The sequence below is a fragment of the Camponotus vicinus genome, unplaced genomic scaffold, assembly GCF_025532165.1.
Source record: "Camponotus vicinus isolate PSW18456_S1 unplaced genomic scaffold, iyCamVici1.0 SCAF_1, whole genome shotgun sequence".
Taxonomy (NCBI): Eukaryota; Metazoa; Arthropoda; class Insecta; order Hymenoptera; family Formicidae; genus Camponotus; species Camponotus vicinus.
The window spans coordinates 24964920-25025867 of NW_028141945.1; the positions used below are offsets into that span (position 1 = coordinate 24964920).

The 60948-nt window shown below is 33.8% G+C and overlaps 2 protein-coding genes, 1 long non-coding RNA gene and 1 pseudogene across 3 annotated transcripts; 1 reads left to right on the forward strand and 3 right to left on the reverse strand.

The window, feature by feature from the left end:
* Window positions 1-14415: 14415 nt before the first annotated feature.
* LOC145959841 (insulin-like growth factor 1 receptor) lies at window positions 14416-16318 on the reverse strand (annotated as a pseudogene).
* A 227-nt stretch (window positions 16319-16545) lies between these two features.
* On the reverse strand, window positions 16546-21750 carry LOC145959840 (uncharacterized). The gene is made up of 5 exons (XM_083079033.1): window positions 21717-21750; window positions 19574-20206; window positions 18417-19349; window positions 17915-18120; window positions 16546-16683 (listed from the first exon to the last, which is right to left on the reverse strand). Exons 3-4 carry the CDS (start codon window positions 18958-18960, stop codon window positions 18050-18052), a joined length of 615 nt encoding a protein of 204 aa, XP_082935159.1. The 5' UTR covers window positions 18961-19349; window positions 19574-20206; window positions 21717-21750; the 3' UTR covers window positions 16546-16683; window positions 17915-18049.
* On the reverse strand, window positions 21304-47091 carry LOC145961621 (uncharacterized; the record flags this gene model as incomplete). The annotated part of the gene is made up of 4 exons (XM_083082079.1): window positions 21304-21448; window positions 25519-25660; window positions 26625-26725; window positions 46806-47091. Coding segments are annotated over 4 exons (597 nt in total), but the record flags the coding sequence as incomplete, so codon positions are not given.
* A 12698-nt stretch (window positions 47092-59789) lies between these two features.
* On the forward strand, window positions 59790-60648 carry LOC145959387 (uncharacterized). The gene is made up of 3 exons (XR_014435018.1): window positions 59790-59918; window positions 60212-60455; window positions 60547-60648. It is a non-coding gene; the product is annotated as an uncharacterized LOC145959387 (long non-coding RNA).
* The last annotated feature ends 300 nt before the right edge of the window (window positions 60649-60948 follow it).

Genomic DNA, 60948 nt, shown 5'->3' on the forward strand with positions numbered 1-60948 from the left:
GCATGTGAATGGACCAGAGAGATTATTTATTATACTATACTGTGGAAAAAAAGATTTGTATGAGTCAAGAAATTGACAAAAATAGAAGAGAAGAGTAAAGATAAGTATTAAATAGTTTAAAAATTTTTTCAAATATTAAATATAATAACATTATACATTTGAAAAACTATAGAGGTATATATATATAATTTCATTTTTGAAATTAATATTTTTAATATTATTTTTTAATAAATTTAATAAATTTAATAAATTTTTATATTTTTGAAATATTAATATTTTTTAATATTTTAATAATATATAATAAAAAAATGTCATTGCGCAAAAATTTTAAAAATTTATCCGTGAGTCAGAAAAATAGAAGGCTTCTTAAGAGAATGCCGGACCTTCCTTTTTTACCGATAAAATTTTGTGTACCGAATACTTTTTATTAGCTGCACAGAATAATAAATACTTTTCCACAATTAAATTACACATAGCAACAAATATGAGAGCGAACCATTTTATGTTCAAAATGAAAAAAAAATAGAAAATTACAGTTTTCTTATCGGCTTCTGACATCAACTCGTAACAATATTAGCTGAATATAAAAGTTTTGCAGTTTATACGTACAAAATAAGAACGCACTCAACTCGGAATTTCCTAAAGAAATATAAATGAACAGTCAGAAATGTGTTTAGAAGCGTAATAAAAATAATTTCCGTGCACAAAAATTTCGTGCATATGTGTGTGTGCGAAATCGAGGCATATGAGTAAAACAGGCCCGTAGATTAGTTGCTCGATATCGAGACAGACGGCGCTAGAATCGGTTTGTGTGACAAGGAGAGACAATCTCGCACCATCCTTCTCTTCCATTTCGCGTGTAATAGTATACGTCAGTATACATGTATGCGCACACTAAGGCATTATACTCTTCTGTTTTCTTTCTCGTATTGCGCGTCATAGATACTCGCTGTCGCGCGGCGCCGTAACAATCGTACGCGTAACAAGCTGCGTGAAAACAGCGTTACAACGTGTTACATGGAAAATATTTTATGTAAGTTATACACAATATATATACACTATATATATATATATATATATATATATATATATAGTGTATATATATTGTGTATAACTTACATAAAATATTTTCCATGTAATATATATATATATACACGTACAGATTATATATTTTACTAGATGCAGTTTGCATATGCGCTCTAGTTAATTAAAAAAATACTTATTAAAAAATATTTATCCCAGAGGCGATTTATTCGTGGGCTGGTTGTTTTTAGAAATATTTCATACCAGATGCGGTTTGCATGTGCGATCTGGTTATTAAAATATTTATTTCAGAGGCGATCTATTCGTGAGCTGATTATTCAAAAGAAAAAAACATCCAGAGGCGATTTAATTCGTGTGCTGATTTGAAAAAGAACCCAAAGGCGATTTAATTCGTGTGCTGGTTATTTGAAAAGTATTTCAAAGGCGATTTAATTCGTGTGCTGATTATTCGAAAAGTCTTCCAGAGGCGATTTAATTCGTGTGCTGGTTATTCGAAAAGTCTTCCAGAGGCGATTTAATTCGTGTTCTGGTTATTCAAAAAAAATCCAGAGGCGATCTAATTTAATTTGTATGCTGGTTATTTAAAAAAAAATTCGAGAAGCGATCTTAAAATTACTAAAAATGTTTTACATCAGATACGATTTGCATGTACATTCTGGTAGCGAAATTTAAACGAAATTTAATTCAGAGATCATAAAGACACTGCCTCAACTAAAAGGCATATTTGATAAGAATAAAAATCCAGATGAGATGAATCATTGGACCGATTTTTACGCGTCATAAGAGATGATTCTTATTTTGAAAGCGTGCTATATTTCGATAATTCTTATATAATTGTAGCATGTCACATAGCGACAAAAGCTAACAAATTATTGGAGCAAATTATAGTGATTGCTGGCGATTTTTTTTGATGACACCAAGCTTCGAATGTACGATAGCCTACCCGGCTGTACATATGATAAATTGGTGCCTAAAAAAAAAATTACTTTCATCGCCGTTGCCTACAAATAATATAATATTTAAAAAGCTTTAACAATAGCATATGCTGTGAAATTTATGCTGCAGCTTTCGCTATAAACTATAGCCTTAGAAGGAAATCCTTGTAAGGAAAAATATTTCAATAATGTATAAAATGTATGAAGCAACATTTTTTTTTAAATTATAGCAGAAAATTAATTACCTTTTCCAAAATGGTAAATTATTCATATATCATATTTTACATTTATCATATCTGATCACGATATTCTAATGAATATCGTTAGAAAAAGACGCCTCAATCTCGTTTGCATATATCGGAGAGACGAAAAAAATACACATATTATGGTTGCGTCTCACGGGAATGGGCGATGAAGGGGCCCATTATATTATCGATATAAATCTATTATTTCGATGCTTTTGAGGCAAAGAATGTAGTGTGAAAATATTTATAAATATTATTTATAAATTTTACGAATATACATTACATCAAACAATTTGCATAATACATTTTATATTGTTAGTTTTTGATTATATCGATTTAACAAACGTCGTACATAAATTGTAACTTGTAGAAAGTTATATGCAAATATCCTTTTTATTATACATATGTATACAGAATGTCGCAAAGTACTATATATAAGCGCTTGTGAGGAGCGCAGTAAATTGAACAAAAAGTCCCATAGCATTTTACGATTTTCGTAATAATAATAGAAATATTAAATAAAATCGGAAATATGTATCTGCGTGTGTATGTGAGAGAAAAAGAGAGAGAGAGAGAGAAGCATTCGGCCGTTCGAGCTATCGCACGGTCCAGCGTGTTGGACATTGGCTGCGTTCAGCAGAAAAAGCTACTTTGCAACTGTTGTAAAATTCGTGAGCCTGATTGGTGTATGCTCTTAATTTTGACTGGATCTAAGAGCATACATCAATCAGATTCACGAATTTTACAACAGTTGCAAAACAGCTTTTCCTGCTGAACGCAGCCATTTTGTCGGCGCGCGACAAGGGAAGGGACAGCGGGGCACGCCGTTGCCACTCGTTACACCGTCATCGCCGCGCCGCGCTGTCCCTCCCCTTGCCGCGCGCCGACAAAAAGCCCTGACACGCTGGATCATGCGATAACTCGACAGCCGAATGCTTCTCTCTTTCTCTTTTTCTCTCTCACACACACAGATACATATTTCCGATTTTATTTAAATTTCTATTATTATTACGAAAATTGTAAAATGCTATGAAACTTTTTTGTTCAATTTACTGCGCTCCTCACAAGCGCTTATATATAGTACTCTGCGACATTCTGTATACATACAATAAAAAGGATATTTGCATTTAACTTTCTACAAATTACAATTTATGTACGACGTTTGTTAAATCGACATAATCAAAAACTAACAATATAAAATGTATTATGCAAATTGTTTGATGTAATGTCGTACATAATATTCATAAAATTTATAAATAATATTTATAAATATTTTCACAATATATTTTTATTATATATATAAAGAGACATAGCTAATGAGAGCAATGATAGAATTGTATTTAAATATGTATGCAATAAAGACAGATCTATACTCTAAAATCGTTGCTTGTGCGAGACGATAGAGCAGTAGAAATGCAACATAGTTTTTGTTTCAATATAAATACAATTAAACACAATACAAAAAAAGCTTATATTTCACATTGCTCTTTTTAAAATATGTATGTCTTTCTACTCTAGATAATACTATCGGTAACATAACTATAAGTGTTGGTAATGTACCGACGCTTTTAGTTATGTTAAAATGAGAGCGCCTACCCGTCGGAGTTCGGCCGCGACTCCGGCATCCTCTAAAAGCTTATAAATGTTTGCATAATAGACAAATAAGTGATAATAATGTGGAAGAAGATGATAATAAAGTGATGTGTTTAAGTGAAATAGTGCATATAGTTCCTGATAATAAAAATGTTGATGAAAATATTGATTTCAGTAATAGTGACATTAGCAGTGATGAAGAGAACTATTGTATTGAAAATGATGATGAGTTAATAATAAATGATATAATAGATAACAATAGTATGAATGTAATAAATAAAAGTGATTTTAATTTTAAAGAACAATTAAAGCAATGGATGTGCGATTATAATATTACTCATCGAGCTACTGAAGCATTATTGAAGTTATTGAAAAATATTAAAGACGTAAATGAATTAGAAGATCTTCCACTTGATCCCAGGACATTGCTCAGTACGCCTAAGCACACTGTTACTCGTGAAGTTTCTTCTGGGAAATATTTTCATTACGGCTTAGAAAATGCTTTAATAGATATTTTAAAAACTGTACACTTAAATACAGTACCTAAGGATATAGAAATAAATATAAACATAGATAGTTTACCTTTAACAAAAAGTTCAAAAAGCCAATTTTATCCAATATTAGGAGAAATATATCCTAGAATTGCTCAACCATTTATTATTGGAACGTATCATGGCTACAGTAAACCTGATTGTCCTAATGAATTTCTAAAAGATTTTATTGAAGAGTACATTTCTTTACACGAAAAAGGACTTAAGTTTAATGAAAAACATTTTACAGTGACAATTCGATGTGTGATTTGTGATTCTCCAGCTCGATCATTTGTAAAGTGTACTAAAGGATTCAATGCATATTTTGGTTGTTCAAAGTGTATGCAAGAAGGTGATTATATTAATCATCGAATGCTTTTTCTGGAAATGGCATCTGCAAATCTGAGGACAGATGAGAATTTTGTTAATCAAGAAAACGAAGAACATCATATAGGAAGATCAATTTTTGAAAGAGCAAATGTAAGAATGGTAAGTCAATTTCCATTAGATTATATGCATTTAGTTTGCCTGGCAGTTGTTAAAAGAATGTTTCATTATTTTGTGCATGGAAATAATAAAGCAATTAAATTTAGTTCTACAGATATTATTGAAATTTTAGAAGTTTTATGTAATATATCTGCATGGGTACCAAGTGACTTTGCACGAAAGACACGTAGTTTAGAAGAATTGGAACGTTGGAAAGCAACGGAACTAAGATTATTTCTATTATATGTAGGACCAGTTATTCTTCAAAATTATATACCGGAAAATTATGTATTACATTTCAATTCTTTACATTGCGCTATTAGAATATTGTGTCATGAAAATGATTGTATTACCAACAATGAATATGCTAAGAATTTGTTAATTTATTTTGTTTCAACTTCAAAAATATTATATGGAAAAGATTTCTGTGTTTCAAATGTTTACAATTTAATTCATTTAGCTGATGATGTTGTTAAATTCGGACATTTAGATTCATTTAGTAGTTTCTCTTTTGAAAGCTTTTTATATCAAATTAAGAGACAATTAAAAAAAGGAGAAAAGCCTCTGGAACAGTTACATAACAGAATAGTGGAACGTGCTAAATATAAAAAATCGTTTGATGAACATAACTTTTCAAAACCTCAACTTGCTCAGTATAATTCTATAAAGTCAGATAAAAAGAAATTAGTATATGATTCTATTTTTTATAAAACATTCAAACTTTCATCAAAAAAAGAGGCCGATAGTCTTTGTTGCTTAAAAAATAATGATATTTTTCAGATTACAAATATTTATAAATGTAATGAAAAATCCTTTATGCAAGGAAGAATATTAATAAATCCAAGTAATCTTCCTCATTATCCAGTAGAGTCTAAATTATTTAATATTTTTGTTGGAAATGAATGGTCCGAATTAACTTTTTCACTTGATGAAATCAATATGAAAGTATTTTGTATTCCTTATCGAGAATCTTTTTATTTTTTTCTTATAATACACTCATGTACATAAAACTATACAGGGCGATCCTGAAAAACGTTATGTCTTTAAAATGACGTATTCCTGACACCATTCTAAGACAATTTTTCCTTTACCAAAATTTGATTTGAAGCGTAGTTTTTGAATTATGAGCAAAAATAGTTAGTAAATCACGCGTCGGGTACAGAAGGCAGGCAGGAGCGGCGCGGCGTGCCGCGAGCGCGGGCGCAGCTGACCGCCCGACGGGTGATTATCACCGCATGAGTCGCTAACTATTTTATCTTATAACATAAAATTATGCTTTAAATAAAATTTTGGTAAAGAAGAAAATGTCTTAGAATTACGTCAGAAATACGTGTTCCTTAAAATAACGTTATTTTAATAATGAAAAGTTGTTCCGGATCGCCGGCCGTCCGACGTTGCAATCAGCTGATTGCTACACGCGATGTGTGTATGGCGGAGTGTGTGCGTAAGAGAGAGAGAGAGAGAGAGAGAGAGAGAGAGAGAGAGAGAGAGAGAGAGAGAGAGAGAGAAAGACAGAGAGAGGGAGGGTAGGAGGGACAGACATTCATACACACGCACGCACTTTTTTTCTCGCTCTCTTTCTCTCTTTTACGCAACACTCATACACTCTCTTATTCAGTCCCTCACTCACACTCTCTCGGTCACTCACTCACTCACTCACCTGCTTACTCACTTGCTCACTCACCTTGTAGCAGCGTAGCGAATCTTCATGCTATGTATTGTTATCTGCTGCACGGTTATGATTGCTAGAGATGCGCGACACATCGAAATTTTTTCGATTATTAGTCTCACACTCGATTGACACAATACAGATTACACGATAACGAGTTTACTGTTTATTCACTCACTATTGATTTATCGATACCAAAAATTACTTTCAAAGAAACGCGAATGCAAACAGCACATGACTCAACGCGAAGCGACGGACCGCGGAGACTGCGCGTCCACAAGAATTATGTTGCCAGAAACGCGACATCTAACAAACGACTTGCGCGTGGCGCGTGATTGACGCGAGATAAGACGAATGTAATTAAAATTACATTATTCTTGCGATTGACTTAAATCTTCGCATCGTGAATGCAATAATTTCGAAAACGTAATAACGTACAACACATGCTTTTTAAAATAATAATTATTTATTATAATTAGAAATAGTTATTATTTATAATAAATAATTAATTTTTTAAGTATGTTATTATACGTTTCATGTTTTCTACCGCATTCGCAATGCGAAGGTTTTAGCCGATCGTTCGTCTTATCTCGCGTCAATCACGCGCCACGCGCAAGTCGTTTGTTAGATGTCGCGTGTCGCGTTTCTCATCAACGCAACATAACTCTTGTGGTCGCGCAGTCTCCGCGGTCCGTCGCTTCGCGTCGAGTCATGTGTTGTTTGCATTCGCGTTTCTTTGAAAGTAATTTTTGGTATCGATAAATCAATAGTGAGTGAATAAACAGTAAACTCGTTATCGTGTAATCTGTATTGTGTCAATCGAGTGTGAGACTAATAATCGAAAAAATTTCGATGTGTCGCGCATCTCTAGCAATCATAATCGTGCAGCAGATAACAACAATACATAGCATGAAGATTCGCTACGCTGCTACAAGGTGAGTGAGCAAGTGAGTAAGCAGGTGAGTGAGTGAGTGAGTGACCGAGAGAGTGTGAGTGAGAGCCTGAATGAGAGAGTGTATGAGTGTTGCGTAAAAGAGAGAAAGAGAGCGAGAAAAAAAGTGCGTGCGTGTGTATGAATGGCTGTCCCTCCTACCCTCCCTCTCTCTCTCTCTTTCTCTCTCTCTCTCTCTCTCTCTCTTACGCACACACTCCGCCATACACACATCGCGTGTAGCAATCAGCTGATTGCAACGTCGGACGGCCGGCGATCCGGAACAACTTTTCATTATTATAATAACGTTATTTTAAGGAACACGTATTTCTGACGTAATTCTAAGACATTTTCTTCTTTACCAAAATTTTATTTAAAGCATAATTTTATGTTATAAGATAAAATAGTTAGCGACTCATGCGGTGATAATCACCCGTCGGGCGGTCAGCTGCGCCCGCGCTCGCGGCACGCCGCGCCGCTCCTGCCTGCCTTCTGTACCCGACGCGTGATTTACTAACTATTTTTGCTCATAATTCAAAAACTACGCTTCAAATCAAATTTTGGTAAAGGAAAAATTGTCTTAGAATGGTGTCAGGAATACGTCATTTTAAAGACATAACGTTTTTCAGGATCGCCCTGTATATAAAATTGTATCTCTTTCTCTATCCCTCTGTTTAAAATGCATATATAATACATAATAAAAATTAGTTATATAAATTGTTTAATTTCATTTTTTTAATAAATGACAATTTTAATTATTCTTTTTTTTAATATTATACTAACTCTTATTACTATATTTTTTATTTCTTGTATTCGCAATTTAATATACTGTAATATATATAAATATACAGGGTGTCAGGGAAATTTTTGCCCACACGAAGTAAGGAGGTAGATTGGCTCAAATTAAGAAGGAAGGACTTGTACTGTTTTGTGATATTCACAATAATTAACGAAAAATTAAATAAAGAATATCGGCCAATCTGCGTGAGTAGAAGCGCGCGGCGACGAGAGTCGTCCCACTGTAATCTTATACTAGGCGCGCGGCGAAGCGATGGGCGGATCGCTCTCCGAGACATGATGATGGCGTGCGATATATCGCAATACCGCGCCGAAAAATGATCCGTCCTTTTAGAGACGAGAAAATGATGCGCTATCATTTCCACACCACCTTGCGGTAGATAGCATGGTGCGCTTTTTTATAGTGGTTTCCCCCATAGGCCTATTTCACTCTCAATTTAAATATTTGTGAAAATTGTTCAAAATGCCGTTACTGTACACTGAATGTATCGTAAATATAAAAAATTGATGATGACAGTACCTTCACAAAAATTGATCCGTAGTTGAAAATCCCTCGATAAATTGTGTTACACACGTTGGTAATGATACGGACGTAATCCATTACACACAAAGCGTGATGTACTGCGTATCGCGAAAAACCAAATTCGTGTGCCACATGACGCACGCTAGTTCCAGGATTTTCATAAAATGCTTCCAGAATCCTTTCTTCATCTCGTACACGAAGACGCACTGCTGGACCGGTTATCCCGATATTATGCACGACACCCAGTTTCACATAATTATTGCACAACACGTAATATTGTACGTCCACTTGGTTTTCGTGTACGCCCGGGAAATCATTCCACGTAAATTGCGGCCGCGCGATAAGTATTTTCTCCTGCTAGCCCGTATGTCACAATCATATCCGTATATTCCTGCAGAGTACACTTCATTTTCACTGTTAATTTACTACGCGAACACATGATTTTTACTAAAACTGTCTCAGCTCTCGCAGGCTGTTGCCAGAGTGCATACGCCAGCAGCATGCAACTACAGCTGAGCGGACATATGAGTGCAATCATAATGCGCAGGCGCCGAGCTGACACGTACGCTTCCACTCGCATGTCCGCTCAGCTGTAGTTGCGTGCTGCTGGCGTATGCACTCTGGCAACAGCCTGCGAGAGCTCAGACAGTTTTAGTAAAAATCTTGTTTTCGCGTAGTAAATTAATAGTGAAAATGAAGTGTATTCTGCAAGAATATACGGGCTAGCGGGAGAAAATACTTATCGCGCAGCCGTAATTTACGTGGAATGATTTTCCATGCGTGCACGAAAGCCAAGTGAACGTACAGTTTTGCGAGTTGTGCAATAATTATGTGAAACTGGGTATCGTGCATAATATCGGGATAACCGGTCCAGCAGTGCGTCTTCGTGTACGAGATGAAGAAAGGATTCTTGAAGCATTTTATGAAAATCCTGGAACTAGCGTGCGTCGTGTGGCACATTAATTTGGTTTTTCGCGATACGCGGTACATCACGCTTTACGTGTACGGATTACGCTCGTATCATTACCAACGTGTGCAACACATTTTATCGAGGGATTTTCAACCACGGATCAATTTTTGTGAAGGTACTGTCATCATCAATTTTTTACATTTACGATACATTCAGCGTACAGTAACGGCATTTTGAACATTTTCACAAATATTTAAATTGAGAGTGGAATAGGCCTATGGGGAAAACCACTATAAAAAAAGCGCACCATGCTATATACCGCAAGGTGGTGTGGAAATGATAGCGCATCATTTTCTCGCCACTAAAAGGACGGATCATTTTTCGGCGCGGTATTGCGATATATCGCACGCCACCATTATGTCTCGGAGAGCGATTCGCCCATCGCTTCGCCGCGCGCCTAGTATAGGATTACAGTAGGACGACTCTCGTCGCCGCGCGCTTCTACTCACGCAGATTGGCCGATATTCTTTATTTAATTTTTCGTTAATTATTGCAAATATCACAAAACAGTACAAGTTCTTCCTTCTTAATTTGAGCCAATCTACCTCCTTACTTCATATGGGCTAAAATTTCCATGACAACCTGTATACGTATGAGTGCTGCTGTTTATTTATTCACGTGTGTATTATAGTGATTATCCAATTATTGTGGTCATTTCTTTTTATATTGTTATATAATTGCTTTGTATTATTGAAGAAAAATAATTCAGGTGAATATTCATAATTACATATAATCTGTATTATTTGTAATATGTATCCTGATGAGTGTTAACCTTTTATTATCATATGTGCAATTTTCAAGGTTATAATAATGTACCAAGTATATTTTTCATAATATCATAATTTCATTATAATCCTAAATTTATAGATAAAATTTATAACAAATTGTCTAATGTGATATTTATATGTAAATGAGATATTTTAATAACGTTTTATTTTTATATGGTATTAAACATTAAGTTTTCAATAGTCTAGCGTTACATAATATTTTTGTATAAAAATTTTCTTTTCACAATTACAATATTATAAAATATATCTAAGAGAACTAACACATGTAAAATTATATATATATGTATATATATATATATATATTTATTTATTAGTAAATTCTATGTACGCAGCTTGATACAACATAAGGCTATTGACTAATATCTCATTTACATATAAATATCACATTAGACAATTTGTTATAAATTTTATCTATAAATTTAGGATTATAATGAAATTATGATATTATGAAAAATATACTTGGTACATTATTATAACCCTGAAAATTGCACATATGGTAATAAAAGGTTAACAATCATCAGGATATATATTTGTAAAATATTGAATATAATCTGAATGTAAATATTAGATGCATTTTGTAAAGAATCAATAGTGTGCTTAGATGTATTATTTAGAAAAATGTATTTCATCGTATTATTGAAGGAGTGGTTTGCAACTATTCCTGCTTCGTGGTTAATGTTGGAATCTGAGGAATTCAAATGGCCACCAAAAGAGATGAAGAATCCTAGCATTGAATCTAAAAAAAAAACATTGCCTAATGATGATTGGGAAGTCATTCCTTTTAAAAAATTTTTAGGACCATTTGGTAAATATTCTCACGCACACTAGTGTGTTACTGTAAAGCACCAATTATCTCTAATATACATATATTAGTAGTAGTATATTAGTAGTAGTAGTAGTAATAAGAACGGGTGGGGCTAGATCAGTCCCTGATGTCACCTAGATCTGAAAGATCTTCTGTAACACCGTGGTTGTCTGAGGTTATAAGTGGCGATCCAATTTGGCCCTTACAAGAAGGTTATGTAGATCGCCCACCCTCACGTTTTGTAATGCACTGGGTTCAACGAACATGTGACCCCAGAGTGTGTATCTCCTAAGAGCAAGTGCGGGGCAGTAGCACAGAATGTAAATGCTGTCCTCTTTTTCTTTGCCGCATAGCCGGCAGTCTTTCTGCTCGGCCAGGCCGAGATTGAATAAGTGGGCCCTGAGGGCCACATGGCCCGTGAGCAGGCCAATGGAAATATTGAGCTTCTTTCTGCTCATAGTTAGGAGTTCATCCGTCCTTTTAGAAAGGGGTCGGTTCAGCAATAACTTGGCTTGACAACAGCCCTGAACCTGGCCCCACGAAACCAGATGTTCCCGTTTCAGAGACTTTTTGATGAGTCTTTTACCTATGGTAAAGGGGACGCCGACGACTTGTCTAGCCGGGACCTCGAGGGCCTAGCTTTGCCAGGCCGTCCGCCACTTTATTGCCATGAATTCCCTGATGACCGGGAATCCAGGCTAAGGTGATCCTATTGGATTCGCCTAGTCTGTTGAGCGCTAGCATGCAGTCCCAAACCACCGAGGACTCAGTGGTGGTCTTGGCTAGAGCGTTAATGGCTGCCCTACTATCGGAGCAGATGAGTATGTTTCTATTGATGGCTTTAACTAAGGTTAAGGTGTTTGCGCACTCAAGGATTGCTAGAACCTCAGCTTGAAAAACCGTGGCCAGCTCCCCTATGGAGTAAGATTCCCTGTGGTTAGTCCTTGAGCCGTAGACTCCAGCTCCAAATCGTCCTTCCGCCCCCGAGCCATCCATGTACCAGATGTCCCAGTTTGGCCGGCAGATTCGTTCTGGTTTACTCCAATCTTCCCTAGAAGGTATCTGGGTTTTGAAGAGACCTGAGATTTCCTAGGTATTCTATCCTGCAGCAGAGAGAATGGGTGTTCATGGAGGAACGATAGCCTGGCATGACCAAGATGCCGTCCTCTCCACTCACCCTGACACTTTAGTCTGTAGGCAGAAAGTTTGGCTGTGCTGATAATAAAGCGGTCCAGGGGTGGAAGACAGAGTGCAATCTCAAGCGCCTCTGTAGGGGTGGTTTTCATGGCCCCCATCGCCGCCCTGAGGTAACAACCCTGTAGGCTTCTGAGTAGGTTCCTGGCCGCCACTTTCTCCACCCTGGGCCACCAGACCACCGCAGCATATGTGAGACGGGGCAGTAGAATGGCTTTGTAGATCCAGAGGGCAATATTGGGTTTAATGCCCCACGTTTTACCTACAGCCCTTCTACATGCCCACATGGAGGTGTAAAATTTCTTATGTTTGACTTCAAGATGAAATTTCCAGCTTAGTTTGGGATCAAGATGTATCCCCAGGTACTTCACCGAAGAAGTGTATGGTAGCTCTTTGCCCCAGAGCCTCAAAGGCCCTGTAGGTTCGGGCTTGTATTTTCTGGTAAAAATCATGGCCTCGGTCTTAGACGGATTAACCGTGAGACCTTTGGCTTGACACCAGCTTTGAATAATCTTAAGTGCTTTATCCATGAGTTCCTTAAGAGTTGAGAGAAAGCTGCCTCTCACGATTGCAGCCACGTCATCCGCATAGCCACAAACGAGAAGGCCCGCTTCTTGTAATTTGACCAGAAGTTCGTCTACCACCAGGCAAGAGCGGAGAGAGAACGCCGCTCTGCGGGCAACCTCTGGCCGGGAGACCACTCAAAGTTTTATCTCCATAGTCAACAGTCAGAACTCTGTCTGATAGCATGCTTTGCGTCCAGTCGATCAGAGTTTCGGGGATGTGATGCCTGTGCATGGCCTCTTTGATCGCTGTATATGAGGTGGTATCAAATGCCCCCTCAATATCCAGAAATAATCCTAGGGCATACCCTCCAGTCGCCAGCTATGTCTCAATCTTGCTCACAAGGTGATGAAGGGCAGTATCCGTGGATTTGCCCGCCCTATAGGCGTATTGAGAAAGTGCCAGCGGTAGTTGCACTAGTATAAATAAGTACAAATTTACAGTAGCACATACATAACTAAAATAAATAATATAATAAATTCTACGAGCTATTATTATCATTATTTGCATTAAATAACCTTATAATATAATAACTTATAGTATAACTTATATAATATAACTTTAGTTAATATTAATTTGATATAATATACTTAATATATAATATAATATAATATAAAAATTTATAATATTAATTACTTTATTATTTTAATTCTACTATTGTAATTTTATATACGACAGTTTTTATTATGTACCAGTGCATCCAATCAAATTCCCTCTTTCTCCCGCTATAAATCAATTACTCTATTTCCAAAAAAAAGTGATAAACACTTTAATTACGTGAAATATAATTGAAAATAATTCTGTGATGCTTCGGTCTCCTTTGTGACTTATTTAGTCCATTCATATATTAAATGATATACATTGTTATTTTCAAAAATGTTTTTATATTATTAAAGAGACATTCTGCATAAGAATATTTTTAATAATTTAAACTTTAATATAACGGTCTCTTTTTAAATTCGTGCATAATAATAGATGTATTTTCAATCATTTTATAAATTTATAAAAACATTTTACTCACCAACAAAGATATATGTACGTACAAGAATTTTTTCGAAATGATACATCGTACTTGTGTGTAAATATATATTTATACATTGTTAGCTTTATTAAATAGTTAATGGAGATAGAACGATAAATGTAGTTCATTTTTACAACTGCATACTTTAGTGAACATCAATATAATTTGAATATATAATAAGTCATTAAATATAAAGATAAAATTTATGTATATACTTATCTCGAATGATGTAAAAAATTCATGCATGATAACTGTTATAAATTCAAAAATACTTATATTATTATATTTACATATTCACAACTAATTATAGAGGATATTATTCGCGTTTCCTCTTTCACTCATAAATTTTACAATCAGTTTATAATTATCGGTCATACATAATGTCGAAAATTAATTATATTTCCATGTTGAAAAAAATATTGTTTATACATATATATATAATCGCAATCATTAGGTTTCGCTTCGATTACTCAAAAACACAAATTAGATATATCATTATATTGCATTGTTGCACAAACGTACAAAATAAAAACGGATGTGATATTTTTTTAATAATCAAAATTTTATGGAAGGTAAAATTAAAAAATTTCTTTTATCTTCATTAATACATCTAATATTAAGATTAAACCTGAAAATAACAGAATCAATTTAGAAATATTCTAGAAATATTTTTCCTACATTAAGATTTATTGAATCGTTCGGAAAAGAAGATAAACATTAATTTAATTATATCGGATAAATAGTATCGACTGGACTCAGTAAGGCATCTTCCATGTTCTCTCTTAATGCTATAATATTTTTCAGACAAAATTTGAAATTTGGTCTAGCATCCGCTGCACTCCAACAACGCAGCATCAACTGATACAATGGTGACGGACAGTTAAGAGTCATCGGCAACCTGCCTCCAGCACGTACATAATTTATCACTTCTTCATTAGTCTTGGCAGTGTAAGGTCGCTTACCCAACGATGTAATTTCCCACATTAATACCCCAAATGACCAAACATCGCTTTGAGAAGTAAATATTTTGATCATCAAAGATTCGGGTGCCATCCAGCGAGTAGGAAGGAAACATTCTTCATTCTAAAACATGATTTTAACAAAAATTTAATTTTCTGGTTCAAGTTATTCATTTTTAGAATATGTGTAAAATGAAAAACGTTCATTTATCTCTTGCTATACATAAATAAAAACTATTTATATTTTATATTACTTAAAGAAACAATGCACAATACTATTATGATAAAAAAATGGAAAGTATTTTCAAAAGAATTCATTTTTTAATCAATAATTTTTTTTAATAATTGTATTTACTACGCGATAATAATCATTCTTGTAGATATTTCTAGCTAGTCCAAAACCTCCAATTTTGATGACACGATTCTCGCGATTTCTCGCGGATACTAAGCAATTTCGACACGCTAGATCTCTATGTACGAAACGCAACTTTTCCAAGTAGCAACAACCTTGCGCAACATCTTCGCACATGGCGAGCAAATCCTGCAAACGCAGAGCATGCGTATCTGACGCTTGCAAATTTCGACAATCCTCAAATATTTTGACAGATCACCAGTTTCCATCAATTCCAATATTAGTATCGGAGAATCCCCATCTAAACAAACGGCCAACAATCTTAATATATATTTGTGTCGAAAATGATTCATAAGCTCGGCTTCCTTTAACAATTTCTTTTTCTCATGGGAAGAAGCATCATTTCGAACCGTTTTTATTGCAACGGATATCTCTGTGCCCGATCTTTCTAAGTTCTTCACATTTCCTTGATACACCTGCGAAATATTTCACACAAATTTACATGCGTCATTAGAAAATGTATATAGTTTAATGTCAAGTAATATTATATTTTACTTTATATTAAATAATTCAACGAAAAATATATAATAAAGTGCATGTTTGTTGTCTCATCTAAATTTTATATTACTTATAATCTGTTATAAAAATTCATGTAATTTATATCTTTATTAGAAAATACATATCTGGTTTGTTGATGTAGAAATTAATTTGAAATATTGCTTGAAAAAATTAATTTTTACCATTTCGAATGCGCCGCTACCAATAAGTTTTGTAAATGTAATTTGTTTACGTGCGATTTTAGTTATCGCACAATCATCCGGATTATAATGTAACATAGGATTGTAAATCATATTGAATTGAGTGTTTCGGCAAGGTACTTCATGTAGAATCTCCAATTCTACATCGGTCATTGTTGAAGAAAATTGTTCATTATTACTTCTGTGTTGACGATACACTGTTACAAAATTTCGACTTAATTATGTAATAATACGTATTATAAAATTTTTCGTTTTTTAGTAAATTTATTCATTTAGTTTTATATAAGTAAATTACTATTTTCAGTAAATTCTTAGATATTATATCAGATATATATGTATAAACTACAATTCAAGTCGATACCTACATCAAATATACTTACAACAACAAAAGTAGCAGACGCAGATTATAGTAATTATAACGATAAAATTTAACATCAATAATAATATAATATCAATAAATATAATCCCAGTAAATATGTAATATTCTTTCTCTATTATTCCAGGAGTGCTCGAAATATCTATATTAAGCAAAAATATAATTTTAATATCTTCGTGTGTGTAAGTTTTTACAAATTTATTTTTACTTATGACTTTATTACAAAAATTTAATTTTTTTAAATTTTAGGCCTATTCATATCTAAAAAAAATTAGCACATAATATTATAATATCTATGCCAGCACAGAATGTTCAACTACTTTGCAACAATATTGCAATATTACAAATTGCAATGCAACATTACGGAAACATTGTAGAAATATAAATTAACAAAGTATGAATTAGATATTAGCAAAATGATATTTATATTTTGAAAACAGTGTAAAACTATAAAACTCTTTAATTTATCTATAAAAATAATGTAACAATATATTTTTTATATTTGTATAAATGCGATGAATTTTACTTTTTTGCAGAAGTCAAATGAATTAGTGACCCAGAAATAATATCAGTCGAGTAAATGTAATTCTAAGCTAAAGATAAGCATTGCTATTTTTTTATTAAAATATAGATAACATTTTATATCAATGTTACAATATATTTTCTGATATATTTTCACTTTATGTACGAATACGATGTTAATCTTCAAAGATAATATATTTTTTTATTATATTAAGAATAGATACTATTATATCTATCATTATATTTTTCTATGCATTTTTATGTATTTTTCACATGCAAATATATATAAATATAACGGATTTTTTAAATTTTTAAATAAAAATATAATTAGTAATGTTTAATTAGTTCTATAACTAATGTTTATATATGTATAAAGTACCCATTATAAGAGTATATAAAACATTTAAAATAAAAAAAGTGATTCGTAAGCAAGAGTTTAAAGTAATTTTGTATAAAAATATAATATTTTATGTTATATGATTATGTTTAAATATAATTTTGCAATATATTATCTTAGATATGATTATCTTAGATATTGCAAACTTCTATTTATATCAAGCTTTTTAATTTAATTATATGTTTCCAAGATATTTATCCATCAAAAACAAAAATATTTTATACGTAATATTATTAAATGATTGCAATAACATTGCATTCTTTTCAATATATTACACTGTAATATTGCTACAATGTTTCATTGCAAAAAGCGGACAACTTAACTTTATCACATCTTATAACAATGACTCAGCAGAGTTTCGCAATCGATTTGCAATATTGCAATGTTTCAATGAAATTATTCTTCAATATATATGCAACCTTATTGTGCTGTATGGGTATTTTCATTTGCTTACCACGTTTGCTACCAAGTGTTGAAAAAATAAATCTTTCATCAGCCGGCCATGTAAAATTTTCCTCATATTCGAGGTATCTCAATATCAAGCAAAACTTGTATAAAGTTCCTGATTGTAAATTTCCGATATGATATATTATTTCTTTGTATAATTCATTTTAATATAATTCGTTGTTTGCCACTTTTCTGTTGCAACGTCTTTGTACTCTAGTGTAGAAAAAACCGTCAGATTAATGTTTGAAATCCATGAGATGTTCATGCTATTTATGTTGGCCCCGCTCAAAGTAATATTGTTTGGTTCTGAGTATATGTGATCGATCTTGCTTAAACTCTCGTTGTAGAAATCGCTGAAATTACTTGGATACACACGCACGTATATCAAGTAATCTTGTACTGGTAGCGATAAGTTAATCTTTGTGAAAAATCTGCCGTTTGCCATACGTTTCGGCACATTGATAAATTGTTTGCTCTTTTGTTGCGTGCCGTTCACTAATGTAACTTACTTCCAATGCACTTCGTCACGGCCTCGCAGTTCAGTTTCTCGAGTGGCATCCAATGAACTACTGCTATAATAGGCGTCAAAGCTAGAACACTTATGTTTTCTGGTGCATTAAGCTTACTCGAATTAGCTTTTATTGGTATCACATTCGAATCGAATGGATTTATTGATAATTGATCAAAATAAAAATTGCTTAAAGTAAACTTCAACTTGTACTCTGTAAATGGTATTAAGTTCTGAATCTCGTAATATCGCTCGTACGTCTGCACATTGAATTTCTCAGACTTGTTGAGATTGTTGTCTAAACAGCTTACGGAGATAGTATATATAGTAGTTGGTAAATTATATTTTTTGCATCCACTCTTTACAACCGGCTCCGGAAGATTTACAATGATGGTGTTTGTCGTTGCAGTCACATTCTCAAAATTATAAACTTTTTCGTAAGGTGTCAGACATCTCATTGGAAGATATGGTTGTAAATATTTATCAAAAGCATAAATTCTATTTAAAGAATATTTATCTGAGTCTATTATTAGTCTTTTCATCATATTCGTCTACATTTATGCTCTTGAGACTTGCGTATTTCTTTTTCAAAACGTAGATATAAGTATATTGAAGCCGATTTTATGCTAAAATGTAAATGTTTGTTTTGTCAATCGTCATAAATCGGAAATCATCACTTATGTTTTTCGTGTGTAAAATCGTATTGCACATAGAAAGGTTAATGTTTGTGACAGTTATGTGATAAAAACCTATCCAGTAAATTAACGACTCCTCATTATTCATGTTATCAATTATTATATGATTAAAAAATAACGCAGGAAATTGGCAAAGGGATGAATTCATCTGAATAATTTGCACGTTTTTTCCATCGAAATGATATTTCATCATATCATATTCTTCATTCTTCCAATTGTATGATATGCCATATAAAATTCTAAAAAATATATAATTATTTTACTCATTATAAAACATTATTTTAACAAAAACAGAAACTTATATGTACTAAAAATTCGAAATTCTTATAATTATATAATAACTTATTATTATTTTTTACTTATGATCTTAATTATAAAACCATGTAAAATTATAAAAAAATTACAAATTTGTATAAATCTTTAATGGAAAATTATTTTTTCAGGTGAACGGTAGTAAACGTACCCCATAGACGGTGATAGCATTAAATAGTCAACAATAGCTTCTGCTTTGAAAATCTCATCAAATTTAATTATGCCATTTTCCCACATTGTTAAGTCAAACTTTACAATGAAAGAGTAGCCTCTATGGTGATAGTTTATATATAGATTTCTTGCTACCCAGTCAAGACAGAGATTATATAGCTCATGATAAAAGCCAGCTATTTTTGTGATATTATTTTCAGTAATCTCCAATGTCATTAGATTATTTTCGTGTGTCCAGTAAATTCTATGTTCTTGTGCCCAGTAAGCGACATTTCCTATATCCGATTGTTCAACGAGATTATTAATAGTCTTTGAATCTAAGTCCAATATGTGGATGCCAGCATTCGTTTCTAATAATAATTTAGGTATTGGATTTTCATGCGTAGTCGATACATCGATTAAATCCGAGTAAGGCCCAGCAATAACTTCAGTATGTGCACGTACTCGGAAATAATATGTCGTATTAGGTTTAAGATTGTGCACCGTGTGCTCCAATTTTGTAGTTGTGATATTTTTATCGTCGCAGATTTTAATCTCTTTTAAGTCCTCGATGAAAAAACATTGCACTGTGTATCCTTGTGTTATTTTATCGGTAAATTCAGATTGGTTCCATCTGTAAAAAAATAAAATTTTAGCCATTTTATATTTAACAAAATTATAACAGAATTAATATTTTGATATAGTTATGTCGTTGAATTTAAGAAAAAGAGAGAAAAATGAAAGAATACAAACTGAGAATTTAGATTCTTTACCTCAATGTCACAAAAATGTCGTTTACTTTTTTTGTGAATTGACTGTCGAATTGTACAAATGCTCTGAGAGATTGTTCAAACTGCTTTCTAGAGATTTTAAGATCGTACATATTAACATAATTATATATAAGATTAAGTGGATTATCTCAGTAAATCAGAAAGAACAATTTAATGTGAAAATACTCTGGTAGAAATTGCCTTGCCGGCGCCATAACACTTGTCAGCGCCATGTAAGTTTGCCACGTCACAGCTTTATTTTCAAAAACTGAAAGGATCCACACCAGAACCATGGTCGCGGCCGATATATAAATGGCGTAATATTATTATAAAATTAAATGGCCGCAGATTTAGATTTGACTGGGCTTCTGATGCGGTCCATACTTGCGTCACATCAGATGCTCAGACATCTTTTCGCTTTGTCAAAAAAGATAACATAAAAAGGACACAATATATGACACGTGTTTCTTCACTTGCCGCAACGCGGCGACACCAGACTTAACTAAACTCGTATTCAATTTTTTATGAAGTGTGTATAAAGGACTGGTACACACATGAGATCTAAAGTATATTTTTTTTCTTTTGTGAGTAGTATCGCCGAAAAGAGAACGCTGCTCACACGTACACGATCAGAGAGCCATGGCTCTCTGATTGTGTGCGAGTGAACCGCGTTTTCTTTTTAACATCACTTTATCAATTTAATTTAGTTTAATTTCTGACAAACTGAATTTTAAAAAAATTATTTAATAATGTGGTTTTCTTGTGGGATTCAACATTTTTTTCCTTGTTGGATTTCAGAATTTTTTCCAGTTTTAGTAATATTTTTAGGCGACTTGGTGCTGTGTAGGAAGTTTTTTATCAATAGTCAAATAGTTCAGAAGTATTTTTTCGTAAAGCAATATTACGCTTCCACATCTGTCCTATAACAATACCTTACTAGGACTATGTTAATGCCATGTTAGTACCACACAAAATTCATTTCAATGTGGCGCCAGCGGGCAAAACGTGACGATTTCGAGGATGGCGCTTACCAGCGTGTCATGCCAGCTCCTTAAGTGGCAGTGTGGCACGCTGGCCAGTGCCATACAAACGCTCGATCAAAATTTCTACCAGGGTAAAGGAAAGAGAAAAAATAAATGTAAACTACAAAATATGGAAATTAGCACAGTATTGACCTTTAAAAAAATAATATAAGAATTTTTTGCGTCATTTAAGATTTAGAAAAGTAATCGTTAATTCATGGCAAAAGCGAATAAATAACTTTTAATAAAATGAGAAGTACTTTTCGAAAAATTCCTGTAACTTCAGAAATCAGAAGTATAATATTTGCAATTGCTTTGAAACAAAGTAGGAAATTAATAAAATTGACTTTACCTTAAATCATGACAATTTTTATGTACAATGTTATGTTCATATTATGCTTTTCTATTTCTTTTTGGGCGCAATTAGAATTTATATTCTTCTCACTACTGGACAAAGCTGCCAGATCTCCGCCGCAAGCAACATGCAACACGGCGTGGAGGGGGTAATGAGGATGTGAGCGTAAGCGTACGTGTGAGCTCGGCGCTTCGGCTAGCTTCGGATAGTAGAAGAGGACAGAATACAGTCTTCTGTCTCCTTCCTACCAAGCTGGCAACGAAAGACGGGCGACGCGCGACACTGCTCGCTTCTCGATATCTCAATGCGTGCGACAGCGTTAAATGTTTTTCCCTTATAGCTATTTATATTATACACATACTTTTTAACTGATAAATATTAGGCCCTGCGCACAATAGGAAAAATATTAAATATTAAATATTAAATTTATAGAAAGAGAAAAAGAGAAGAGAAGAGTTTCTTTCTCTTTCTCTCGTTCTATAAATTTAATATTTAATATTTAATATTTAATATTTAATATTTTTCCTATTGTGCGTAGAGCCTTAATCTATTTAATATATTTTTTAACTGATAAATATATTATACATTTATCAGTTGTAAGAAAATATCGACATATTTTTTCATGTGAAAAATTAAATGACATAATTCTTATAAACAAATGTATATATATATATATATATATATATATATATATGTATATATATTCATTTTTAAGAATTATATGATTTGATTTTTTAATATGAAAAGATATATCATATTTTCTTACGATTAGCAAATATATATAATATATATTTACCAGTTATAAAAATATCTAATATAACTAGCTAAAAGAGAAAAACGTTTAACGTCGTACGTATCGAGATATCGAAATGCAAGCAGCGTCGAAAATTTATATGCTCGTTATGTATCGAGCGGAAAGAACGAATTGTCAACACTAACAGCGTAGCGAAGTGGGTAAGGCGCCTGATCAGTACGCTGCCTGTCGCTGGTTCAAATCTTACCATTGAGTTTTTTTTATCTTATTATTGTGCTATATATTTTTATTATTTTAACAGACAAATTAGTAGATAGATAGATAGATAGATATTTATTGTTCCCCTTGGGGTTACAATCTTTTACAAAAATCTACAAAAATAATCCCACACAATATCTCGTTCGCAATCTGCCCCGCCCTTACATATTACCGCAAACCTATCCATACGCGCTTCGCATACAATACAATTGCTTATGAGCGCCATGAGTGCAGATTGTTTTTCTCCACCCATAGCTGCTCCGCATACACATCGCCTTTGGACTTCCGTTTCCTCTTGCTCTTTTCTCCATTCTCTGCTCCCACTAACTCCCCTTATCTCATTCACTCTCTCCCTCTCTTCTTCTCTCTCTCACTCTCTCACAGCCTCTCTCCCCCCCAATCCTCCCTCCACCCTCTCCCCCATTCTTTCTCTTTTTATTCTCCTCATCCACTCCTCTCCCTCCCCCTCATCCCCCAACACCCATCTCACATTTTCCTGCCAGCCTCCTTCCACCTCCTCCTGCCTCCCACACCCCTCCCACATGTGATCCCATGTCTCCCTTTCCCCCCCACATATCCTACAAACCTTCTCCTCCTCCCCTTCCCAATACTTACTCTCTCTTACCTCACTCCCCAACCTAAACCTCGCCACCCTTCTCCACCTACTCTCTCCCCAGCCCTTCTTCAGATATCCTGGAATCCCCTCTCCCTTAACCTCCTTATACCATCTATTATATTTCGAGTCCTTTATTTTTTCCCACCTTTCCCTTCTCTGCCTATCTTTTTCCCTACTCTCTATTTCCTCCACCAAGATTCTCCACCATCTCTTTTCCCTTCTATCTCCTCTATCCTCATTCCCCTGCTCCCGAAGAAATCCTTCCTTTCCTCCTCCCATCTCGATTTTGTTTTCCCCTCTCTATATCTTTCCTTCATCTCTTCCCAACACCTCCTCGCCATTTCACTTCCTCTCCCTTCATTTATTTTCTTTTCAAACGCCATGGCCCTTCTCCCTGCCCTACCCCACAATTTGTCCCTTTGCAATTCTTCCCTTACTAAATACCCCGGTGTTCTTCCCTCTACCCCCAATACCCATCTCAAATACCTTTCCTCCAGTCTTTCCATTTCTTCCCTTTCCTTCCAACCCCATATTTCCGCCCCATATCCCAATATCGTCCACACTAGCCTATCAAATATCCAGAGTCTTCTTCCCCAGTCTCTCCCAAACCTCCTTTTCCCAATTCCCCATACCTGTCCCATCACCGCTGCCGCTTTCCTGACCCTTTCCTTAACATGAGCCTCCTGCCCTCCATTCCTTTGCAGTGTATATCCCAGGTATCGGAATTCCCTTACCTCTTCCACCTCTCTTCCCTTCCACCACCATTTCCTTTTCCCCACTCTTCCACCTCCCTTCCTAAATCTCATTATTTTTGTCTTTCCGGTATTCAGTTCCAACCCCTTCCTATCTAAATATCCTTCTAGCCTTCCCATCATACTTCTCATCTCGTCTTCCTCTTCCGCCATTAAAACTATATCATCCGCGTACGCTAGGGAATACACCCTCCCCTCCCCTAGTTTTATCCCTCCCCATTTTACTTTCCCCATTTCCTCCTCCAAGTCTGCTAACAATATATTAAATAAAATTGGGCTCAAGGGACACCCTTGCCTTACCCTCCTTATCGTCCAAAAACTTTTCCCGGTTTCCCCTCCTACCCTCACCCTGCTCGCTGTAACAGACAAATTAGTATTTTAATTATAAAATATATTTAAAAATCATTGAATTAATTTTTTTTTATGAAATAAACATTTATTTATAGTTCTCATTGCATAGCAAATAAATTAATTCAATGATTTTTAAATATATTTTATAATTAAAATACTAATTTGTCTGTTAAAATAATAAAAATATACAGCACAATAATAAGATAAAAAAACTCAAAGGTAAGATTTGAACCAGCGACAGGCAGCGTACTAATCAGGCGCCTTACCCACTGCGCTACGCTGTTAGTTGACAATTCATTCTTTCCGCTCGATACATTACGAGCATATAAATTTTCGACGTTGCTTGCGTTTCGATATCTCGATACGTATGACAGCGTTAAACGTTTTTCTCTTTTAGCTTGTTATATTAGATATTTTTATAACTGGTAAATTTATTATATATATTTGCTAATCGTAAGAAAATATTATGATATATCTTTTCATATTAAAAAATCAAATTGTATAATTCTTAAAAATGAATATATATACATATATATATATATATATATATATACATTTGTTTATAAGAATTATGTCATTTAATTTTTTACATGAAAAAATATATCGATATTTTCTTACAATTGATAAATGTATAATATATTTATTAGTTAAAAAATATATTAAATAGATTAATATTTATCAGTTAAAAAATATGTGTGTAATATAAAAAGCTATAAAGGAAAAACATTTAACGCTGTCGCACGCATTGAGATATCGAGAAGCGAGCAGCGTCGCGCGTCGCCCGTCTTTCGTTGCCAGCTTGGTAGGAAGGAGACAGAAGACTGTATTCTGTCCTCTTCTACTAACCGAAGCTAGCCGAAGCGCCGAGCTCACACGTACGCTTACGCTCACATCCTCATTACCCCCTCCACGCCGTGTTGCATGTTGCTTGCGGCGGAGATCTGGCAGCTTTGCTACTGGAAGATATTTTTAGATTTGATTTCTACTCTCTCTTGTATTTAAATTATATTTACACTTTTTCGTCATAAATTTTGTTATTAATGTTTTATGCATTTTTTTGCAACTTACCGATAGATTCTGGGATGATAGAAATACTTGCAAGTGTAACTTCATCGACTTCTCGCTCATTTCTCACAGTACTATCAGAATGACTTCGGTCAGATTTGAAATTTAGTATATGATGATCACTTTTCTCGGACATTGAAATATCCTTCATAAAGTATAACATACGAAAAGAATTAAGTGAATATCGTTGAAGTGGTTGTTTCTGGTGCTTTTAATGATAAATTATATAAATTATAAAATTAAACGAAAAATTGCCATTCGTTTTTTGTTTGCTTAATAATACCAGTTTGATATATACACTGAAAAAATTGTATTCTCAACTTAAGAATATGCCACTTATCTTTAGAATATATACTAAAATAGGCGCCAAGAGGATCTCCTCTTGGCGCTATATTCTAAAGATAAGTGGCATATTCTTAAGTTGAGAATACAATTTTTTCAGTGTACTATTCCTAAATAATATATATTGAATGTGATGTAGTTTTATTCATATCGTAAAATCTATTATTTATTTATTTCTTTTAAGACATCTTGTATATCAAACATAACTCATATCAAAAAGAAAATCAATCAATAGGTTAACAAGAGTCAATGAGGATTCATAACAGCTTTTAGCAAATAGTACAAGCGAAAGTGTAGCTCTTTGCAATTATTAAAACAATTTTGTCTAACGATTTGATTCTTTCTCATGATAGGTTAGTTAACTCTTCTCAATTTTACCGTAACTCAAATTTCCTTTCAAAAATTTACCGATATTATTAAAAAAGTTATATTAATGTTTGTACTTCAAGAATAAAAAGGTTAAAAATATTGTTATTTTACAGTTATTAAGTATTAGTCATAGAAATTATATAAATTCTTTTATTTATTTATAACCTTGTCAAGTTTTTTCTCGATTGTCGTTATATTTTTAACAAACAAATCCTGGAAATAATAGTATAAACCGATAGTATAAATAATGCCTCGATAAGAATATGTGCATATAATTATATATACTCATGGACAGGAATATAGAAAAAATATATAATTTATTATCATTCATTTTTAGTCACACTACTAGCTGCAATAACATTCAATTGTTTCTTAATCAAGCGAAAAATATTTCTTACTTGCGTATTTAAATCCGGACACATGGAAACACTTTCTTTCTGGAGGCTGTTTGAAGTGGTATAATCGTTCGGCGTGAGAGTTGCCTTTGTTAGTACTAAACCTTTCAATAAAACACATAAAATTGTTCCAAACATAATTTGCATTTTCATAAACGTGTGCACTCAATCAGTTCCCGTTAAATCCTCAGTTAATTGTTTTTTTCACTCTACTAATTCTGATGTGCTAATCGCGAATTGATATTAATTTATATATATATGTATATATATATATATATATATATATATATATATATATATTTTCGATAAATTCCTTCAAACTCAGTTTTAACGTATCACAAATTATTATTTTCTAATATTATTTTAGATTTTAGATTTCTCTTTATGGTCGATTACATTATATATCTTAAGATTAAATTAGGGAACTCTTAGTAAGCAAATAATTTCTATTTTTTTTTAGAAGAACAAATGACAATGCGAAATGATACATATTTATTTCATTATATCGCGCGAACACTGGAATATAATTATTATCAGCTTTCCTTTTTAATTTATTATATTACAAAAGCAGTCGATAAAAAGATAATAATCGCAATCAAATTACAACGATCAAAGAAGTTATAGAATTACAGATCTTGTAACATTTTCATCCATATATTTAAACGCACGCAGCATGTAATCGAATTCACTTAAATATTTGCTATATCTTTGATTTTATTATAAATGTAATTATGACAATTTGTTTGTACGATTGTATTACTACGTACAATTGTGTTACTACGTATGTTTTTCAAAATCCACTATTCGTACACAATTTTCTATGATATTCATATGATATTCATATGATGCAGTTTGAATCAAACGATAAGTAACGCGGTAGCGTGTTTTGGCTAGCGATCACAATAGTAACTGACTTCGAATGGTCAATCTGATCATGTGTTGCCATGACGTCTTATTAGTTGCATTTCGTGGTAATTTATTTATTTTTCTCTGCGGAGATACTCGGCGTTATTACAAAAAGAATTAAAATCTTTAAAAATTGTTTGACAAAATAGTTATATATATAAAACAAAAATAATTCTATATATAAATAAAAATAGTTATATATATATATATATATATATATATATATATATATAAAATTGTTTAATAAATTTTATTAAACTTTTTATATTAATTTATTTCTGAGTATCTTTTCTTTGGCATAAGAGGCACGTTTACTATATAAAAAGATATTCTAATTACAAGGAAAGTAATAATGGATTTAAAAAAGTGATTTATATGTTTTCTGTGACATTCATATAATGCAGTTTAAATCAATACGTAACGCAGTAGCGTTTTTAGTATAATTCTAGTAGTTTTAGTATAAATAAATACAAATTTCCAATAGCACATAAATAACTAAAATAAATAAAATAATTATACGAGTTATTATTATCGTTATTTGCATTGATTAACCTTATAATATAATAACGTATATAATATAATTTTACTTAATATTAATTTAACATAATATACTTAATATAATATAATATAATATAATATAATATAAAAAACTTATAATATTAATTACTTTATTATTTTAATTATACTATTGTAATTTTATATACGACAATTTTTATATGCACAGTGTGCATTAGTGCATCCCATCAAATTCTCTCTTTCTCCCGCTATAAATTAATTACTTTTTCCAAAAAAGTGATAAACACTTTAATTACGTGAAACTAATTTTGTAATGCTCCGGTCTCCTTTTGTGACTTATTCAGTCCATTCATATATTAAATGATATACATTTTTATTTTAAAAAAGATTTTTATATCATTAAAGAAACTTCTGCTAAGAATAATTAAGAATAATTCTGTTAAGAATAACTAAAAATAATTCTGTTAAGAATAACTAAAAATAATTAAATAAGTATTTATATAATGGTCTCTTTTTAAATTCATGCATAATAATAGACGTATTTTCAAATATTTTATAAATTTATAAAAATTTATTTCCTCCACAGCAATGATATATGTATGTACAAAGATTTATATGTATAGTTTGAAATAGGAAAAAGCGCCAAAACATAATATAAAAAAAACTTGAAAAGAAAATTACAATTGTATGTTAACATTTATGAATTTACAAAATAGTTAATATTACATTAAAAAGTGCAGATCTTATATAATATATAAAATACAAAAGTACACATGTTGAATATCTAATAAGTATCGTAAGAAAGCAAACATTCAAGTATTAATACATGCATATCCATCTACAATTTCTTCTTCATTAATTAAGTTATTTATATCAGTTAGATAATACATATAACAATAATATTTATTGGATTCAATATATCATTTTTTCTATGTCACTTCTTAGAACTATAATATTTTCGAGACAACATTTGAAGTTTGATTTCATTTCCGCTGCATTGCAACAAGACAGCATTAATAACAAATGGACAGTTAACCTTTAATTACGCATTATCAATAGATGACGAAACGTTTTATAACACATGGTTGTCGTCAATAAATAACTTTAAGATATGCTATGATGCCCCAAGTAGCACACATTCGTTTTATATGTATACGTTTCTTAAACGTATCCAATATTTTTTAACCGTAAAACATTAATAAGAAACGTTTCTATAAAAACGCTTTTAAAACCATAGTTATGGAAACATATTTGTCACGTTTCTAATATAGACAAAATAAAATCTAATTTTTATTAATTTCAAATTATATATACATATATACATATATACATACATACATATATATATATATATATATATATATATATATATATATATATATATATATATATATATATATATATATATATATATATATATATATATACATATGTATGTACAATATATAATTATTACGAAAACTATAATAATTTCTATTTACAAATATACATTGACATCTGAATAGATAGACGGAGTATTAGCTATCGATTAAGACGAGGGAGATGATATTCGCGATAAGAGGGGACTCTATGAACTTCGGTTGAATTCGATTATTCCGGATAATGATCGGTTAATAATTCGACTCCAACTTCTTTCATTAACATCAAAGTTCAGCTCACATGTATTGTGCGAAGTTGTGTTGTGATTAATGTCATATTATTTTTATATTTATTATATTATTTTTAAATTTATACAGTATACACTACTCAAAAGAATCTAGGGAACACTCTTCATACCCTAAAAATTGGGCTATTTTCAAACCGCTGAAACTCGTCGAAAAATCATCGTAGAAAAAAAATTAAAAAAGCATTTTGAAGCATGAAGTTTCAACTTTAACGCGCTATCGGTGGTTTTTTAAAAATCTTTTATCTTCCTTATTCTGCGCTTTAAAAAGGAACACACTGTTTAGTTCCTTAAAATTATGTATTTTTAACACGCTGCAACTTGATAAAAGAAATTTTTTTCGAGAAATTCAACTCAAGCTCTATAAATTACAACATTTTCTCTGTAAAATGCTTTTTTAAAAATCTTTCTACTATTTTTTTTGACCGAATAATGCGATTTTGAAAATAAACATAGCAGAGATAAGGACCCCGCAGTTCGTCACTCCTGCAGTATTTAATGACTCCAAACTCTCTCTGCTCTCTCTCTTTCTCTCTCTGTGTGTGTGTGTGTGTGTGTGCGCCAGCACGCGTGCGCGCGTGAGTGCATATGTGTTTAATAGCGTGTGTTACCTCCTCTCTGATCAATTACCGCTTGTAGACGCTCTTCTTCATATTGATTTCGAAGTTATGTAGCTCGGTCAAAAAAAATCGTAGGAAAGTTTTTAAAAAAGCGTTTTATAGATAAAATGTTGTAGTTTATGGATCTTGAGTTGAATTTTTTGAGAAAAATTTTTTTATCCAACTGCAGAGTGTCAAAGAAACGTAATTTTAAGGAAAAACACAATGTCCTTTTCTAAAGCGCAGAAAAAAGAAGATAAAAAATTTTAAAAATCTAACGATAGCGCGATAAAGTTGAAGTTTCAAGCTTCAAAATGCTTTTTTTATTTTTCATCTACGATGATTTTTCACCGAGTATCGATGTCATATCTAAAAAATACTGGTTTATTTTCAAAATCGCATTACTCGGTCAAAAAAAATCGTAGAAAGATTTTTAAAAAAGCATTTTACAGAGAAAATGTTGTAATTTATAGAGCTTGAGTTGAATTTCTCGAAAAAAATTTCTTTCATCAAGTTGCAGCGTGTTAAAAATACATAATTTTAAGGAACTAAACAGTGTGTTCCTTTTTAAAGCGCAGAATAAAGAAGATAAAAGATTTTTAAAAAACCACCGATAGCGCGCTAAAGTTGAAACTTCATGCTTCAAAATGCTTTTTTAATTTTTTTTCTACAATGATTTTTCGACGAGTTTCAGCGGTTTGAAAATAGCCCAATTTTTAGGGTATGAAAAGTGTTCCCTAGATTCTTTTGAGTAGTGTATATTATTTAATATTATTTAATATATAATATTTATTTATTTATATATTAAATAATATATATAAATATTATATACAGGGTGAGTTTTAATGGTTGTGTCAATCTTTTTATCATACGGGAGGTTATCGATTGCAATTTTAATAAATTGATTGATACATAGATGTCAGTTAATTGAATCGACCGTATCGAAGGCCGAAATATAATGTGTACAATTAAAGCAAGTTAAAAGCTGAAATTATGTAGTGTGGATTTATTATTATTATTAAAGCTATGCATTTATTATTATTATTATTATTATTATTATTATTATTATTATTATTATTATTATTAAATATATATGTTATTACATTTATTATTATTATTATTATTATTATTTTACTGTGATCAAATTAGGGATTTATTATTATACATATTTGATATATTAAAGCGGAAGAAATACATATTTAAAAATTCAATTCAAATTTAACACTTTAACGTTTTATGTAAAACTTTATTTCAAATTTCGCATTTATTTTTATGATAAATTTTTATTGTTTTATATGCTAAAAATATGCAGCAAAAAATTTTCTTCCTTCTTAAAATAAAATTACGCAATTGTTTCATAAGAATGTATTTCTTGTAGAACAATTGCGTGATTTTATTTCAAGAAGGCAGAAATACTACATACCTTTAGCGTATAACAATAATAAAAATTTTTATCATAAAAATAAATGCGGAATTTGAAATAAAGTTTTACATAAAACGTTAAAGTGTTAAATTTGAACTGAATTTTTAAATATGTATTCTTACTGCTTTAATATATTAAATATGTATACGTAGCTTTAATAATAATAATAATAATAATATAATAATAATAATAAATATAATAATATATATATTTAATAATAATAATAATAATAATAATAATAATAATAATAATAATAATAATAAGTGCGTAACTTTAACAATAATAATAAATCCATACTACATAATTTTAGCTTTTAACTTGTTTTAATTGTACACATTATATTTCGGCCTTCGATACGGTCGATCCAATTAACTGACATCTATGTATCGATCAATTTATTAAAATTGCGATCGGTAATCTCTCTCATGATAAAAAGATTGATACAACCATTAAAACTCACCCTGTATATATATATATATATATATATATATATATATATATATATATATACAGGGTGGGCCATTTTAATCTATGCACCCAAATTTCTTTGTACCTAAGACAGATACGGAAAAATGATTCAGACAAAAGTTTTATGGTTTCGAGGGGGTCATAAGATGGTATCATTGGTTTGACCTTGAAGAGTTATTTGAAGGTCACATGAAGGTCACCTTTAATTTCTTAAATGGAACCTACTATTTGTCATTGCACATTCTTGTAGCTTATCTCGAGAGCTTTCCAAAACACTATAATTAAGTACTTTTTTGTTAAGTACTTTTTGAGTTATGAGGCTTGAAATAATTTCTTAATTTTACATAAACCGTAAAATATCTTGTAAAATATTCATTTTTCGATTATCTTACCTTAATACTTTTATGTACAAAATAATGAGAGGAATCAATTGGTGTAAAGAAAACACATAGTTGTTTTTAAAAAAAAATATGTAATTGTTAATTGCAAATTACATATTTTTTCTTAGAAACAACTATGTTTTTTCTTTACACCAATTGATTCCTCTCATTATTTTGTACATAAAAGTATTAAGGTAAGATAATCGGAAAATGAATATTTTACTAGATATTTTATGGTTTATGTAAAATTAAGAAATGATTTCAAGCCTCATAACTCGGAAAGTACTTAATGAAAACTAACTTAATTATAGTGTTTTGGAAAGCTCTCGAGATAAGCTACAAGAATATGCAAAAGCATATAGGGTGTCCCATTTAAAAAGTTGGAGGTGACCTTCACATAACCTTGACAACGCTATTCGAGGTCATAATAATGTTGCTGTGTAATGCGCCACATAAAACCCTATAACTTTTGTATGAAACATTTTTTTTAAAAATGCGTATTTTTCGAAATATTAAGGGGTTTCCACACTTTTGGCAAATCCTGTATATTGTTGCGTCCCTGATTTATCGATCCCTGAGCGCCTACTTTCCTGCGATCTCCCGTGTATCATCGCTAAGTGGGCTGTTTATTAACAACCGTCGTGTTATTGTTTTCCGGCACCATATTGGAGTCCGAAGCCAGCTGTCGTGCTGAGCGGACGCGTTTCGATTCGCGGCTCTCTATTTCATAAATCTGTGTTCTCCGAGTTCTGTGTTGTGTTCTCTGGTGTTAATAAAGTTCCTGAGTTCTATTTATAAATACGTGTCATTATTTTCGAGTGTCGTGAGATTAGCGTGAGCCGATCGGTTGTGTCGCGCGCGATTCGAGAAATATCGCGGGCGCAACATTTTGGGGGCTCGTCCGGGATAGACGGACACGCAGTGTTTTCCTAGTGCGATGGCAACGCTAGCCGCGAAGAGGAGGAGGCGCGAGCAATCCGAGCCGCCGTCAGAACCGAGAGCGACGGAATCGGCGGCGACGGAGTCGGCGGCGTCGGAGACGGCGAGGGCAACGGAGACGACAGCTCTGCAGACCGTTCTGCTTGAGATGCGGCGTATGCGCGAGGAGCAAGCACGGCGAGATGAAGAAATCGCCGCAACGCTTCGCCGGCAGGACGAGGAGCTGCAGCTTCTGCGGGGGAGCCGGTCTCAGCCACAGCTAAGTCCTTCCTATAATAGATCTTGCGGGGATGTAGCGAGTAATGATTTTCGTGCGAGAACGGGCTTCAAATTGAACCCCGATATTTTTGACGGAAAAGTTCCGCTGCGAGATTTCCTCTCCCAATTTCTTCTGATTGCGCGCGCTAATAATTGGGATGATTCGACGAAGACGATTGCTTTGGCCGCGAGTCTAAGGGGAAAAGCGCGTACGGTCTTAGAGAACGTAGAGAATTTCGAAAGTCTGAGTTTCCCGGAATTGAAATCGAAGCTTGAACTTCTTTTCGGAGAGGGAAATTTGACGCAAAATTACTATTCTCTTTTCACGAATCGCAAACAAAAATTCGGGGAAGATTTGGCTTCTTTCGGTGCCGAGTTGGAGAGATTGTCGCGATTAGCCTACCCGGAGTGTCCTTTCGCGGTAAGAGACAAAATTGCGTGCGCACAATTTGTTTCGGCTCTTTCGGATAACTTTTTTAGGAGAACTCTACAATTAGAGGGAATCACCTCACTGAATTTGGCCGTCGAGAGAGCAAAGGCGGTTAAAATCATTCAAGGGGAGAGTTTTGATAGAAAAAAGGAAAATTTCGGGAGGTTTAATAAAAATTCTGAAAGCGGGGATTATCAGAAGGCGGAGAGGAACGACGCGCGAAAAGAGAAGGGAGAAAAGAAAAACGAGGAAAAAAAAGAGAAAATCCTTCGGGAGGGAGATGGCGAAGGAATAATTTTTCCTCAAAAGGGAAGGAATGCTGGACTTGTGGGAAAGCGGGACATTTCCGCGCAGAATGTCCTGAGGAGAGGGGAAACGCGGTTTAGTCGAGCTGCGCGGGGTGAGCTCGACTTATGCGCGGGAAGCCCCGATTGTTAATCGTTTCGTAGATCTAAGCATTTGTAGAATAGAGCAAGATGATTTTTATTATGTTGGAAAGGTTAATGGTAAAAAGTGTTCTTTTAAGATAGATACGGGCTCCGATGTTTCAGTCTTAAATAAGAAGTTGGTAAATAAAAATATTAAAAAGATTCGAATTAAAAAATGTAATCTGAAGTATCCGACGGGAGAAAAAGTATTAGTCGAATTCCAGGTTGAAATTAAAATAGAAATTGGAAAATATTCTATTTTGATTCCCATGTTCGTTGCCAAAATAAATAATGATTGTTTATTGGGAGCTGATTTTCTTCGAAAGATTGGTTTGCAAAATATTTTTGATCGTAAATTCAACGAATCGAGATTGAGTGAAAAGGAAATTTTTAATTGTTCTCGGATTATTGATTCTCCTACGGTTCCTTCTATCTTGAAAGAACTTTTTGAAAATAATTCTGTGAATTTGGAAATTGCTCAAAGGAAAATTTTTGCTAACTTCTTGAATAATTTTCATGATGTATTTTCTGAGGAGATCATGGCGGGTAATTGTCATATTGTTGAACATGTTATCAATGTGAAAGACTCTTCCCCCATAAAGCAGGTGCCACGTCGAATTCCTATACAAATGAGGAAAGAGGTAGATAAAATTCTTGAGGATATGAGAACGCAAGGAGTTATTGAGGAATCGCAGAGCCCCTGGGTTTCTCCAGCTGTTATGGTGAGGAAAAAGGATGGTACTTTGAGATTTTGCGTGGACTACCGGAAATTGAATAATGTGACGGTAAAGGACTCGTACCCTCTTCCCAGAATTGACGATATTTTAGACCAGCTATCAGGTAATTCTTGGTTTTCTACGCTTGATCTTAAGAGTGGATATTGGCAATTGAAAGTCCGTCCTGAGGACAAAGAGAAGACGGCTTTCTCTATCGGCAGGGGTCTTTGGCAATTTACGGTAATGCCGTTTGGCTTATATAACGCTCCTGCTACATTTGAGCGTTTGATGGAAAAAGTTTTACATGGGATGTTATCAAAGAAATGTTTAGTGTATTTAGATGATGTAATTATTTTTGGAAAAAGTTTTGATGAAATGTTGGAAAATTTAAAAATGGTATTTTCGCGATTCAGAGAAGTTAATTTGAAAATTAATCCGAAAAAATGTAGTTTCTTTCAAAATGAGGTAAAATATTTGGGATATAATTTCTGAGGAGGGCATTACTACGGATCCGGAAAAGATTGCTGCCGTGAGGGATTGGCCGACGCCCCATACGAAGAAACAATTGCGAAGTTTTCTTGGGTTTTGTTCGTACTATCGCAAATTTGTAAAAGGATTTTCTTCTTTGGCAAAACCCCTGTACATGTTAACGGGAAGTCAGTTCAAATTCGTTTGGTGAAGTGAATGCCGAAATGCTTTTGAAAAATTGAAATTTATGTTAACCTCTTCTCCGGTGTTATCTTTTCCTAAGGGGGAAGATGGATTTATTTTAGATACGGATGCTTCTAATGTCGGTATCGGTGCGGTTTTATCCCAGAAGCAAATGGGGAAAGAAAAAGTGATTGCTTATTTTAGTAAAGTACTAAGTAAGGCCGAGCGAAATTATTGTGTAACTCGTCGGGAATTGTTAGCGGTGATTGATTCTTTAAAATCTTTTCGTCATTACCTTCTAGGTCGTAAGTTTGTGATTCGTACCGATCATGTGTCATTAAAGTGGTTGATGTCTTTTAAGGACCTAGAAGGACAACTAGCTCGTTGGCTGGAAAGACTACAAGAATTTAATTTTGAAGTAGTTCATCGAAAAGGACAGTCCCATAAAAATGCCGACGGATTATCGAGGCGGTTTTGTGAGTCAAACGGTTGTGCGTATTGTGCCAAGGTCGAAAGGAAGAGCACGGAAGAGACCGGAAAGGTGGTTGCTCGCATCGTATTGGAAGGCGAAGATCTTGAGGAATGGCGTGAAGCACAACGAAAGGATTCTAGCATTTCGTTTATTTTGCGAGGGAAGGACACAGGAGGGAGGCCTTTGCATTCAGAAGTTCCTGTCGGAGACGACTCTGCTCAGATTTATTGGTCTTATTGGGATTCTCTGGTCCTAAGGGATGGAGTCCTTTATAAGAAATGGGAAGCCCCGAATCTTAAAACTAGTTTTCTTCAACTGATTGTTCTTCGTGATCGAGTTAAGGAAATTTTAGAAGAAGCGCACGATTCTCTGTCGGGAGGGCATTTTGGAGTTAATAAAACTCTGGAGAAGATCCGAAAGAGATTCTTCTGGGTTAGCTGTAAACGAGACGTGGAGAAATGGTGCAGGACATGTAAGATTTGTGTTTCGAAGAAAGGTCCCTTGGGAAAAGGGAAGTCCCCATTACAAATTTACAATGTCGAAGCTCCGATGGAAAGGGTTCAGATGGATATCCTTGGTCCTCTTCTGTTGACTAAGTCAGGGAATAAATATCTACTTGTCATAGTTGATTGCTTTACGAAGTGGGTGGAGGCTTTCCCTGTGAAAAATATTAGAGCTAAGACAGTGGCTGAGGTTTTTGTTAATCAGTTTGTTTCCAGACACGGGGTGCCTATTGAAATTCATACAGATCAGGGGAAGAATTTCGAGTCGCAGTTATTTTCAAGATTGATGCGACTGCTCGGAATCAAGAAGACAAGAACTACTGCTCTTCATCCTCAGTCCGATGGCCAAGTAGAACGTCAGCATCAGACGATAATTAATTATTTGGCGAAGTACATTTCCGAAAACCAGAGAGATTGGGATCAGTGGGTATCTATGTTTCTCCTAGCTTACAGATCTTCTAAGCATGAAACTGCTGGGGTGACTCCTGCAGAATTATACTTTGCTCGAGAGCATAGATTGCCTGTAGATTTGTTGAGAGGAAGTCCTGGATCTTATGAAGAGAGATTGCCTCCAGGGGGAAATTATGTAGAAAAATTAAGAGAGAAATTAGAAGAGATTCATTCCTCTTAGAGAACGTATGATTTTAAAGTCTTCTCAGATGAAAACCCGTTACGACCGAAAAGTTAGAAAGGTTCTTTTTCAAGAGGGGGACAGAGTCTGGTTGTTTAATCCTCGAAGATGTAAAGAGAAGGCTCAGAAATTGCAGAGCAATTGGGAGGGCCCTTACTTGGTAGTGAAGAAATTAAATGATGTGTTATTGTATTCAAAGAACTCTTAGACACAAGAAGAAGGTGGTACATGCTGATAGGTTAGCTCCTTTTCTTGAGAGGACTTAGAATTGTTAGAATAGATTGGAGCCCGGAAAATTTCTATCTATTGTAATTAGTTCTTTTTCTAAGAGGTTCGGAGGAAATTTTATTGCTGGTAAGGATAAAATAAGTAAATTTCTTTTCTAGAGCCCTCGATCTACTGAACATCGATCAACTTGTTTGGCTGAACAGCGAGCTGAATCATCTTGGGAGTGGAATCGTTTTTTTGAAAGACTGCCTCGCCCACGGTATTTGAGCCGTGGTTTTCCCGTGGGCCGGAGGGCGAATGCCGAGGCAGGGACTTGGGGAGTCCTTTTAGGACGATGGGTCCACGGAGAATACTCCCCCCCCCTTGTCTGAAGATTCCAAGATTGGCAGGAAGACTGGGACTCAACGAGAGGGACTTGAAGGTCGATTGGGTTCGTGATGGCGAATCGCTCGGTAACCTGAGGCGGGAGCCCAGGGTAGAGCAGGATGGTTCGTCGTAGCCCTGGAGTCGACGATTCAGGAGGCTGACGGTCGGCTGGGACTATGTAAACGAAATCGCTCGGTAACCTGTGACAGCAGTCCAGGGTAGAGCTGGAAGACTCGTCGGTGCCCTGGGTCGGCGAAAACTTGTGCGGATGTGCGAGTGGATTGCGAATTGTTCGGTAACCTGAGGCAGGAGCCCGGGGTAGAACAAGAGAATTCGCTGGTATCCTGAAATCGACATCGGAGCATAAAGTCCTGAGTCAGCGTTGGATCGCCCTCTGTTTTTGATTGTCGGGACGACAATCTTGGAAGACGGGGGGCAGTGTTGCGTCCCTGATTTATCGATCCCTGAGCGCCTACTTTCCTGCGATCTCCCGTGTATCATCGCTAAGTGGGCTGTTTATTAACAACCGGCGTGTTGTTGTTTTCCGGCACCATATTGGAGTCCGGAGCTAGCTGTCGTGCTGAGCGGACGCGTTTCGGTCCGCGGCTCTCTATTTCATAAATCTGTGTTCTCCGAGTTCTGTGTTGTGTTCTCTGGTGTTAATAAAGTTCCTGAGTTCTATTTATAAATACGTGTCATTATTTTCGAGTGCCGCGAGATTAGCGTGAGCCGATCGGTTGTGTCGCGCGCGATTCGAGAAATATCGTTCCGCGGGCGCAACAATATATATATATATATATATATATATATATAATTATATACTATAGAACTATAGAGTTATAGATATATATAATTATGTACATAGATAAGTTTTTTCTGCGTAATCATAACTTGTATGAATAGATTACTTGTAGGAATAAGATTGAGATGTTTCATGGAAGTAAGAAAAGAGTAATATCATATTTGTAAAACTGGAAATATATTTTGAATTATGGAAGGATAGACTAAATATATGTTGATAATGCTGCCTTATAAAATAATATTTATTACCATATCAAACTTTTATGGTAATTATTTTATTATTATTATTTACTTATTACATATATCTGTTTAAGTTATTTCTAATTTTTAATCTAGTAATGGCTAAATTTCAATTTTGTTTAAGATGTAATACAATGATGGAATTTCAACATGTCTTTGTGTTGTTCAATTAAATCTGAACTTCTAAAATTTTCTTTAATTCTTTATACGTGAAACAAAATTTTATTTTATAATCAATAAGGAATAATGCAATAATAATGAAATCTATAATAGTAAAGTATGGGCGTATTCCGATTGGACACGTAACGATTCGACACCGCTCGATTGGACACGCATTATTGGACACGTTTTATTGGACACCGCTCGATAGGACACCGCACGATTCGACATCGCACGATTCGACATCGCACGATTCGACACTGCACGATTGGACACGCACATTGCACGATTGGACACGGCAGCATTGGATACTGCACGATTGGACACGTACATTGCACGATTGGACACGGCAGCATTGGACACCGCACGATTGGACACAGCACGATTCGACACCGCACGATTCGACACCGCACGGTTGGACACCGCATGATTGGACACCGAACAATTGGACACCGCACGGTTGGACACCGCACGATTGGACACCGCACGATTCGACACGCAAGATTCAACACCGCACGATTCGAAACCGCACGATTGGACACCGCACAATTGGACACCGCACGGTTGGACACCGCACGGTTGGACACCGCACGGTTGGACACCGTACGATTGGACACCGCACGATTGGACACCGCACGATTGGACACCGCACGATTCGACACGCACGATTCGACACCGCACGATTCGACACCGCACGATTCGACACCGCACGATTCGACACGCACGATTCGACACCGCACGATTCGACACGCACGATTCGACACCGCACGATTCGACACCACACATTTGGACATGTATGCACCCCGCCGGTAGGGGTGCCTACGATAGGGTGCAACTTTCCACGCGAAGCGAGGTTCCACTTTGCAACTTTTCACGCGAAGCGAGGGGGACGGGGTGGGTGCGGGAGGGGGGCCGAAGGCCCCCCTTGCACCCCCCCCGCGTGTGTGTGTGTGTGTCTGCTCCATGCTCTTTGTGCGGTGTCGAATCGTGCGGTGTCGAATCGTGCGGTGTCGAATCGTGCGGTTTCGAATCGTGCGGTGTCGAATCGTGCGGTGTCGAATCGTGCGTGTCGAATCGTGTGGTGTCCAATCGTGCGGTGTCCAATCGTGCGGTGTCCAAACGTGCGGTGTCCAATCGTGCGGTGTCCAATCGTGCGGTGTCCAACCGTGCGGTGTCCAACCGTGCGGTGTCCAATTGTTCGGTGTCCAATCATGCGGTGTCCAACCATGCGGTGTCGAATCGTGCGGTGTCGAATCGTGCTGTGTCCAATCGTGCGGTGTCCAATGCTGCCGTGTCCAATCGTGCAATGTACGTGTCCAATCGTGCAGTGTCCAATGCTGCCGTGTCCAATCGTGCAATGTGCGTGTCCAATCGCGCAGTGTCGATTCGTGCGGTGTCGAATCGAGCGGTGTCCAATAAAACGTGTCCAATAATGCGTGTCCAATCGAGCGGTGTCGAATAGTTACGTGTCCAAAAGGAGGTCACCCGTAAAGTATGTAATGATAAAAACTGCTAATTAAATTAACCCTCCAAAAAAAACCTTACAAAGGTAAAAAAAATACGCCAAGTACATAAAAAATATTCTACCTTGTATGCAACAAAATGTTTAATGAAAAAATATCCCTAAAAATAATTTATAAATTGCAGAAAAGATATAAATAAATTTTAACAAAAAGGTGTGAAATCCCTCCAAAAAAACCTTACAAAGGTAAAAAAAATACGCCAAGTACATAAAAAATATTCTACCTTATATGCAACAAAACGTTTAATGAAAAAATATCCCTAAAAATAATTTATAAAAATTTTCCCTCAAAAAATATATATAATTTTCCTAAAAAACAATCAAAACTAAATGTGAAATCAATAATTAATTAGCCAAGTACATTGAAGCAATTGATAATTTAAAATATTTGTCACAAATTCAATCTTGCATTTATGTATTATAGATGCTGGACAAAATGAAAATGATTTTCAAAATAAATAAATAATACCTTGTATGATATATAAAAATACATTATTATGTGTGATCCAAATAAATATTTGTACAATATATGAAATAGCATTAATATATTGCGGGTTTTATATTGCAGATTACAAACTCATAAAGCTATTTAATACTTACCTCATACAGCACAGAACATTGCAGTAATATTGCGGCAATATTGCAATGTTGCTGCAATGTTACAACAATATTAATAATATTGCTGCAATATTCGGTGCTGTATGGGTATTGCAATAACATCGATTGCATTAATCGCCAATTTTAAATTTAAAAGAGAAAAACTAATCGACTTGTTTTAAGATCATAAGTTTTATTAAGTAGACCTGGAACTAAAGGATTTAAGAAATTAATAAAATTACAAAAATTTGACCCGAGTCGTATTATAATTTACACATTTTTATTTTTTTATTATTAGGAAATATTTAATTTTGAAATTAATCATAAGCTTTGCCAAGTAAATTCGGAACTAAAAAAATTAAGACCAAAACAAGTTAGAAAAACTTGGCGTGCTCGGGTCACATTATAATACACATATTTACAAATTTACAAATATACATAATTTTACAAAGTTTGCGAATTATATACATGTAATTAATTTCAATTATAGAAATATGTGAATTATACGACCCGAGCACGCCAAGTTTTTCTAAGTTGTTTTGGTCTTCATTTTTTTAGTTCCGAATTTATTTGGCAAAGCTTGTGATTAATTTCAAAATTAAATATTTCCTAATAATAAAAAAATAAAAATGTGTGAATTATAATACGACTCGGGTCAAATTTTTGTAATTTTATTAATTTCTTAAATCCTTTAGTTCCAGGTCTACTTAATAAAACTTATGATCTTAAAACAAGTCGATTAGTTTTTCTCTTTTAAATTTAAAATTGGCGATTAATGCAATCGATGTTATTGCAATACCCATACAGCACCGAATATTGCAGCAATATTATTAATATTGTTGTAACATTGCAGCAACATTGCAATATTGCCGCAATATTACTGCAATGTTCTGTGCTGTATGAGGTAAGTATTAAATAGCTTTATGAGTTTGTAATCTGCAATATAAAACCCGCAATATATTAATGCTATTTCATATATTGTACAAATATTTATTTGGATCACACATAATAATGTATTTTTATATATCATGCAAAGTATTATTTATTTATTTTGAAAATCATTTTCATTTTGTCCAGAATCTATAATACATAAATGCAAGATTGAATTTGTGACAAATATTTTAAATTATCAATTGCTTCAATGTACTTGGCTAATTAATTATTGATTTCATATTTAGTTTTGATTTTTTTTTAGGAAAATTATATATATTTTTTGAGGGAAAATTTTTATAAATTATTTTTAGGGATATTTTTTAAACGTTTTGTTGCATATAAGGTAGAATATTTTTTATGTACTTGGCGTATATTATGTTTGCTAAAATCATATTATATACTAGGAAGGAGAAATTCTGCTTCTTATTCGCTGGATGGAATATTTGTATTCGAAATATTTACTTGTAAGTGTAATGTTTGAAAATTAACATCCTTAGGTGATTCTACATTATGAAAACTTATCATCGGTATGACAAACTTTGTATGCGCGAAGAAGATTGTCGATGCTACTTAACACTTTAACTAGGGGTATATATTCGTAAGATAAATAAATGAAATGAATTATTAATAAATAAAATAAATAATTGTAGACTCGAGATAACAAAACGTAAGAAAAAAACTAATGGAACTAATGGAATTGTCAATAAGCAATCCCCGCACCACAGCATATCTTAAAGTTTCTTATTGACGATAGCTTATTGACGATTGTTTCATAAAACGTCGTGACATTGACAACAGCCATAGTTAAAAGGTTAACTGTCCATTTGATATTAATACTGTGTTGTTGCAATGCAGCGAAAATTAAACTAAACTTCAAATATTATCTCGAAAATAATATAGTTCTAAGAAGTAACATAGAAGAGATGATTTATTGAATATAGCAGATGTTATCTAGCTGATATAAATAACTTATTACTAAGGGATAAATTGTAGACGGATTAATACGAGAATGTTTGTTCTTTGCAATATTTCATTCATTAGACATTCGACATGTGCATTTTTGTATCTTATAATTATGTAAGATCTGCGCTTTAATGTAGTATTAATTATTCTGTAAATTCATAAATGTTAACATATACAATTGTAATTTTCTTTTCAAGCCTTTTTTATATTATGTTTTAAAGCTTCTTTCTATTTCAAATTATACATATAAATTTTTTTAAATACATATATCATTGCTAAGAAGAATAAGTTTTTATAAAATATTTTATTTTATAAAATACATCTATTATTATGTATTTAAAAAGAGGCCGTTATTTAAATACTCGTTTAAATTATTAAAAATATTCTTATGCAGAATGTCTCTTTAATAATTATAAAAATAAAAATGTGTTATATATCATTTGATAAATGAATGGAGTGAATAAATTACAAAAGAAGAAGGAACCAAAGCCTCACAAAATTACTTTCAATTTCACGTGTATTTCACGTGTATTTCATTTGTATTTAACGTAATTAAAGCGTTTATCAAAATTTTTTTGAAATAAAGTAATTGATTTATAGCGAAAGAAAGAGAAAATTTGATTGAATGTACTAATGTACACTGGTGCACATTAAAGACTGTGTCGTATACAAAAAAATTACAATATAATTAAAATAATAAAGTAATTATTACTATACGTTGCTATATTATATTATAAAGTTATATAATATAAGTTATTGTATTATTAAAATTATTTACAAATAACGATAATAATAACTCGTACTTTACTTATTTTAATTATTTATACTACTGTGTAAATTTGTACTTATTTATGCTAGTATTTACGCTACTTCGTTATGTATCAGTTGACTCAAATTGCATCATATGAATGTCACGTAAATCATTTTTTTTTAATCCATTATTATTTTTCTTAGAATATCGTTTTATATAGTAAACGTGCCAAAAAGTGTCTTGTACAAAAGAGAAAATTACGTAAAAATAAATTAATATAAGAAGTTTAATAATTTATTAAACAGTATAATTATTTATATTTATATATAGAATTATATATTTTTAATATATATAACATTTTGTCAAACAATTTCTAAAGATTTTAATTGTTTTTAAAGTAGTGCTGAGTATCTCCGCGGAGAAAAATAAATTAAAAGGCAGCTAATAAGATGTCATGGTAACATATGATCAGATTGATCATTCGAAGTCAGTTATTATTGTGATCGCTAGTCGAAAGACGCTACCGCGTCTTACTTATCGCTTGCTTCAAACATCATATGAATATCACAGAAAACGTGTAATTGTGTATCAATAGTGGATTTTAAAAAGTATACGTAGCAACCCATACGAACGAATTTTACAAAAATTACATTTTTAATAAAACGATATAGCAAAGATATAGCAAAGATCTAAGTAAATTCGATTACACTGTGCATGTGAGTATGGACAAAAATGTTACAAGATTGATAATTCTATAATTTCTTTGATCGTTTATAATTTGATTGCGATTATCTTTTTATCGACTGCTTTTCTACTATAATATTAAAAGAAATTTAAGAGGAAAGCTGATAATAATTATATTCCTGTGTTCGCGATACAATCAAATGAATATGTATCATTTCTCACTGTCATTTATTTTCCTAAATAAAAGAAAGACACTATTTACTTAATAAAAGTTCCCTAATTTAATCCTAAGACGTATATTATATATTGACCTCTTATAGAAAGAAATTAAAAACATAATATTAGAAGACAATAACTTGCAATTTGTTAAAACTGAGTTTATCGAAAATACTATAAAAAAAAATATATATATATATATATATATATATATATTGCGACGTCTTTTTATTTTTAATTTTTCGATCCTCCTCGGGTGTTGGAGAGGAGGATGTTAATGGGGAGCGAAAACGCCGTCAAAAAAAAGACACAAGGTGGATAGAGATACTCGCGCTCGGAGGAACTCAGATGGAGGGTGTTCTCGCGCGAGCCGCGGCGAAGCGAAGGCCGTCTCGAGATCTCGAAGTTGGGCGCCAGATACGGTCTTCCACGTATCAATTCGCAAAATCGTCAGAATAACGCGAAGAACGTTAGCCTGTTTCGCCACGGGCCGACTAGCTCACCTAACGGTAGAGGGGCAGGGTCCGTTGAAAAGGATCCAGAATTATTTTATGCGAGGCGGTCGGTGATTACGAAAATTGACGAACACAACGGGATTTAACGCTCATGACAAACGAACACTCAAATAAGTTACGCGAATTTAATAGAAAAGAGAATGTAACAAATTTATTTAAATAAAAGAAATATAATAGAAAAGAATATAAAGGGAAAGAAATAACAAGTTCTAGAAAGAAATAGTAATAATGACATAAATTAGCGAGACTGAATTAACGAAATATAACTGAGTTTAAAATAAATGCGAAAATTTGAAATAACGTACAACAGATCGACAGCGGTGATAACAATAGCAATACGAAATCGAGATCATAAGACAGCGGAGATATTTATCGTTCTCCAGGCCCGTTTTTATGGCCGGACTTTGCGAAACCGAACGGCGTTTCGAGAGCGTAACGGAAATTTCGACAATCTCCTCGAGGACGAATTTAACAGATCTATTCCCTTTGTTACTCGCTCTTTTAATCGACAGCACTATGTTTGAAATGAGGCTTAATAATTGAGCGATAGTAATCAAGCGATTTGCGAAGACGAAAAATCTCGCTTGCTACGAGCAAGATCGATTCGCTCGGAATTCGATAGCCGTCGGACGCCGCTTCGCCTCTTTTCGGCGTACCGCTTTCTATCTATGCGAAACCCTCGAATTTCGACACTTTCTTAATCTATTATGCACCGCGACACACTCCAACGTACGACAAATACCGCGCAATAAACGCAATTCGTACAAGTATCAAGAGCGACAAGGACAGCACGACATTTGCCACGTCGTCACACGCACACGGTCACACGCTCACATACACGCTAATTACAGACGAAAATTGCCCGGAGATCGATTGCGGGGATGTCTTACGCGGTTTCGACAACTCTTTTCGACAGCACGGATAGCGGACGCATTCCCCGCGATTTACCGCGCACGTGGTCGATATACGAGAGCCGGTCACTACGCGTTTTACGACACCCCGAATCCCGGAGAGAGACGAACGGTTCCTTATCAGCTACGGCCTACGTTACGATCGTCCTTGATGCCTCGGTCGCTTGTCTCCGGTCGCCCGAAATACACGAAAATCGCGAGCTCGGTACAATGCCCGAGCGACAACGAGACACGAAAATGGCGACGGCGACAGAACGGCCGGTCCGCGGACGGAATCGCGTACGTGGCGTACAAGATAGCGATGGGCAACCTCACCGATACTCGCTCCCGTTGACAGGGGATGATCCTCGGTCTCGTCCTCTCGACAACCTCGGCTACGACACACACAAAACGACAACGACCCAATACGTTTCGCAGCACGACTACAAGCTGAGAGCGCCCGCACCAGAGTGAGTCCCTGGATCTCGCGATCCAGGGTCGATAGCGGCGTCAATTCTGCGCGCAGGGGTGCGCGGATTAGCGGCCAATAGCGCCGCGACACGCGAGGTATTACTGCGCCCCGCGACAACGCCGTATCGGGGGCCGTAACGGCCCCGATAATTTAAAATTCCGAATCTCGGTGACCCTGTTATCCGCGGTCTTCCGGATGCTGGTCCTTCGTCCTCCGTCCTTGGAGGGTGGCGCCGATCCGGTCCGGTTACTCCGGCTCAAGACAGCTGTTTCTTGGCTGTTTTCCCTCCGTTATTTGAAAGGGGCGAAATCCACCCGCGACTCTGTTCCTCCGGCGTTGTCGTATCGGCTGTCGTAATGATTCCTCTTGGGCCTCTTCTGGTTTCCCTCCGGCGGATTGCCCGACGTACAAAAACGGTACAAAAAAAATAATTAATACTAGCGCGAAAAAGGATAATGGCTCGTCTCTCCGGAGATTTCGCTACGGCTCTCGCAATCTTTTTCTGGCGCGGCCGCTCGGCTCGCGCCCCGTGAAGATTTCCGGGGCGGATGGACGCGCCTCGGGACGGCAACGTCATAATATATACAGGGTGATTCAAAATAACCCCTGTGTCCCCGAAATGACATATTCTTGAATCAATTCTAAGACGATTTTTCCTTCGGCAAAATTTCGTCCGAAGTTTAGTTTTTGAATTATTAAAGGAAGTAGTTAACGTATGACGGGTCGAATACAAGAGGCAGGCAAGGATGGCGCGATTCACCGTCAGACGCGGGAGCTTACGCGGGGCGCCTGCTGCGATCAGCTGATCGCTATACACATACAGACACACATGCGAACACATACATTCTCTCTCTGTCTGTCTGTCTCTCTCTCTCTCTCTCTCTCTCTCTCTCTCTCTCTCTCTCTCTCTCTCATTCGCTCACTCACCTGTAATTTTTTTTTTTTTTTTTTTTTTACGAGAGAGGGGAAAATGCATTTTATGCATACCCACCGGTCGATCCAGTGAGTTATGTGGGACTCGAGTACCAAGTCGAATTACCAACTCGGTACTCCCTACCCACTAAAAACCCCTCTCTTTTCAGGAATTTCCTTTAACACACTGTCCCTCTGACTCCCCGAGATCTGTTTTCACATAACGTCAAAAAATAGTTATTATTACCTTGTTCGATGACTTTTGATGTATTGCTGTAATTGCTTGAAGGAGAAATGAATTTTCCGATAGATCGTACGTTCTCAAATTTAACGTAGATATCACGTTGCAAAAGACAAGAAATCCACACTAAATTATTAACTGAAAGTTTTTCTTCTTTCATGAACTGTATTCTTTTATTAAACTTTAACATAATCACATTTATTTACTCACTCGATGAGACGAGAAATTTACTAATGACTCTATCACTAATCACTATTAATCACTGTCGAATAATAATATTAATATGTTAAATGTTTATTATGTTTACCGCATTCTTCAATCGAACACATGATCGCGTTCGATAGCGCCAGTAATACCTTAACCTACCGCAACCTACCATGACAAAAAACTGCTTGCAGTCGCCGAGTCGTAATTATCGTCACATTATCGCGTCGTCGCGTCGTCGCGTCGTGTAGTAACGTGTCCGCGCGTGTTTCTTTCATCGAGTGATTTTTAATCGCCAACAATTATTATTCGACAGTGATTAATAGTGATTAGTGATAGAGTCATTAGTAAATTTCTCGTCTCATCGAGTGAGTAAATAAATGTGATTATGTTAAAGTTTAATAAAAGAATACAGTTCATGAAAGAAGAAAAACTTTCAGTTAATAATTTAGTGTGGATTTCTTGTCTTTTGCAACGTGATATCTACGTTAAATTTGAGAACGTACGATCTATCGGAAAATTCATTTCTCCTTCAAGCAATTACAGCAATACATCAAAAGTCATCGAACAAGGTAATAATAACTATTTTTTGACGTTATGTGAAAACAGATCTCGGGGAGTCAGAGGGACAGTGTGTTAAAGGAAATTCCTGAAAAGAGAGGGGTTTTTAGTGGGTAGGGAGTACCGAGTTGGTAATTCGACTTGGTACTCGAGTCCCACATAACTCACTGGATCGACCGGTGGGTATGCATAAAATGCATTTTCCCCTCTCTCGTAAAAAAAAAAAAAAAAAAATTTACAGGTGAGTGAGCGAATGAGAGAGAGAGAGAGAGAGAGAGAGAGAGAGAGAGAGAGAGAGAGACAGACAGACAGACAGAGAGAGAATGTATGTGTTCGCATGTGTGTCTGTATGTGTATAGCGATCAGCTGATCGCAGCAGGCGCCCCGCGTAAGCTCCCGCGTCTGACGGTGAATCGCGCCACCCTTGCCTGCCTCTTGTATTCGACCCGTCATACGTTATCTACTTCCTTTAATAATTCAAAAACTAAGCTTCGGACGAAATTTTGCCAAAGGAAAAATCGTCTTAGAATTGATTCAAGAATATGTCATTTCAGGGACACAGGGGTTATTTTGAATCACCCTGTATACACATACATATATATGAAGTAACCAGAATTTATCGAAAATATATGTATATATATAAATTAATATCAACTCGATTAGCAGAATGAATTATTAGTAGAGTGAGAAAAACAACTAATTGAGGACAGAAACTGATTGAGTGCAAACATTTACGAAAAAAGCAGATTATGTTTGGAACAATATTATACGTTTTATTGAAAAGCTTAGTACTGACTTGAAAAGCTTACTGACAAAGGCAACTATCGTTTATGCCAAAGGGTTATATCACTCCAAACAGCCTCCAGGAAGAAAGCGTTTCCATGTGTCCGGATTTAAATTTCACACAAGTAAGATATATTTCTCGTTTGATTAAGAAACAATTGAATGTTATTACCTTAATAGTGTAATTAAAAATGTATAGTGTAAAAATGTATAATAATAAATTATATACACTATATATATGATAATAAAAAATAAAACTATTCAACATAAAAGTACTCTCTAAAAGTGAATCACTGTATTATCACTGTAATCAGTGCTGTACTTATAACCGCTTGTAATCAGTGAGTATTGACTGTTTTTCAGTGATAATACACTGATTCACTTTAGTGAAAGTAATATATATACTACTTTCACTAGACTGAATCAGTATATTATCACTGAAAAACAGTCAATATTCACTGATATGGTTATAAGTACAGCACTGATTATAGTGATAATACACTGATTCACTTTTAGAGAGTACGATTGTAAATTTTTATGTAAATTATACGAAAAATTATCGAAAGTATACGTATAATGATTACATAATAGTAATTAACATAATAGTAATTCATTAAATTAAAGTATTTGTTTCTGTAGTATATATTTTTGGAATATTCATAAAAGAGTAATTGTTTGTATTTTCATGTCAAAGAATCATTAATAAATTCGGAAAATTTTTATATAAAATGTAAAAATTCGATGCTAAATTAATGATTAAATATAAGCATTATAAAATTTGACGGACGCCTTCGTTACAGAATCGCGAGTCAATTATTATAAATATTTAATGATATGCTTTCCGTTAACTTTATTTATTTATGAATTCCATATCGCGCGGAACTAAATATTCTTGAAATAAATTATTAAATTATGATTGCGAAAATACCGTGTTTTTTCCGCGTTCTCTTCGCGTCCTTATACAAGATTATCATTTTAACAGAAGAATTTTATCGCTGTTTCTCTCGTCAGATAATATTCCTAAATATTGCTAATTAAATATAAAGAAATGTCGAATAAGGGAGTGAAGATTCGATGTGATAAGTCAGCGATTAAATATTAGCTTCAAAAAATTTAACGATCACTTTCGATATTATAGAATCGCGAGTTAATTATTATGAATTTAATAATTTGTTTTTTCAGTTATATTTGTATTTACGAATTTTTTTTTTCGTATCGGAAAATATTCATAAATAAATTAATAAATTACCGTTGCGAAAACACCGTGTTTTTCTCACATTCTTTTTCGCGTTCTTAGACGAGATTGTCGTTTTAATAAAAGAGTTATCATTGTTTCTTCCGTTAAATAAACGTTAATGAAAGTTGCGTGGCTCGTACCGCCGAGGAGTCGAAACGATTTTCATCATAGAGAATTATTTCTCACCGGTTCTTGTGAGATCCATTCGCGACATCTAGTTCGGTGTCCTGTTAAAAATTGAGAATTTTTATTCTAAGATTGAAGGAACTAATCCCAGGATTTCCTGGCAATTTCCGAAAGCAATGATTTCGTAGTAATTCAACGACGATACGCTTCTTTAACGTCGAATTAATTTAAATAATATATATTTAGATGAGAGAAATGTATCTTTTCTTTTCTTCGTTAAAAATGTTCTATCATTATAAGGATTGGTATTATTATTGTCTATACAGGGTGACCCATTTTAACTTAGGCAGCCAAATAACTCGAAAAATAAGCAAGATAGAGAAAAATGTTTTAGACAAAAGTTGTATGGTTTCGAGGGGGCCATAAGATGATATCATAGGTTTGACCTTGAAGAGTCATTTGAAGGTCACGTGAAGGTCACTTCAATTTTTTTAAATGGAATACCCTATATATTTTTGTACATTCTTGTAGCTTATTTCGAGAGCTTTCCAAAACACTATAATTAAGTACCTTTCCGTTAAGTACTTTTTGAGTTATGATGCTTGAAATAATTTCTTAATTTTACATAAACCGTAAAATATCTTGTAAAATATTCATTTTTCGATTATCTTACCTTAATACTTTTATGTACAAAATAATGAGAGGAATCAATTGGTGTAAAGAAAACACATAGTTGTTTTTAAGAAAAAATATGGAATTGTTAATTGCAAATTACATATTTTTTCTTCGAAACAACTATGTGTTTTCTTTACACCAATTGATTCCTCTCATTATTTTGTACATAAAACTATTAAGGTAAGGTAATCGAAAAATGAATATTTTACAAGATATTTTACGGTTTATGTAAAATTAAGAAATTATTTCAAGCCTCATAACTCAAAAAGTACTTAACGAAAATGTACTTAATTATAGTGTTTTGGAAAGCTCTCGAGATGAGCTACAAGAATGTACAAAAATATATAGGATGTTCCATTTAAAAAAATTGAAGTGACCTTCACGTGACCTTCAAATGACTCTTCAAGGTCAAACCAATGATACCATCTTATGGCCCCCTCGAAACCATACAACTTTTGTCTAAAACATTTTTCTCTATCTTGCTTATTTTTCGAGTTATTTGGCTGCCTAAGTTAAAATGGGTCACCCTGTATATATAATGCCAGAAAGATTTAATAGTAGATTAAATATGGATATGGCGTTGTGTATAAATTTTAATTTTTCAAGTAATTTCGTATTGTAATTAATTTGTATAATTTTTTTGATAAAAATGATTACGAACGAATATATTTTTAATTAATATAATTTGTCTCTTTTGAAAAATTATTTCTAGGTGCTGGGGATATTAACATTAATTTTTAGTTTCTTTTAAGAAACTATTTGCAGGTATTAGACATCCATCGCCATTTTGAAATATTAGTTTTTAGGTATATACCATTTTATATATATATGTATAATAAAATACATGCACAAATTCACGTATCCAAAATATTTTTATAATTTTTAATAATGTTATATATTATATATACGCGAAATTATACATGAATACATAAAATGTGCGAATAATTAAAAATTTCGAGACAAATCGAAAGGGTACTCCTATATCAGTAAGATATTGATTAAAAGAAAAGAAATTATTAATTTCAACGTTATAAGAATAAGAATCTAAAGAATTAATCTAGAATTAATTGATTTATTTTATTTTGCACATTGTTCGAATTGAAATTTTTTAAATCTTGCTGATATTGGGTTTGATTCGTCTCGCGCGCGCGAACGGTATCCCAAATTATATGTGTTCACACATTTAACACAAACTCCAATAATGCATGTATTTTATTATTTATAAATATAATCGTTCGTAATCATATTTCAATAAATAAGGTCGTTATATCTATTTAATTTTCAATAAAGAAATATATTTCTTAATAATGGAAAAACATATTTTTTGATATCAATTTCGTGAATTGAAGATAATGACGAGGGATAATTGTCGTTGATTTATTACTGAAATCATTGCTATCGGGAATAGTCCGGAAGATCCAAGATTCGTTCCCTCCTTCAGTGAAGTTCCCGACGTTCAATGGATCACTTAACTTTTCTTCGCAGATTGATCTTGCGAAATCTGATATAGAAACAAGATATTAATCGTTCTCCATTTTTAAGATCGCTCCTGTTTTTATCGGATTACCGGTATGTCACTTGCGTATCTGCAATTGAATATTTTGAATATTATCGATTTATTTATTCGTCGCGTTTTAGCGCGAATTTTAAATCACGATTTATCTTATAAAAATTCGCAAGTAAATCGGTTGGTGAATTGCATATTCACAAACATTACAGACCTCAAATGTTTGTCGAAATATTTTCGATTTTCTATATTTACGTGATAATAATTATATCGTGCACTATTGAGAGCTTCGATTATTATATTACAAAAATTATACGTATCGCGATCAAATATTCCGCATATTATGGACTTATTTATTCGTCGCGTTTTCTCGTAAATTCGAGTCGCGATTCATCTTATAAAGATTCGCAATTGACTCGGACAGTGAGTACTGTATTCGTAAATATTACAGACATCAAATTGTTTGTCAAAATATCTTCGCATTTATGTGATAATTATATCGCGCGCGATTATAATGTCTATTGAGTCGCTACGATTATAATTATTATATTATAAAAGGTATACATATCCCAATCGGATATTCCGAATATTATCGATTTATTTATTCGTCGCGTTTTCTCGGGAATTTTAAATCGCGATTTATCTTATAATTTAATCGTTGACTTATACATTGAAGCTTTATTTATCTTTCCACGTCTTTGAATATTGTTTATAATAGTTCGTGCAAAATGCTGGTAGTGCAAATATTTTCTTCTATAATTTAAAAGACGATCGATAACTTTATTAATGATTGTTTTAAACGTGATTCTTTACATTATTTAAATTTGATTAAACTCTATAATTACATCGATTATTAGAGGGACTTTGAAAATCATTAGTTCCGTTATTTTCTATTAAATGTGGCCACAACGCGATTTTTAATTATATTTTAAAACTTATAGAGCTCATTTCATCTTATTCACCTAATCATGGGCGAAATAGGATATGTATTTTATTCTCAATCGTGAAATTCATATAAAGTCGCGTATTAATCACAAATAAATCGGACAGTGAATTTTATGTTCATAAACAATACGGATCACAAATGTTTGCCAAAATATCTTCGTCTGTCATCATTTGTGCGATAATAATTATATCGCACGCGTGTCTATTGATGGTTTCGATTATCATATTATAAAAGTTATGCGTATCTCGCAATCGAATATTCTGATTATTGTCGATTTATTTATTCGTCGCGTTTTCTCGCGAATTTTAAATCGCGATTTATTTAGTAATTTAATTGTTGATTTCGAAGTTTATTCTATCATTTTATTTTGAATATTTCCTTTGATAATTTATACAAAATGCGCCAGTAATGCAAATACTTTCTTTTACAATCGAAGAAACGATCAATAATTTTATTAATGACTCTTTTGATCATGATTATATACGTATTAAAACTTATTAAATTCTATTATTGCATATCTATTATTAATAATAAATATCGCGTAATTTATCTTCGCTGATCAGTCTCGTCTGGAGATTCTAAATTTCGTCTAAATTTCGAATTATATTTTATATCAAATTTGTATTATATTTTGTCATATATTTTGGGTAATTATGCAGATATACGGAGCCACTTCCGATTTCAATAATTTTCACATATGTTGTCAAGGTCAACACTCTGAATAATGTTATAAAGATTTTAGCCCGCGCTCGTTGTTTATTTAAAAATTATTAACAAAAGAATTTCACAATTTTAATGCTTTTTATCTCCGAAAATATTGATTTGAGAAAAAAAATTTTAAGCAAAAAATAAAGCCGCTGAAAAACTACAAAAAAAGTTGTATGCATTTTTTCCATAAACCTACTATTTTAGCTGTTATATAAAAAAATAATAATTTTAAATACATTTAAGACAATTTAAATTTATATAGAATTTAATACAATTTAATACAATTAAAAATTATCACAAATGTATGTGTACACACACACACATGCGCGCGCGCGGGGAGTGCAAGGGGGGCCTTTGGCCCTCCTCCCGCAACCACCCCGCCGGTAGGCAAGATGGACCTCGCTTTATAACTTACAGCATATATCCATTGTGATTTAACTCTTCGCAATGCGTCCCCTACCGGCGGGGTGGTTGCGGGAGGGGGGTCGAAGGCCCCCCTTGCACCCTCCGCGCGTGTGTGTGTGTGTGTGTTTGTGTACACATACATTTGTGATATTTTTTAATTGTATTAAATGTATTTAAAATAAAGAATAATAATTTTAGGAAGTAGCATAAATGTTTATCTATTGTAATTTATAATTCATTTATATTTTCATTGATAGGATACATAGCAGCCATTATTCGAATGAAAGCATCTAATCGGTTTATCGGTTATGTAAAATTAAGAAAATTTACTAAAATTTGGTAGATCACGTCATATAATCATTCTATGACGTAAAATTGTGTTCTATTCATTAAACTCTTTTGGTTAATAATTTATTAATAAACAACGAGCGCGGGCTAAAATCTTTATACCATTACTCAGAGTGTTGACCTTGACAACATATGTGAAAATTATTGAAATCGGAAGTGGCTCCGTATATCTGCATAATTACCATATTTTGTAATATATATATTTGTAATGTAATTATTTTTATGTTAATTAATAATTTAATATGTTTATGTTAGTATGTTTATGTTAATATTTTTTATGTTAGTTAATAATTTAATTTGTAATTTATTTTGTAATGTTTTTTTTATGTAATTGCAAATTAATTGTAATTTACGTTGCATATATTATATTGTAATTATGTAATATATATTTTATATGTGTATTATATTTTCTGTTTGGAAACTCTGTATTAAAAGAAAATAAAAGTAAAATAAAAAAGAAATAAAAAAAAATTTTTCCTCCTCGATGTTTCTCTACCTTAACGAAGGCATTTGCCAGGTGGGGAGGTTTGAGTACTCTCGTGAACCTATGCCGGCGGTAATGTACGCCGATATTCATATAGATTATTCTTGTATTTAACATCATTTTAAGTATGATCTTAGATTGCTTTTTAAGATTCCGTTTAGTTAGTAAAATAATTATATTCCAACTTACTTAAGACGATCTTAAATATAAGAGTGAATTATGAATATCGGCCGTAGTTACTGGTAGGGTCAGTCATGCCGGACAAGTCGAAGGGGAAGAGACTAATAGAAATACCAAAATTATATAAATATATATTATATTATCTTAATATTTTTAATAAAATGAAAGAAAAAGAGACAATAATCGAGAAAATAGAAAAAGGCAACTACAGTGATTTGAATATCTATACCTGAGAACAAAGTATTCCAATGTACTCCATAGGAAGGAATAAGCATGACAACTGGATGGTAATCTTTATGATGTTAACACAAATGAATACAATAAATCATAATAATCCAAGAACTCGAAGAAGAGAATATATTGGATAGAAATGTATAGTGATTGGAAATGATTAGAAACTAAAAGACAGTATGCATACAACCTATTTATTAATAGTAATACTATTTTGTAATTATATTAAATTTTAAATTAATATTAATAATATTAAATTTTAAATTAATTATATTAAATTTTATAATTTAGTACATTGTATTATATAAAGTATTAAGCATAAAAATGTTATGCTGGTATGAAAATCATAATAAAAATATATAAAGATAATGTTAGCTATATTAAAATGGAACATATAAATTCTTTATATTTTATATAAAGGAAGAGACTTAAAATATTTTACAACATCTATATTTTTCGAGTTTTAATTATAAAGACTTTAGAAGAATCAGTGATTAATTTGACAAATTCTATACATGTATTAATAATTATAATAAATTTATAAATAATTAAAAAAGATTGATAAATATCAAAGATCAATTTATTACTAATTAAGAAGATTGATAGAAATACGGTTAAAAATGTTTTTATCCCACAGCAGGCATTTTGTGTTTTGTAAATAAAAAGATATAAATATGACGATAAATATAGAAAAATATTTATTTTATCTTTGAATATTACAGTATTTTTCGCGATTGAATAATTTACTATCAATTTACATACATAAGTATCTTGTTCTACAGCACTGGTGCTACCGGCATTTTGTGCACATAGCACGGAACAAAACCAGAAATTGTGCACATTATATATTACTCTCCGAGAATATTCATGGACTTTGGCTTTGTAGTTCATGTCCACGTTTTCAAGTCCATAGAGGGAGTATCTCTTTCAGGGATCATCTAAAAGCAGGCCATGACATCTCTCAGTCTTTTCTCTGGCGACACAGAGGACACCATGGACGTAAAAACGCCTTGGTAGAAAAGCAGAAAACAGAAAAGCAGGAGCCAATCACAGAAGAGCAGAATGCACTGTTTACTACCAGTACGAATTGTGATTGGCTTCTAATTTTCTATTTCCCGCTTTTCTGCTAAGGTCTGAATGCGCCCTAAGAAATACATGGATGGAGCATAAGCTCTCTTAGACGCGAGGTGTCGAAATCTGAAGGGTGGAATGGGAACTGAAGAGCTTTTCGCGAGCCGAGAGAGAATACTCATCAGGGCTAGATGTCTCATTTCATCCTTTTAGATCTGCTTGTACTCTGCAAAATGTGCACATGTGCGTAGATGCGTGTGAGTGAGACACTTAGCCCTGAAAATCTATCTCAGGCCCGTTATTCGCTTATGTACATACATACAATGACAGTTTCCAATCCAGTTTATATATAGTTCAGTGGATTGAAATAAAAAAATTATATCAATATTGATAATATTTAAATTAGCAAAAAGAAAAAATGGTGCCAACAGTACATGGTGTTCCCAAGCGGTCACCCATCTAAGTACTGACCATGCCCAATGTTGCTTAACTTCAGTGATCGGACGAAAACTGGTGTGTGTGTATAAGTTGTTTATTGAATGCCCATTTCAGTTACAATAATTTTTTAGAAACCAATAAACGAGTTTTTACATTTCATCTTTTAAATGTCACTGTGGTCTCCGAGGAGAATCTCTTAGGACTTATTAGTTATTTATTATAATTGTTCTATGGTCGGTATGGTAGTTATTTTTATTATCGAGGTGATTCGCGGACGGATCTTTACAGGTCGGTATTATGTAATGTTTATCCAGAGAAAAAGGCGCAGGAAAAAACTCCGGAGATCTGTTTTACGCTGTTATAACATAGTATAAACTAAAATAGTTAAAAAAGAGAAACAAAACAACGCAAATTATCAGTCTATGTAGACATTATTCTATCCGCTATTCTTTTATATACTTAGGCACTAACAGTTTTGTAAATATCCTTAGAGGTTATAATATGTACATTGGACGGGAATACTGTTATACTGACTTATTATTACGACTTGTAAATTTTATTAGTCTAAAAGGTTAGCTTACATTAACTTATATACATTACTAGTAGCATAAGACTAGTGGTCTGCAAAAGGGATGGCGAGGAGGAGGGCAGGGGAATAAATCCCCCCTCCCCCTCCTTACAGCACCACAGCTCGGTGCTGGAAGATGCGAGGGAGCCACAGCTCCCTCAAGTCCGCATAAACGGAGTAGGAGTACAGGGGGGGAGATTCAAACTCCCCTCCCTAGGAACGCACGGGGCCACCTTAGGATGGCGCCCAAGTACGATTCCCTCTAGGCCTGGTCGCCGAAGACGGGGGCCCAAGGCGACCAGTAAATAGGCCTACGAGGAAAGTGGGTGGACGGCGTGGCCCCGTCTGCCCACAATGAGGAAGGAAAGCGGGGAGCGGCCAACAAAGCCCTCCCCGGGAAGGAGGCCCGGCAGTAGCACCCAAGTTTGCCGGGCCCTAAGCGCGGAGGGGAGACACAGTCGGGGATGCCGATGTAATGCAACGGCAGTTCCGGGTTCCCGCCTGCTCCTCCAACGCGTGGAAGGCCACCCCAGTGGTTTTAGCGGGTAAACTGGCGGGCCAACACTTGGCGCTGCCGGGAGTCCCGCATAACCCTCGCTCCTCCCCCGGGGACGAGGGTATGCATCAAGCATTTCCACTGGGTTACCAAAAAAAAAAAAAAAAAAAGTGGTCTGCGCTTTGGTACATTGTCATTAATATATATATATTTATTTGTTTGTGTGTTTTAATGGATTTTTCCTTACTTTGCACTAATCATAGGAAAGAGAAAGAAAGAAGGAAAGGAAGGCTACTTATCTCTTTCGAGCCACCAGTATTTGGAATTTTCACGGTGTTTATCCTGTATATCTCTTTCTGGAAGGTCCATGCAATAACGTAATTCAATCTTATCTCTTAAGCAGTTTACATTTGCCGGATATTTTATGGTTTTTATATTTTTATGTCTAGGTATGTGATAAATGGTTGGGATACCATTTATGTCTTGTATATAGCCATTAGCGTCTAAATATGGGAAAGCTTCAGGAGGGATAAAGCCAGAGGTTAATGTTTTTGCGTGGTACTCTGGGTGTGGATATAATGCACCAAAAATTAAGCTATTGTGTTTAATGAGGCTTGCATTTGCAAAATGGTCTCGTGTGAGTTTTATTATAAAATTGTGTCTATTCTTGGAATATCTGCTTTATCATATATCTTTTTGTTACTGTAATGTTTGCAGTAATCATGTTCTGGGTTTGCGAACATTCTCAGGCAAACTCTTAAGCATTTACGTTCAAACTGTCTGACTTTTTCCAATTGTGAGGCACTGACGTTATACCACACAGGGCATCCATATGTAATAATAGGTCTAATTAGAGGTAAGTAACATACATATTATTTTTATTTTTGTATTTAATATTTTTGAGTAAAAGAGTCTTTTTTGTTGAAAGAAGGCTTTTTTTGCTTTTGTTAATTGTGTTTCTATATGTTTGTTGAACTTTAGCTTTTCGTCTAAATAAACTCCTAGATATCTTACACAACTCATGTGTGGTATAATCTCATTTCCATCTTTTATGGAGAATGTTTTATAATTCTTTCATACGTTTTTGTTCGCATATTCTAGGTTCTGTCTGAATAAAATGGTTTTACATTTGTTTATGTTTATTTTCAGCTTCCACGATTTATAATATGTATTGATTCTTTCGAATCCATCTTGAAGCTTGCATTGTATTCGTGAGGGCCATGAATCCTCGTGATAAATTATTAAGTCGTCCGCAAAGGCGATGGATTTTATGGGGCAGACCGAATTTGTATTGCAAAATTTCAGCACGTAACATGTGTATATATTGAAAAGAATGGGAGAGTTTACTAAGCCCTGTTGCAATCCATTTGTTATAACGAAGTCATTTGAAGAAGTAAGCTTTCCTATGGCGGTCACGAAGGATCTTTCATTTATCATGCTCCAGATTAATTCTATCATGTGATCGGGGAATTTGTTTTGACTAGGCTTGACAATGAGGCCTGATAGCCAGACCGAATCAAACGCTTTTTCTAAATCTATGAGACAGGCGCCTACGCACTTCTTGTCATTTATGACCCAACAGATGTCTGAGGTAAGTTTATTAATAGCGTGTAAAGTGGAGTGTTTGGATCTGAAGCCGAATTGATTTTCGGGTAAGACGTTTTTTTCCGAGCACTCTGCTAATATCGCGTCATTTATTATCATTTCATATACTTTACTTATATTCGGGAGTAGACTTATGGGTCTATAATTTATTGGGTTTGTGTCTTCTTTATTTTTTTTTAGGATCGGTACTACAAAGGCTTTTTTCCAGTGCAGTGGAAAATATCTATTGCTTAATAAATTGTTAAAGAGGATCGCATAAGCTCGTATCATGGCTGAAGGTA

Coding starts and splice junctions, on each gene's coding strand:
- LOC145959840 (XM_083079033.1), bottom strand. CDS start 18,960: ATGATGAAAAGACTAATAATAGACTCAGATAAATATTCTTTAAATAGA. Junction 18,121..18,416: donor CGTGACGAAGTGCATTGGAA/GTAAGTTACATT, acceptor TTTCTACACTAG/AGTACAAAGACGTTGCAACA.